At 42.3% G+C, this 72,089-nt stretch overlaps 2 protein-coding genes and 1 long non-coding RNA gene across 4 annotated transcripts in view; 1 reads left to right on the plus strand and 2 right to left on the minus strand.

Moving 5' to 3' along the window:
- Window positions 1-2,199: 2,199 nt before the first annotated feature.
- CAV1 (caveolin 1) lies at window positions 2,200-43,055 on the minus strand. Its single transcript, XM_084896978.1, has 3 exons — window positions 42,706-43,055; window positions 41,238-41,402; window positions 2,200-4,426 (listed from the first exon to the last, which is right to left on the minus strand). The coding sequence occupies exons 1-3, from the start codon at window positions 42,733-42,735 to the stop codon at window positions 4,085-4,087; spliced, it is 537 nt and encodes a 178-aa protein (XP_084753104.1). The 5' UTR covers window positions 42,736-43,055; the 3' UTR covers window positions 2,200-4,084.
- LOC311629130 lies at window positions 19,918-24,788 on the plus strand. Its single transcript, XR_014796151.1, has 3 exons — window positions 19,918-20,852; window positions 21,161-21,442; window positions 21,647-24,788. It is a non-coding gene; the product is annotated as an uncharacterized lncRNA (long non-coding RNA).
- Window positions 43,056-66,841: 23,786 nt separating the features above from the next.
- CAV2 (caveolin 2) overlaps window positions 66,842-72,089 on the minus strand; it is a 7,702-nt gene continuing 2,454 nt past the window's right edge. For both annotated transcript variants that reach the window (XM_084896979.1, XM_084896980.1), the window contains exon 3: window positions 66,842-68,893. In XM_084896979.1, coding sequence (XP_084753105.1) covers window positions 68,743-68,893 — 151 coding nt within the window. In that variant the 3' untranslated portion in view covers window positions 66,842-68,742. The remainder of the gene's footprint in view (window positions 68,894-72,089) is intronic.

Raw genomic sequence — 72,089 nt, forward strand, 5'->3', positions numbered from 1 at the left:
AAATAAGAGCTCCAATGTTTATTGTATGTAATTGGTGATCTCTAAGTCTGTATCTCATTTGTAAAATTAGAACAGCAATTCCAGTTTGAAATCTTGTATAAATGACACAGTGCCTAGAAAGTGCCTGTTTGGCTCTTGAAAATGATATGATTCCTCCCTCCTCCATTTGTTTATAAACAAAAAAGTAGCAGCATATTTCACATACAATTTTTAACTTAAAGTTAACATTATAACATAAACCCATGGGCACAGACAATGTAGTGGTGAAGGCCTGGGAGGGGCAGGTGTGGGGGTGGAAGGGATCAATGGGAAATGAACAAACAAAAGGGATATCTATAATACTTTCAATAATAAAGATAAATCTAAAAACATGTAAAAATAAACGTATTCCTATGTCACTAAATATTCTAATACATAAAAACATTTAAAAGCCTATTTAGTAGCTTATTAAATGTATATACCATCCTTTATTTAACTGCTTCCATATTTCTGAATATGTTTTTCCAGTATTTCCTACTATTGATAGTCAACTAATGAGCATCCCTGATGATGAACCTTGGTATGCCTCTGTCATTTTTATTAAGTGACATTGTTGGATCCATCATGTGTACATTTAATTGCTCTCCAGACTTGTACAATTGCACTCACCAAAGCACTAATGAATGTGCCTGCTTCCCTGCACCCTCACCAATCTGGGTAATATTTTTATTTTTGTTCTCTGCAACCTTAGGCAAAAATTATATCTCATTGCTTTGATGTTTATTTTCTCACTAGAGGCCCAATGCACGAAATTCGTGTAAGGGGCTTGGCCCTCACAGCCCTGGCTTTGTCGGGAAGGTTGCCCTGCTGTCAGGTCTAATTAGAATATTATGCTTTTATTATAGATTATTAATACATTTTTTCCATATGACTGCCATTCACTCTTTTATGTTAAGTGTCTTTCTCTACCTCTCCTCTCCACTCTCAATTTTATAAATACGAATTATAATTTATAAGCCAGGCATTTAAATATCAGCACCTGCATCAGAGAAGGTCTGAGTCAGAAGTACATCTCCACACTGCATACTAGAAATGGATTTTTAACATAAGTACCAGACAGGGTGACTAAATAAGCAGACTTGGTGCTTTCTTGAGAGCCCAGCAAAGAGGGGATGAATGAAAGAAGTTTCAAGGTGAGAGGAATTAGATCACCTTTGCAAAATTGTGTTTGGAAACTGACGATGAATTATGCACGTTGACTAGGATGCCTAGATATCTGGTCAAACATTATTCCGGGTGTTTCTGGATGAGATTAACTTTTAAATCAGTAGACCGAATAAAGCAGATTTCTCTCCTTATTGTGGGTGGGCCTCATCCAATCAGTTGAAGGATGGAATAGTACAGAAAGGCTGATCATTTTCTAAATAAGAGAAATTCTTCCTGCCTGGCTGACTTTGAACTGGAACATTGTGAGTTTATTGTGGGTTTATTTTTTTGTTTGTTTGTTTTTGTTTTTGTTTTTGTTTTTTTGGAGGGGGGGGGGGGATTCCTGCATTTGAACTAATACTGAAACGTCAGCTTCCCTTGGGCTGGCACATGCCCGCTTTTGGAATGTGACTGAGTCTCCAGCATGTTGACTCATCCTGCCAACCTTGAGGCTTCTTCCCCTCTGTAAATTGTGCAAACCAATTTCCTATAATAAACCTCTTTAAATACATACTATTCCTTACATATTCTTATACATTTTACATACATACATTTTTATTGGTTCTATTTCTCTGGAGAACCTTGACTAATACAGAAACTCTTTTTAAATTTACCCAAGGCCAAAAAATAAATTGTTTCTGAAATATGCCTTTTAAATAAATTCTAATTAGGATGGGGCAAAATTCAAGGCATAATCCCTGAATGTGTCATTTACTAAATGAGAATATTACACAAAGTTATTAGGGGCTCAAATTAGATGACATAATAAAGCAGTGAGTAAACTGCTAAACAAATCTTTCTTACGAATTCAACTTTTCTCTAAAGTAATTCATGAAAAGGCAATGGCCTTAGGAGAAAGATTCCACTTAAATGCCTGTAATATCTGAAAAGTGGAAGGCTGCCCCCTCCCACAAACACCTACAAACATGTACACACACTACATACTACACAGACACGCACACAGGCCCTGACACGTATGCATTTGTTTGGGGGGGAAATAATAAAAGCTGGCTGTAGAACTGTTAAACATTTTTATTGTGTAGCCTTATAACCTTTACAGGCCATGCAGGATAAAAAAGTGTAAAATATATCAGTAAGCATATAAAATCTCAGTCACCTTTTGGGCCAGTATTTGATTTGCACAGGAAACTAAGCATATATGTAGAACAGACATGTCTTGGGACACACAGTTCATGGGTTGAATCACAAAGACATTTCCCAAGTGATCTTCCTCACATAAAGATAAACATATCTTTACACTTAAAAGGGACGCAGTGTAGTACGTCTTCAGTATGTACACAGATTGAAGGTAAAACTAGGTCCACGCCAGTGTCTGTTTTAAATGCAAAGCATCAAAGTCGGTAACAAGTTGGTAAGTAAAGTGTCAGGAAAACTGGAAGAGGCAAGAAAAAAAAAACAACAACCCACCAACAAACAAAAAACCATCAAGCAGAGTTCCCACAGGTACATGGGACTAAAAGGGAAAGCACACCTGAAGGTTAAACATAAACTCCCCAAGGGCAGACTCTGAACAGGAACAGGAGGAATAGAAAGCTTTCGGGTGTACCAGGCCATTCGGCATGACTCAGGTTTACAGGTAACATTCCTCAGTTTGAGTTTAGAAGGATTTGAATTTATTCCAGCAAAAACGATCCCCATCTTTCACTACTGCCTCCTCCCCCGTCTTCTCTCTGAGCGGAGTGATGCTTGGATGAAGCCCAAAGCTCCCGGCAGGTGGAGGGGCCACGTGTCACAGCACCAGAGGCGGTTGCCAGTGCTTTACTTCGAAGGGGTCACATGGGCAACAACTCTGAGAGGCTCACACAACGGCCTCCGTTTGGTGAGCCTCTCCCCGGAGGCCCACGGGTCAGCTGAAAAGGGAACACAGTGTGCGGCCACTGAAACACCCGGTGATGGATTAGTTTGGCAGCAGGAAAGCGTGATTATTCATAGAAGTACACGGAGCTGAATAGGCGTGCTGACCTCATTCAGCTGGAGAGGCAGGAAAGCTGGCTCCCATGCCTGCCAGTCCAGAGAGGACTCGGCCCCATCTGTCCTCCTTAATTCATCTCATTGGGCTGAGATGGACCATGCGCGATAGGGACAAGGATGGTGTGTGATCAAGTGCGGACAGGAACTTCACCTGACTCTGTGCTCAGAGTCAGAAAGAGGGTGGAGAGCTAGGTAGTGGATTTTCTAATTTTGGTCTCCAGAGAGGTTGCTGACTTAATGAAAACTGACCAGCGAGACCCCATTTGAGAAGGAAAAGATGATGAACAGGAAGGCACTTAAGTATCATTATCTATGTAACAGATAGTCAGGAACAGAGAGAGTCACATTTCAAGAAGGGTAAGGCAGTCAGACTGTGTGAATGCAGAGTAGGTTTTCTAATTTGATAAATACCACTAGATCCCATTGGATCATTAAAATGAGTGACAGCAATCCACTAACACTTCAGATGGTAAGGGAAGAATTTGTTTAAAACAGCCACATCCCTGTACAACAAAGCCCCGAATTCTTCCCTTACCATACAATGATCAACATTTTAGAATAGGCAGTTGAGGTCATTGGTTCTTCATATTTCTCTCGTTTGTGTCTCAGGCAATAAAACAATGACCGCACATGCAAATAAAAATGCAAGGAAAATATTTTTAAATGGGTTTAAAAAAATTAGACCAAAAAAAAAAAATTTAGACCAAAAAAAAAAAAAATAGATGAAATAGCTCAGAAGAGACACATAATAGTTATGAAAACTAAGAGAGTGATTTCTTTGTTATGAACCAAGAAAATTCACTCCTATATTGTTGCCATACTAGCAACTTAAAACTTGATATTGGCACCAAGAACATTCAAAGGAAAAAAAAAAGAATCAGGTATACTTCTATCCTTGAAATGTCATTTATATTTCTTTCTGTACACTGATGCGGACACTGCTGAATATTTTGCCAGCGGCGTCAAACAGTGGGTCAAAGAGGGTGTGGATGCAGATGGAATAGATGCGGCTGAAGCACTGAATCTCAATCATGAAACTCTTAATGTATGGCACAACCACCCAGATGTGCACGAAAGAAACAATGGCGAAGTAAATGCCCCAGAGAAGGGCTAGCGGGATGCCCACGAGGGCCGACAGCAGGCGGTAGAACCAGTATTTGGTCACGGTGAAGGTGGTGAAGCTGGCCTTCCAGATGCCATCGAAGCTGTGGATTCCCTCTGGTTCGGCAATCACGTCTTCAAAATCAATCTAAAAGGAAGAAAGGACAGAACGTGAAGTTGAAATGGGAGAAATGAGAAAAAACCACACTACTGAGTATCTGTAAATGGTTAGCTTTTATGTACAGCGTGAGATGCTTTACACCACCAAGCCGTAGCAGCAGCACTTCTAACTTCTTGGAAAAACAGATACTTGGGTCCCACTCAGATCTTATTGCATCTCTGGGGGTGGAATCCAGGAGGATTTTTAACATGTTCTCCAGATGTTTCTATCCCAGGTGAAAGGGTGAGAAGCACTGCTGTAGGGGATACCAAATGGATATTACACAACTCCTGCCTTCAAGTAAAACCTAGCAACATGGATAAGTATGCAGGGCACTCAATAAAAGATACTATTTAAGTTAACCTTATTCTGAGACAACTATACACCAGATATGAAGGGGTAGTTAGTTCATTGATTATTAACTTTTTGAACACTCCACTATTTGAATTTCTTTGATAAATGAGATCATTATGAACCATGAAAACCCAAGACATTTTCATGGGGTGGTGGGTCGTGAGCTGGGCTTGGGAAATGGGGTATGATTTGAAGAGGAAGAAAGCAGGGCCCTTGGAAATGGCGTGAGCAAGGAATGAGGAAGGATGATACAGTGAGTGTCACAGCAGATAGACTTATGTGCCCGCCGCTGGGAAGGCATGTTGAGGCCAGATTCAATACTTTTTACGTACAGTGTGGGGAGGGAAGTAGATTGAAGACTTTGAGGTGGGAGAATGTAGCCTGCAGCCACAACCAGTGGTCATTTATCAAGACTGAGCTGAAAGCAGGTTGGGTGAAAGGCAAAGGACTCAAGGCAAAGGGATTGTTGCTGTGTCCCAAGTTTGAGATGGTAGGCCCCAAATTGGAATAGCGGCCATGGAGAAAAGAAAAAAGGAAAGAAAATAATGAATTTTAGGAATGTAAAAGGAAGAATGGTCAGGACCTGGTTACCTCAAGGTTGGGAAAGAGAAAAGCCTAAAGTGAGCTCTGAACTTTCAATTTGTCTTTTAGGGAGAACAGAGGTGACATTCACATCAAGAAGAAAGCAAGAAAGAAAGGCAGTTGAAAATATTAAGAGGGAGCTTCATTTTTGAACTGTATGTACTTTATTTGGCAGATAAGGGAACAGTCAAGTTTAAGGGCAATGCAAATGTCAGTGGTCCACACCAGATGGATCCTGAGGTAGTCCTTTCGGTGGCCACTGGGTAGTAATCAAATGAGTTTGCAGTCACATGGCACTTAACCATTACCGAGTGCTACTCCATAGTTTCCACGTGATCTGGTGTCTCAAACCAATGTGGGAAGGTAGGTTCACAAAGGTGGGGCCGCAAACGTGGCCCCTTTTCCAATAGCATTCTCTCCCACAGCACATGTTTACATAAGCAATGAATTCTCAAGAGCTTTTATCCCTCTGGAAAGATTTATATAAACAACAACTGAAGTATTGGGGGAAAATTACTCCCCAAAGTGTGAGACGGAGCCAGCTCAACTGTTTGGTATTAGCAGATATATGAAGAAATATAAAGTAGGTTCCCTAACAAGTTGATTACCGCTAGCAGCAATACAGCCACGCTCAGGATTAGGTGATTCCATGGAGCCTCTCTGTGCCAACGAGCCACCTTGAAGTCAACACTTTTGAAAGAAGTGCATGATGCTTACCAATAGTTAAAGTATGTTTCCTATAACATCTTGTTCCTTGATCTATTGTCCAATGTCCTAATGAGGTAATATGTAAAAATGTCCACAATTATGTAAATGAACTTATAGATTATCATTCTGTTTTCTTTGCTCATTTAGATCTAGATTTAGCAGTAAGCATTAACTTGTGTGCTTTAAAAGGTTGTACAAAATATGTGCCAAGTCAGATCAATCCTTCAATGAAGTTTCTGTGCAAATTTACTTGTCTTCTATGGGGTTTTATTCTAACACAGCATTTCCCTAAACTAGCATGGCTTAGTGGTTGAGCATTGCCCAATGAACCAGGAAATCACGGTTCGATTCCCAGTCAGGGCACATGACCGGGTTGTGGGCTCAGTCCCCAGTGTGGGGCATGCAGGATGCAGGCAATCAATGATTCTCTTTCATCATTGATGTTCCTATCTCTCCCTCTCCCTTCTTCTCTGAAATCAAAGAAAAATATATTTAAAAATAAAATATTATTTTGAAAAATAAAAATAAAGGTCTGCAGTTTTCCTTCATGGAACTGCAAGATACCAAAAGAACTTTATTTTTAAAAGATAACCTTGTTTTGTAAGAGGATTTGGTGAAGTCAAAATTAATAAATTAAAGCAGGCATTCTTAATTTGGGTCAAAGGACTGGCAATGGTGGTCCATGAGTGCTCTGAAATGGGTATACGTGTTTGGAGGGTACAATGTACAAGAGTACAATACATTTGTTTGAAAATAACCAGTCTATTACCAAAGGAGTTTGGGAAGGACTTTGCTGAAGCAGAGGATTCCTTGCTCTTTACAGAACAGACTTGAAGCACATCTTCCTTGAGGTCCTTTTCCAAGGGAAGAGAAATTACTAATATTTGCTGACTGGCTGTTATGATCAGACACTGTTCTCATTTACCACACAGAAACTTGGTAATATATCATTTCCATTTCATAGAAAAACTATTGGCCTGGTGCACAAAATTCATGCACGGGGGCATCCCTCAGTCCAGTCTGTACCCTCTCCAATCAGGGACCCCTTGGGGGATGACCAACCACCAGTTTAGGCCCGATTTCACAGAGATCGGCGGTTGGACATCCCTCTTGCAATCTGGGACTGCTGGCTCCTAACCACTCACCTGCCTGCCTGCCTGATCACCCCCAGCTACCCTCCCCTGCCAGCCTGATCACCCCTAACAGTCTCTGCCTCAGTCCCCACCACCATGGCTTTGTCAGGAAGGAAGCCAACATTTGGAAGATGGCCAGTCAACCTGGTATAATTAGCACATTACCCTTTTAGTAGTATAGATAGATTATATAGGATAGGATTGCTTAAATGTGGGGGTGGAATGAGGAGATGCTCTTGGCAGACAAAAGTATATAATCCCTATATCTGGACTGATAGCCACCCATATGCGCTATACTGTCAAATCAGTCATTAAAAAATTGAACTGCTTTCTTACACCTGACACCAAACAGCTGTTGCCTTTAAAACCCCTCATCAGCCCCCACCTTAGGTTCTGCCTTTGCAGTTCACCCAGGTGAAGTTCTGCAGTTTATCCCAGTCAGCGTCAAAAGCTTTGCCTCCTAGGCAGCCTTGCACTTCACCCTGATTTGGTTCCGATTGGTCGATTCCTATGTCAGTCAGCATCAAAAACTCTGCCTCCTAAGCAGCCATTAGCTCCTCAGATTTTGTTTTGATTGGTCATTTTCTAAGCGAGTCAGCATCCCTGGGCCTATCAATGGCCTAATCGAAGATGCGGGGCTGATCAGCAGCCCCAGCGGAGGCCCAAGAGAAAGAGAGGTACAGCTGTTGGCCACGTCCAGAGCGAAAAAGAGAGGCAAGTGCTAATCAACAACTGCCACGGAGGCTATGGATCAGACCTTGCTTCTCTCTCCAGACCTCTCTTTGGGCCTGATCTGCAGCCCCCTTGGCAGTCAGTGCTGAGTCACCATGGCAATCCAACACTGACTTCCAGTAGGTCCAGCCTTAAGTCACTTTGAATGTTATGGACCCTGGGTTTTTATATATTAGAATGGTAGGTTCAAAATGTTAAATTTTTCTGGTAAATAAGAGGTGGATTAGAGTGTTGAATCTGGCCTGGAAAATAATTCTTTAATACCACATTGCTTTAAAAAAATACTTTTAAACGTTTCTCTAAAGCAATTATAGTATTTCACAACCAAAAGGCACATTAACAAAACGTCTGCTGAATTTAACCCTCCTGGTAACTTAGAATTCCACAGCAGGGCATTTGAAGACAGCATCATGACAAGGTCATATACATCACAATACACTATTGATTATTAGTGAAGATCTACAAGCATATACATGTGCACAAGAGTTCTTGATAATAACTCTTTTTCTAAGCATAAATATAAATGCTGTTTTCAATGAACATAATGGAAATTCATAAGCTTTTAGTAGCTTAGACAATTTCAGGGTGGCCGTTTTTCTAGTGCTTTCCAGAAACTGCTGGTGAGCATGATTTATCCTCAAATATCAAAGTGAATTTAGAGCAGGTCTCCAGGGCTAGACAGCAACATGACAGAATAACATGTTATTATAAATGTATTCAGTTAGTTGTTGCTTTAGTCTTAAAGGTGGCTTAAGAGAACATGACCCACTGGTTAGAAAGAACAGCTGAGAAAAAGAAAGCAAGGCTGGTGAAGGGAACACAGTGGAGCCAGAAATAAAATTTAGCTTCTCTCTACTTCCATCTCTGCAATAGGAGCAGTAATAGGTTTTTGTGAGGAGTACATGAGATCATTTATATAAAGTGCTTAGCATGGGGTTAGAGCTTTGCTATATAGTAAATGCTCAATATATAGTAACATTAAAAAATTCCAGATTCTGGGTGACTAAGATAGTCTGGGTGATAATTGTAATAAGAGAAATGACCAGCTGCAAAGTACATAGTGGCTGTGAATTCAAACCCTACCACTGGCTCAGGAGAATTAACTTGCAATTGTGATCATCTTTACCACAATCCTCTGAAATGAATGCCATTGTTCCCATTACTCAGGTGACAATGGAGTTGGTTAAGAAATTACTCAAGGTCACACAAACTCGATCTCTTTTTACTTATGCATTCATGGGGTGACACACCCTCATGATAGAATTACTTGCTTAATTTTCACCCAGTTAGACATACTTCCTAAAACATTCATATTTTGATTATTAAAGGAATTAGCCTTGTTGACATTTCCATTTTCAGTCAGGATATCTGGTAACTAGGGTGTTTTCCATTCTTGGGACTGGTTGTATTTTCATGGCCCTGCACAGTATGTTCTCAAAATCCTGGGCGCCCAGCCAAGGACTCTCACTCTAATTAGCAGGTAAGGAAACTGAGGCACAGAACAATTAAAATGGGCCTGACATTCTCAAGGCCCCAAGTGAATCAGTGGAAAAGCTGAAATTAGATTTCTAACTTCCTGACTCCCATGCCTAGGTCCAGGCCTGCCCCACACAATTGCCCCAGGAGCTTACATCTCTCTCCCACATCCCTTCTCCACCTACCCCATTCCTACCTCCAGGTCACATGTAAGGCTCTCATTGCTTTCTAAGAGACACTGATGTAAAAGCTATCTTTGTGTGAACTGAGGAGAAGTGTCCCTTTCACAGCATGAATTGGGATGTTTCCATACATTTATTCAAGGTGAATAAAACAGGAGGGAATTATAAAATATCTTCGTTGTATCTTTTGACATATGTTGAAAATGCACTGAACCCAACAAAGTTCTGTTAATGATCAATCATTCCAGGTAAAGGCAGTTCAGCATTCCACAGCAATCTGAGTGTAGTGGCTTCAACAGATTCATAAATACTTAAGGCTGAAGGGATCCTTAAAGAAATGGAGTTTCATCTGAGATAGAAACATTGATGGCCAAAGCTGTCAGATGACTGGATCGAGGATACCTTCCCACGTAAAGGCAGACCCAGGATTGGAATTCAGGCTTAGGAACAGTCCTGGGCTCTTCACTCCTGCCTCGGCTACCACCACGCATCTCCTATCAGCCTGGCTGCTACCTCCCACAGTCAATGCAAAGGGCAGTGAGGCTTGCTTGCCTCTCACCTTAGACACCATCTTGTTCTCAAGGGGCCCTGCCGGTCTATTGTTGAATGGATGGTAGTGTCTTCTTTCTCTGGCAATCCCCAGGGTGCTCACGGCTCCCATGCAGCCGTGGTGAGATTTACTTCCCCTCACAAAACTATCAATCTGACGTTCTATTTGCTCAGGGACTCACTGCTCTGATACTTTACAGGAGGGCATGTCTTTGCTGGACCTGAACTTCACCGGCTTACTTAGATTTGGAGCAGAACAGGAATTAGAAATTTGATTAAAAACAAGCAAACAAAACACCCCCAAACAAACAAAAACACAGAAGTGCATTGCCATTTAGTTTCTTAGAACGGGATCCCTCAGATGAGGTTGAGCTACTGGTCCAAGAACTGATTTTCTGTCCTGAAGTCTACGGAACAAGTTGTCCTTCTGGCAAAAATCATTATGTAGCTCAAGATCAAAGGCATAAATGTGGCTTTAGTGAAGTCTGTGTCTTAATAAATGCTTTATAAGGAGTCAACAGTTTATATTACTAGATTTTTATAAATGACATTAAATACCTTTGTGCAACCTTGACTTACGAAGTTACAAATTCAGAAACATAAATTAACAAAAATCTAGCCGCAGACGTCAGGAAAAGCAATCTTTCTTGTTGTGTTTTGGTAATACTGGGCTAATACAGTAAATCTCAGAAGATTTCATCTTGTTAAATATATCTGATGGCAATATTTTAAAAATATTTTATATATAAACTCAATATTAAAAAAAAGGCATGGGGTCATTTTTTTGTCTAAAAAAATCTAGACACTTTATTTCAGAATGAGAAATTTTTTAAAAAGGAAACTTTAAGTACTAGAATCTCATAAGCAATGATGCTTGCAAATTCTGTTTCTACGAGAAGATACCTTTTTAGATTTTCAGTGGAAATTGTGATTGTATTGGATATATGGACATATAAATAACAACACACAAGATGTTTACTGAAGACTTGGGGGTTGTCTGTCCAACATCCACAGTTCTACTTATTATATTTGCCCAGTATCTTCATCATCCAAGTAATAGAAATAATTCTCTGATTTCTCAGATAAGTCATAGTTGGTTTAGATTACTGTAGTAAAGTTAGTCTCCCTCATGAGTGATTGGTTTATGGTAAGCACGGGACCTAGTTCTGGCCAATGAGATCTAAGTGGATATCTGTTGAATGGGATTTCAAACAAAGCTTTATCTTCCTTACGAAAGAGACAGAAACATATAGTGTGGACCTTTGCTTCTTTAATCCTGCTTAGAATATGACATAGAGCCTTAATGTACAGAAGTCATCTTGTGACTTCCTGGTGACATGCCTGAATAAAGGCCAAGAGAAGAAAAGGCGCAACATTTGCCATTATCAAGATGTAAAAACAATGACAGTACCTGTTCATCTCAAGATTTGTCCTTATATTGCCTAGTTTTAAGCCATAGCTATTCAGATTTTTTGTTACTTATAGCAGAAAGCATTCCCACGTGGTACAGAGCACTCTTTCCTATTGGTTGGCAAAAAGTGTACAGCAAGTTCAATGTCTAACCTCAATGAATCTTTTCAACACTACTAGACCAGCTATTTTCAACCTTTTTCATCTCATGGCACACATAAACTAATCACTAAACTTCTATAGCACACAAAAAAATATATTTTTTGCCAATCTGAAAAAAAAAATTAGGTATAATTTTGACTCATTTACACCAGATGGCTATTGTTGCCATTTTTTAAATTTTGACAATCTAAAGGAAAACAGGTCTGTGTCCCTGACATGGTATTGCATGTTTTAAAAATTCTTGGGGTACACCGGTTAAAAGACTACTATACTAGACTTTCTTCCAGAATATGCTGCCTGAAATGTATGAAAAAATGTTTCCTTTAGATTGACATTTAGTTTTAGTAAAAAATAAAGAAGATGACAAACTCACTATGGAAGAAACAAATGAATGTATTCTGTAACGGCATCTAAGATGGCTCCCAATGGTTTCCCCTCCTCCACTTCCCGGTATTCATGACCGATGTAATGCGCCCCTTTACTGTGTGCTGGTGGGTGTCACTTCCAACGTCAGGTTATAAAAGTCTGTGCACCCATCTTATGTCCTTCCTTGTTCTCTAGGGAGCTTGCTCTGCTAGAAGCCGGCTGCCACGTGGCCATTGTCCTATGGGGAGGAGGTCTGTGTGGGAGGACGGAGGGAGAGCTCTGGCCAACAACCAACGGTTGAGAAGCTGAGACCTTCAATCCAACAGCCTCTTCCCGATGGCCCTGGCCTGCCTCCAGCCCTGACCTCTTGATTGCAGCCTGTGGGAGGCCCTGATCCAGACCACTCAGTCACGTCCACGCAGATGATAAATGTTTGTTTTTTCAAGTCGTTCCATTTTAGGGTAATTTGTTACACAGCTATAGAAAACTAATACAATTAGCAGAGCAACCACTTTTATCCTTAGAATCATTTTTTGTTTTCGATGTTCTCACTCTTTTCTACTAGTGGATTCGGTTTTCATGCGCTCTTGTGCAATACCATATGAAAATGTATACAATGAATGTGCCCAAATACCCAGGAATGTGGTTCTGGGGCAAAGTCCAGAAATATATGAGGAGGAAATACAGCATTTTTAGCTTTCTGCCGTTCACTTCAAACAGAATATTGGAAAAATTTTAGGCCATTGGTAGTGCAATTAGTTCATATACCTAAAGTGGCATAGGTGATTGTATCCTGAGATATGCACCAAAGACTAAGAGCCAGCTCCTTCTAGAAAATCCATCGTGAATATGGACTTCTGACTGTAACACCCGGGCACAGGGCCCTCGGTTCCCAGTGGCTCTCAGCAGGTACAGTGTGGCAAAGGATCAACCTTGGGTGGGAGTGGGCGGTGCCTGTCAAAATGCAGATGCTTAAGCCCCATTTCAGATTCAAATCAGATTCTCGAGAGGGGGGGCCAGGGGGGGGGTGTCTATATTTTTAACAAAATTTTTCCTTTTTTTTTTTTTTCCAAGCGAAAGTTGAAAGTATGCCAAGCTCTTTTTCATTTAGTGACAACTCCTTTTTTTTTTTTTTTTTTTTTGTCTACACTGCTCCCTCCTCTCTGCCTCAAAGCAGGTTTGCTTTCTGCTTCTTTCTGGGAGCTCCTCCTGTGCTGGATGGCATCTGGAAGTTGGTGAATAATGAATGGACATTCTCTTTGAAAAGCTTTCCCTAATTTAAGCCTATGAAGCTGTATCATTGGAAAAGGATGAAGACTACGATTTCTTATGGAAAACACACCAACTGGCGATAGAAATCCTGATTCATTTTCATATAAACAATATGCATGTTTGGAAAAAAAAAAAAATCAAATACGCACTTCTAAAATCCCAAGGTACGAATGTACCAAACCCAGTCCTACAGGAGGGATTCCACATTTCAACACCCCCTCGCTGCTCCCACGCATATTTCCAACATGTGGAGCGGCCTTTGAAGTCCATGGAATAAATGTGTGTGTGTGTGTGGGGGGGGTGTGCTAGCACAATTAAATGTTTCCAGAACCCAGAAAGTCTGCTCTAATGCCCATGTGTTTTGTCGGGGGGCAAGGGCAGATGTCCATGTGTTTACTGGGCCAAACTGGCTCCACCGGGGCTCACAGCCCTGCTGGAACAGGCAGCCTGGATTGTGTTGTTGATGCCTGTGTTGCTTGGATTCTCAGAGGATCCACAGGCAGTCTTAGCAAACCTGGGAACCTGGGTGGCAGCCCTGGCATGGTCATGGGCTGCCTGGAGGTGGCAGGTACTAGGCACATGGCCTTGCACAAGAGTGCATGCCTCTGGCTTAAGGAGAAGGAAGAGGGCTGGGTTCCAAGCAGGAGAGGGGGAGATGGAGGTCTTTGTCTCCCTCTGTGAGCAGGAGCAGAGGGTTGGGTGCAGGAGGAGTGGCCCTCAGGGGTCTGCAGTCCTTTCTGGGCCTCCAGCTGGAAGCACCGAGTCTCGCCCTTTGGACTGGCCTCCCTCTTGTTGCTTTCCAGACATAACAGAGGCTTTAGAATGAAGCCTAATAAATGGTGGTTTATGTTTCTGGTGCCCACGCATCTGCTTCTCTTCACAAACTCGAGAAGTTCTAGGTTAATCTCACAATAAGAATGAAAAATAGTCTTTTATTTTTCCACTAAGGAAAGATTCACTTAACTAATAAATGGCTGGAGCAAACCAGAACTTGGGGCAAGTCTGTGCACTTGTACCCATCTTGGTACCCTCTGAGATACCTAGTAGTGCTATACACTATTACTTAACAAATAAATATTTCTTCAATATGTATAATATTTTAGGACAGCTGCGTGTCTACTGTAAAGGCATAGTCATACATAACATTACACTAATCAACCTATTATCTCTTATGAATTTTTTGCCTGGTATCTCAAGTTTTCTTTAATAATTTTTTGGCATCCCATTTTATTCAAAATGACCTTATTTACCAGAGCTCTGCAATACCATGACCATTCTGACCAAAATTAAGTGTAGAGTTGGTTATCATTTAGGAGACTTGGAGTGCTCACAAAAGAGGGGGAAATTCAAATCAGAAGTCTTCACCTTCGGGAAAGATTATCTAGAAAACATTGAGGAAAGCATGTTTTTGCTTGCTTGGGTTTTGTCCCAATGATCTGAATAACTACTGTTGTGTAGGCCTGGCCCCAAAGTAGGGGGCCCCCTGGGGTATAATGGGGAGGGGCCTCCAGGAGGAAGCTGGGGTGGAGGTAGAGGAGCAGCTGGGCTCATCCCTGGAAGGCATCAACAGAGCGCCCCATGGGGAAGGGAGAGGGTGAGGAGCGTGAACTTGTTCTCTGGTGCCTCTGTTCTCCACTGTTCTCACGTGTGTGTGTGTGTGTGTGTGTGTGTGTGTATGCCTGTGTGCCCCAGTTCAGGAAGGAAGGCTTACAAGTAATTTGTACTTCAGAATGCATTTGGGTGACTCTTTTCTTTCCTGGCAGTGATGCAGGCAGATGTGCAGGGAAAGGCAGAGCATCACTACCAATTGTCCTTTGGTGTCAGTAATGAATTTTAGGCATCTGTGGGGCAGACTCTTACAGAGGCCTTCGACTCCCAACCCTTTATATCATAGGCCCTAGATGTCTTCTTGAGTGCACATCACATCACATCATGTATGGGAGGACTCAGGTGTTAATTCCTCCATTTTACAGACTCAGGGAGGCTGTAGTCAGTGACGGGATCAAACAGGACTTAGGGCTCTTAGTTCCTCATTTAGTTGTCCTGCCATCACACCAAGCTTTTTCAGGCCATACCTCATTCTGTTTCCTCAACCCTGCTCATTCAAACCTCACACAGGGATTTCTGAATCCGCATGCTCTCCCTTGCCTGCACCAAGCTTCCCATCCAAACCAATAGGAAGTGCCTTCCCTGTCTCAGCAAATGACCATTTCTACCAGGAAAGGGTGTGTGATCCAAGCAAGAGGATGCAGCTTGCCTTCCTCTCTGTTCATTATTATTCTCCCTCCCAGCAACGGCACTCCTCTCTGGCCAGGACTCCTGGACCATTTCACTGACCAGGGTCCCCATTGCCTTCTCTTCTCTCCCTGGGTTTCTCCAGGTTTATCACAATACTAGAGGCCTGGCGCATAAAAATTCACGCACTGGAGGGGGGTTCCCTCAGCCCAGCCTGCCCCTTCTCACAGTCCAGGAGCCCTCAGGTGGGGGAGGCCACCTGGCAATCAGGGGAAGGTGATGCCCCACCACACCTCTGCTGCTGCCACTGCCAGCAGCTCAAGCCTCAGCCAGCCCTGGTTACCTGAGCCTCAGGCAACCCTGGGCAGCTGGGCAGCCACCATCCGAGGCTTACCTGTGCCTCAGACCAGCCCTGGGTGGCTGGGGGCTGAGGGCATTGGGGGATTCCAGAAGCAGGCATGTGGAGTACAGCCTTGCCACGCACCTGCTGCCCCAGCTGGGCTGAGGGGCCTGAGCACTACCATCTTGTGGCTATGAGTGCTGCCATCTTTGAGAGTGTGACAGTCAATTAGCATATCCCCTTCTTATTGGCTGTGGGTGTTGCTATCTTTGTGATGGCATGAAGGTCAATTAGCATATTCCCTCTTTATTAGATAGGATTGTACCCTTTCCTTATTCCATTACTTTAGGGCCAGTGGTTCTGGAACATTCATATACTCAAGAATTTTCTGGAGAATATTTGTTAAAATGAAGATTCCTGGGGTTCTGTAATATGTTCTAAAGCAGGGGTCCTCAAACTTTTTAAAGTGGGGGCCAGATCACGGTTCCTCAGAGAGCTGGAGGGCCGGACTATATGAACTACTAATTCCTACTGTAACACCTCAGCTGCGCTCACTGCCCAAAAAACCTGGCGGGCCGGATCAGACTCCTCTGCGGGCCGCATGTGGCCCGCGGGCCATAGTTTGAAGACCCCTGTTCTAAAGGAAGGGTCAGTTATCTGTACCTTCGCCCCCTCCTTCCCCTTTTGATTCAGGTGGTCTGGGGAGGACACTTTGAGAAACAAAAAGTTGCCTCAGCTTTTATTCTCTGCTAGATGTGAAGATCTGATGGACATAATACTAGGTTTGTTATTGTGTTGCTTCCTACTTTTTAAAAAAAGATGTTTTTATTGATTTCAGAGAGAGGAAGGGAGAAAGGGAGAGATAGAAGCATCAATAGTGAGAGAGAATCATTGATTGGCTGCCTCCTGCACCTTTCCCCCACCCCCTTCCCCACTGGGATCAAGCCTGCAACCCAGGCATGTGCCATGATTGGGAATCAAACCAGGACTTCCTGGTTAATGGGTCGACATGCAACCACTGAAACACACAAGCCAGGGGCTTACTTAATACTTTTGAAAAGCAATTATGTTGACCTGCTTGATAGCAGGAGGGCTGGGTTTGATCCCAGCTCTGCTGTGTTTTCATATGCTACTCCACCTCTCTTTCCTGTTTCTCATCTGTAAAATGCAGCTAAAACAGTACCTACTTCATAGGGTTGTCCTGTGTATTATAATACATAACGTATACAAAATGTTTAGGGCAGTGCCTAGGGCAATGGTTAATGCTACATCAGAAGCTTCTGGCCGATGCGCCTGGCTAGACCAGAAGTGGCAAAGTGTCAGAGATTTCAGGAACAGCGTTGGGAGGACAGAGGCGATCTTGTGGGAAAGGAGAACCTCTTGGCATTCCTGAAATGGTTTCGTGGAGGTGGCTGTTTATTTCTCATTCTGCCTTTAAGTGAGCGAGAAGGATTAGCTCATCTCTAGCAAGTGGGTCAGCCTCCCGGAGTTTATTACAAACAGGAGGCACAAGGCCACCAAATGTGCCCTGGGGCGGAGGATGGTCCAGCTGGCCGTGCACCTGGGCATGTCAGAAAGTGGCACCAGTCCTCTATTTGCTTTGGATTCATTCCTCTTTGCCTTATTTTTCCTTTCCTTTTGTTTGAAGGTAACTACTAGGTTTCTCCATCATTTGTTCTTGGAAAGGAATACGAATTCCTCTAGGGCAGGGGTCCTCAAACTTTTTAAAGTGGGGGCCAGATCACGGTCCCTCAGAGAGCTGGAGGGCCGGACTATATGAACTACTAATCCCTACTGTAACACCTCGGCTGCGCTCACTGCCCAAAAAACCTGGCGGGCAGGATCAGACTCCCCTGGGGGCTGCATGTGGCCCGCGGGCCATAGTTTGAAGACCCCTGCTCTAGGGTTTGTATTATACCTCAAAAATGTAAGTTAAAATTTCCTATTTTGGTAGCAAAGATACACACTCCTAGGTTACATCTAGCCATGCCTTGAATTGGGTCCCCCTCCGGAAGACATGCTGCAGGCCGCATCCCAATCCTCAGAGCCCCAGAGTGGGCTGGGGCCTTGCAGGTGCAATTAGGATGAGGTCACACGGGTGTGGGGCGGTTTCCCCCACCCCCACACAATGTGGCTGGCATCCTGAGAGGGAGAAGGCAGTGTGAAGACACAGGGAGAAGGCCATGAAATTGGAGTCATTCTGCTGCAAGCGAGGGACATCCAAGATTGCCAGCAGGAGCTGGGAAGAGACGAGGAAAGAATTCCCTGACAGGTTTCAGAGGGAGAATTTTGACCTTTTGCCTCTAGAACAGGGAGCCTGTCCACTTCTGTTGTTTTAAGGGACCGGTATGTGTTCCTTTCGAAGGTAATCCTGGGCAATGAATATGTGCTCATCCCTTTGAAATAGCTAAAAACCAGACTCAATGGCACGATGGTATGAGGGTTCCTACTCCTGAGTAGGTGCCCACCTTTTCTATGGGGATCCTAGGCGGGAACCTAAAGCCGCATTTGGTGTACTTCAGATCAGCTGGCCATGGGCCTTCTTTAGGAGCCCAGAACCATCTCTCCTGTCCACACAGTCTCACATTTTTATTATCTCAAAAAGCGGGTGGTGCCCTTGCTGGCGTGGCTCAGTGGGTTGAGTGTCATCCTGTTCATGGAGGGGTTGCTGGTTCAATTCCTAGTCAGGCAACATGCCTGGGTTGTGGGCTGGATCCCCAGTAGGGGGCGTGGAGGAGGCAGCTGATTGATGGTATGCTCTCACATCACTGTTTCTCTCTCCTCCCTCTCTCTCTCAAAATCTATAAATTATTCTTAGAGAGAGAGAGAGAGAGAGAGAGAGAGAAACAGATGGCTCAGTACAAAGCAGGCCGCATACCTTTTGATCCCCTTTTTAATCTTCAGTCTTCTGGTGTCAATTTGGTGGCACTTGTTGATGTTGAGTGTCACCAAACAACTGACATGGAACTGTGAACGGTGCAAAAAATAGGCCACACAAACGCCAGTGATAGCACCATTGAACTTGAGCAGGGCGGAGGGGTCCCTTGGGGAGAACTTATGTTGCTCTCCTTGAGGAAAAATAACTACAGCCCTTCAAAGTTTTGAGAATTATCTTCCCAAATGGAAAAGTCCTGTATTTTTTTTCACCCATTTAAAGTGTTTTTTAATATATTCCCAGTTGTGCAACCATTGCCACAACTAATTTTAGAACATTTCAACACCCCCAAAAGAAACTCTATACACATTACCAGTCACTCCCAGTCAGTCTCCCCCCCCCCCCCCCCCCTGCAGCCCTAGGCAGCTGCATTGTTTAATGCACGGAAATCTTATTTTATCCAAACATACAATCAAAAGGCTTCATCGGGAGGCCTCACAAGCTCACAAAATTCTGTGTTTACACTCGGGAGTTTGTTATTCTTTAAACTTCTGGGTGTGTCATGGGACAAATACAAACGATTACCGCAATAAAGAATATAAAAGCTCTTTTCATTCTATCAAAGATACAAGAAATGGACTTGTCCCCTCCCCACTCCCCCCCCCCCCCCCATTTTCAGGCTGCCATTTGGTCCGCATAGACATTTGAATGGAGCTCCTCAAACACTTTTCATTTCTTTTCAGTTCCTACAGTTCACTTCCTGAGGACAGAGGTCGTTTCCTCCCATTCAGTTAAGTCCAAGCAGGGTTACCAGTAGCTTTGGTCTCACGTCACTACTGGAATATTGTTCCCTTCAGTGCTTTGAGTCTGTTTATTAAACAGAGAGAGAATGAGTGGCATAAATCTCTGCAGGTTTGAACACTGCTTTGCAAGTGAGGAAAAGGATCTACACCGAGGTTCTTGTAAGGTCTGAGCAAAGACCATCACTGCCCACAGCCTCTGCCACAAGTTTCCTCCTCTGAGCTCCACTGGCCTTTCGTCATCAGAGTGAGGGTGGGGTGCTGTCCTGTCCTCTACGCACTAGAAGCCAGTGGAACTGCCCAATGTTCCCTAGGAGGGAATGGGAAGTAATTATCCCAGACTGAAAAACTCTGACCTAGAAAATGAGAATATGATGTAATGAGACAGGCCCTGAAGTGTAGAAATATTTATAGCCTAAAATGCTTGTTTGTTTATTGCAGAAATTTGTTGCTTTTATTACGTGGCCTTGTAAATTCATTCATTCAGTATTTATGAAGCACCTATTTTTAGAGAATGGAATGGTGAAATGAAAAAGTAGAGCCAGGACAAGGGTGATGAACGGCTACATGTCACTGGAAAGGGGGCAGTGCCAGCCACAGGGAGACAGCCTCTGGGGCTGCAGCTCTCCCAGGAATTCCCCTCTGCACTCCCTTACTTTTAAGGTCATAGAGGAAGTCACTTTCTTGCACCTTCCAAGTCACTGACCTCTTGAATTTAGACTGGAATCTTGAATAATTTCTCCTGGGACAATGGCCCCAAGAACTCTCTTGCTTCAGGCCCTTCCCACTTGCTGTTGGTTTTACAAGGATCACTCCTTCCATCATGTTTCACTTGTCTGGGATGTTTGTATTGTCTTAACCTAAACGTTCTTTTTCCAAGATTACTTTCTAGTCCCCACCCTTTTTCTCACCTGGACTTTTTTTTTCTCTTTTTTTTCATCTAGTCTATCACACACATATTGATGTGATGTGGTGTGTGTCTCATTTCCAGGAGCACAACCCTGATAAAATCTTTAGAAAAGAAAGCTCTGAATGTTCATATCTAGCTGAAGGGTAAGTAATTGCATGCATTGATTGCGTTCATTTATTTTAACCCAGTCACAGCAATTTTGGCAACAGCGTGGACAAAAGATGACTGATTAAGTGGAAGACAGATCAATTCAGTTTTTGCTTATCATGAAATGTGGATTCAAATGTACAGGTTTTGACATAGCTTTGCTTAGGGAGCTGATGTTTAGGTCAGCGTTTTTCAACCGCTGTTCCGCGGCACACTAGATGTTGCCTGGTGTGCCGTAGGTGCAGACAAGACAAGAATTTTATAATTTTTCACTATTTTGTTTAGTTAATATTTCATAATAAAGTAATTGTAAAATACTTTCTTTGTGTTTATTTGATTCCTATTCAAGAGAATTACTGTACTTTATATATAGTCAATATAGGCACAGAGTTAAATTTTTTAACATTTTCTAATGGTGGTGTGCCTAGTGATTTTTTTCATGAAACAAGTGTGCCTTTGCCCAAAAAAGGTTGAAAAACACTGGTTTAGGTGGTCTGGAATTCAGACAACTTTATGTTTACAGAATCATACAGCTGGGGTGCCAAGTGATGGGATTAAAATTATACAGGATCCTCAATGCTAAATTTTAGATAAGTCAGAGAAAAACAAACTCTTTACAGCTGGGTAATAGGAAAATCTGCTCAAAGTAATGGTGTTTCTGCCCTGGAGTGCTGAGTCATTTGATCCTATTGCTCACAGATGGCTGTTAAAAGAACTTCAGCCCTGGCTGATGTGGCTCAATTGGTTTGAGCATCATGCCATAAAGCACATGTGTCAAACACAAGGCCCGCGGGCCAAATCCAGCCCGCCAGGCCTTGCAATGTGGCCCGCACCGCGCTGTCATCACTGCACTCCGCTGTCAGTTTATGACATTGTCAGTTTATGACTGTTCAGTAAACCATTCGGCCCGCGATTTAGGCTGGATTTTAGATTTTGGCCCCTTCTCTGATTGAGTTCAACACCCCTACCATAAAGCGTTGCAGGTTTAATTCCAGGTCAGGGAACATACCTAGGTTTTGGGTTCGACCCGGGCACATAGGGGAGCAACCAATTGGTGTTTCCCTCTTACATCGATGTTTCTCTCTCTCTCTCTCTCTCTCTCTCTCTCAATCTCTCTCCCCTCCTTTCTCTCTAAAAATCAATAAACATATTCTCCTGTGAGGATTTAAAAAAATAAAAAAGAACTTCAGAAACGTGGCCCCATGAATTAGGTGAATTTGACAACTGTCAGCATTTAGAAAGTCTGAGCATTTTCTGTCTAGCTAGACCTTTTTAAGACCATCGCTCTAAAGAAAATTGCAAGTAATTATGCACATCTCTGTTAAGTGAACTAAGAATGTCTGGTTACCAAAAACATTACTAATAGCTTGTAACTAACTTCGATACTGATTTTCTGACCCATTTAGAGTTAAGGGCAATAAAAGGGAAGACCACAGAGTTCTGAGCCCAGATGAGAAGAGGACAAGAACCCCAGCTCTTGCCCTTCTTCAGTAGCAAATGCTCCTCTGTGGTGTAGTTGCAGTCAGCATGCATTGGTAGCTCAGTATTTCAAAGACGAGTTCATTAAGCCCAACAGCCTGAACATGGAGACTGAGAATGACAACTGGGAAAGTCTAAGGTCTTTTTCAGCCCTCCATTCTGTTATGAACACGCATCAATCAGAACCAAAGATTTTAGAAGTGAAAGTGACCTAGAGATCTTTAGATTCAAGGTCTTCATTACTCTAGATGTGGAAACTGCTGTCTGGAGGATACAGTGACTCCTCCAAGGTCCAAAGCCACCGTCAGGAGCAGTGTCTTAGAAACTCCCTCTGGGGCTTCGTTTACCCATCGGCTCTGACGAGTGATGGGCACCAGTAAAGCACTTCTCAGTGACTTGGGGTCTCCTCCCTGGGCCGGGCCCTGGAGACACGAAGGACACGTCCTTGTGCCGGGTCCAGGGAAACTTCCTGTGGCCCCTGGCAGCACAGGAGCGCTGACGCACCATTAGGAAAAACAACCAGTGCATGTTGTGAGCTCCATTCTTAGGATGCCTGAGCCTTGGGCTGAGGTAGGAAAGGGCACAGAGATGACATTCTGACACTCTAGCCACCTGATCTTCCTCTTTGGGGACAGAAAGAATGAGAAAAGGGAAAAAACAACAGGACTAGATTATATAAGGGACATGAGTTTACCTCACATACAACAGAGTTCCAGAAAGTTTTTTTTTTTTTTTTTTTTTTGGAATGGGAATTTGAATGACAAATATAATATTCCAATAAAAATGCTTAGTCCCCAAAACGAGAAGTAATAATTTCCTCACTGTGTCCATTATGGTCCTGAAAGTTTTATCATGGCACATGGTTTTATTTATTCTGGGAGTCAAAAACAGACTCCATTCTGGCTGTACATTAGCCTCATCTGGGAAGCTTTCAAAACAGAAAAGAAGAAAAAGAAAAAGAAAAAAAAGAATACATAGGCATGAGCCTCACCATAGGTCAATAAATCAGAATTTCTAGGGAGAGAGCATATACAGCACTCTACATAACACTGCCCAGAGGATCTGCAGCCAGAGTACAGAACCAGTGGTCTCAAGTCACAAATCAGCGACCTCGGCAGAAACCGCACTCTCTTGTGAGTTTAAGCCACAATAGGGTTTATACAGGCTGCAAGGCTGTGTGTGTGTGCAGCGTGTGGGCGGGGCGGGCACGCCGGCCATAAAGACAATGTTTCATGCTGACCTTTTGGTACACACAACGCAGTGTTCTGCTCTCAGATGTTTACCACTTGCCTTCTCAACCACAGCTGCGTTGCCACATAATCCCTCTTTGCCGCAGACACACCAGGTATCTGAGGGAATAGAGGAAAATGTTCATACCGGGGCCTGTGTTAATTATGAGGCTGTGAGTGTTGTTATACACCGAGCTGTAACTGTGGAGGTGGGCTTTGAGAAGGAGGTGGGGTTACACAGACAAGGAAGGGGTTTTAATCTCAACTATTAGAAAAGAACCTCCTGTGGCCCAGTCCTTACCTGGAATCTCTTTTCCCATGTAAATTAACACTTTAAAAAACGGTACATCCCTTCCTCCTTTTTCTTTGTCTGAATGGTGATTGTGCCTGAGCTGTATTTTTCTTGTAAGTCTCATAATAACCTGGCAATAACCATGAGCAGTTGTCACTCCATGCTCCCTTCCAACTCTCCTAACAAATCATTCAGACAGACAATCCTGCCCCAGCCCCAGCTAAGGGTTTCTCTCCATCTCTTATCTCCTTCCTCTTGGTCTTTCCGGCATCTCTACATCCATCATAAGATCAAATTAAGAACCCATTTTAATGTCGAACCAGTAGCAAATACTAGTAGAGAATCTTGTATATGACATTTCTTTGGATCCCATTGTCCTTTTGATTCCATTCATTAAGGCTTCCTTTAAAATACCATTAACTTCGTTAGGTGTTTCATGGTCAAGAACAATCAATAGACTTAGTTCGGGTTCCCTGTTGCCCAAGGGGAATGAAGTGTGGTGGATTCACTTAAGGATGAATTTTAAATAGTGATTTTCATCTCAGAGCTCTTGGTGTCTTGGAAAATGTGGGATTATTACTAGGGCCTTCCATGTCCATTACGCTCACGAAGCATCTTGGTTTTCCACATCACAAGCTCCTACAGAAATGATCACCCTCTTCTCACGCTGGTATTTTTAAATTTTTCATGTATTTACCTATTTGCTTCCTACTTAATATCTCTATGTTTTACTTCTGCTCATAAAACATTACCTTACTTTGTATTAGTCTTTATCTTATTTTTATGGGCTATTTGTAATTTGTCAAAATCACTTGGATGTTTTTTTTTATCACAGACACTAACAAGGTCATTGTAAGTGGTGTCATTTGTAAGTTGAGAGTCCTCTTAACCTGTTCATTCCTGTCCCTGATAAAATAGTAAATGTGCAAAAACTGTGGTCCCGGCTATATCTCAGATAAGAGTCACACCTGGAATTCACATTGCATGTCACCACCTCTTTTGATGGCTACTTCCGATTCCTACCTATTCTTAACTGAATCCTAATCCTGATTTCCTATACTTAGCTTGTTGATACGTAAACTATTTGGGGTCAAATGGACAAGACTTACTTTTATACGTATTCCAATACATTTATCTCCTTTCATAGGAGGTGAGAGAAGGAAAGACATCTGCAAAAGGAGCTAACGGTCCTTTCACTTGGCACAAACATCAATAGTGAAATGAATAACGTCTGACCCCTTTTAGAGGCACTTAAGTATTTTCACCTTTTTTTCCCCCCTGTATTAGAAATCTGACATCTATGTGAGACCACCTCTGAGGTACAAAGAAACTTCTATGTTGTTAAGAGTAGGGGGTTAATGGTCGCCACCTTCCAGCTAGTAAAAGCTCAGAGATCTGTGTACTTCACTTCTAGAAGTAGTAAAGCCAAAATAGAAGGAAGAGACTCAGGGTGTCAAGACTTGTCTCCTTCAGGCTGGGAGGATTTTAGCTTGTCCTTCAGGGATGTCTCCTGACTTAGACATTCCTCTGATGTTTGCCATTGTCTGGGGGCAACATGTCAGGCGTCAACAGGAAGTCTTTTTATGTCTCTCTTGGCAGGGAGTTCTCATGTGGCCCGAGAACCAACTCTCAGCCTTAACTCCTCTGGCCCCAGGGGCAATGCCAAGCAGCCGAATGGCATCTCTTGGAATCCTGGGAATTTGCCTGCCTGGCCCCGTGATACTCAAGGAATTAGCCTTGTCCTCCAGGCCCTGGGATACATGTATTCTCCTAAAAATGGAGACTAAAAACCTTAATAAATATATACACATATTAGAATACCTTTTCTCTTTACATTAGTAAATTGAGCAAATGCTTTTGGATTTCTTTATTCATTGGATATACTTTTTCTTCTAAGATTTTAAATGTGGCTTTGGTAGAGAAAATGGGTAAAAGGAAGACATTTAAAAATGGATCCCACTGTCTTTTTGCTTAGAGGGGACCTCCAGTTCCTTAAAGAAGAGTTCCAGATCACTTCCAGCAGATTCAGTGGGGTATCCCATGCCTGAAACCAATCATTGTGTCACTAATAGAAAGAGGCTGGTCAACCTTGAAGCTCTGAAAGGTCAGAGCCAACCACACCCTACCTAATTGAGACAATAGTAACTGAGGCAACTTCCCCATCTTGTAATCATATAAATCCTTACTGATATGATAATCCGTTTATTACCTGCCTAAGGGCTATGGGTGTTTCCCAAAGCTGCTTAAGGGTACTGGGTGCATCCCATAGCAGCCTCAATAAAAGGGATAGCAAGGCCAGAGCCTAGAGAGTCTTCCCACTGGAGGTTGACTCCCGCCTACCCCCCCCCCCCATTTGTCCCAAATTAACTCTTTTCTAGTCTCTCTCTTCATTTTAGTGTGTGGCCTCCTCCTGAGTGGGTCCTAATCACGCAGGTCATGTTAAGGGTTCCCACAGTATCCGTTTTCTAACGGCAGACAGTGCAGGGTCCTGGGGTGGGCGCCAGGAAGCTTTGAGGAACTTAGACCTGAAGTAGGAAAATAGGAATGGGGAGAGGCAAGGGGTAAGAGAAGAGAATACTTAGAAGGCTTTGATACATGCCAAAATAGAAATAAAAGCTTATGTGGTGGGAGCCAAGAGAAGAGCAGTTCTGATGAGGGCTGTCAGGGAAGGCTGACAGAGGCCCGGAAATCTGAGCTGAGCCTTGGGCGTGGATATGGGTCTGCCAGGCAGGCTCCTTCCATACCCCCTGCCTGGTCCAGAGTGCTCTCTAAATATAGGCTATCCCCCCATAATGTACCCACACACTTTGAATAATTATAAAGGCAAGTGTTTATTAAAATACATCTCATTTTCAAAATTGAGCCATCAGCTGTTAAAATGTGTATATATTTTTGGGGAAACTCTGTGTTTGTTGAATGGCCTTTCTAGGAAGCCCATGATCTGGGAATGAGTCTCATTCCACCTTTGTAACTAGAGGAGGCTGAGGCACTTACCCACAATAGTTTAGTAAAGAATGTCTCTCCCTACTAAAAAGCCTGGTGCTCAGAAACAAGCCAGGAAGAGAGATCGGTTGGCCTAAGCAAAATAACTGGTGATGAAATCCAATGGATGCAATTCCATTTTCTTGACATATTGTGGTATGCCATTTCCAGCTTTTATTATTACTGCTAATAATATAGAAAAGGCGGCCCTAGCTGGTCTGGCTCAATGGATAGAGCATTGGCCTAAGGAAGGGCTCTAGGTTCAGTTCCGGTCAAAGGCACATGCCTGGGGGCATGCAGGAGGCAGCTGATCACTGATTCTCTCTCATCATTGACGTTTCTATCTCTCTCCTCTCTCCTTTCCTCTCTGAAATCAATAAAATCATAATAAAAAGGCAAATAGTGAGACATGATTCACAGGACATTTTAACTGTTCTGAGAGATTCACTTAGCAGTGTAAAATGCACTCTTAAGTCTCTCCCTTACATCTGGCATTTGTTTTTGAGAACAAATAGGTAACAACTAGGGAGGAAGTCTAAGAGAAACCACTTTCAGAACTAAATACCCATTTCTCCCACTAGCACAAAACTAAGGTTTTTCTCAATTGTTCCCTGTTTTCACAACATATTACGATAATGGCACAGATAACTGTGGAAACCCAACAGGCAAAATGAGAAGCTGTTCTTGCCCAGGGCCTGTCAGGACCTGCTTCATTCTCTGGCGCCTCCCCCCTCTCACGCAGGATCAGCTGCGCCCCAGGTGCTGGCCACCCTGGCAATGGGGGTGCTTCAAAAGGCTCGGCGATCCGGCCTCTGCCAGGTGGCTCAGTTGGTTGGAGCAAAGCCCCTTACACCAAAAAAGGCTGTGGTTCGGTTCCCGTAAGGGCACATACCTAGGCTGCGGGTTCTATCCCATTCTGAGCATGTACGGGAAGCAACCAGCTGAAGCTTCTCTCTTACATCGATGTTTCTCTCTCTTTCTTTCTCTTTCTCTCTCTCTCTCTCTCTCTCCCCCCCCCCCTCTCTCTCTCTCAAAATCAATAAACAAACAAATATATTCTCTGTGAGGACTGAAAAAAAAAAAAAAAGTAAAATAAATTGAAACCGGTTTGGCTCAGTGGATAGAGCGTCGGCCTGTGGACTGAAAGGTCCCAGGTTTGATTTTGGTCAAGGGCATGTGTACATTGGTTGCAGGCACTTCCCAGTAGTTTCTAGCTCTCTCTCCCTCTCCCTTCCTCTCTGTAAAAAAAAAAAAAAAAAAAAAAAAAAATCAATAAAAATATATATTTTTAAAAAGTAAAATAAAAGACTCAGGCAATTCAACCCAAGCTAGGATTGTAGCTTGTCTGGTTATGAGAGTGTGCTCCACTTCTAATCACTGAGACCACACTCCACTCTCTACCCACTTTTGGACTTAGGGATTGACCTTTGCTGCCTTTGGGAATTCACCCAGCACCTGCGTTCCTTGAGGCTCCGGGTTTTACCTTTGTCTTTACCTTGGTCCTTTACTCCTTCCCCAACTCATCTGCCGGGATCCAGGCTGGCCTTGGAAGTGCAGGCCTGTCACACCCAGATGACTTCTGGAGTTCCCCTTGCTAAATGCTGCCCACCCACCGCAAGGAAACCGTCATTTTTCTCGCTCCCTGGCCGATTTTAAAGAAGGCTCTGTAGCACAGTGCTTAGGCCCTGGAGGGCGTGTCCTCTGGATTCAAACTCTGCCTCAGAGCTTGACTCTGCCACCTACTACCTGCGTAATCCTGCGCAGATGGCTAAGCCTGCGTTTCCTTATCTGCAAAAGGGCGAGGCCTGGATAATAACCATAGCAGCCTCCTCCGAGGACCACCGGAGGAGCAAGGCAGCTGGCCCACAGGAGAGCTGGGGGCAGCCCTCCCCTGCCTCACTCCCCCTGCACAGTTAGCACCACGAGGTCTGCGCCCTGCACTGACTTTAGGCCTTTTCATCAGTAGCGGCTCCCGCTCATCAGGTCCCTCCTGGGGCGCGGCCTGCGAGGGGACAAATGCCTCGATGGCTCACAGAGGCCCCGTGGATCTGGCCCTTGCTAGTGTCCCTCGCTCTGACCACACTGACTTGCTCTGATCACACTGAACATGCCAAGTGTCCTCAGGTCTCTGGGCCTTTTTCTCCTGCTGTTCCCTCTGCTGGACCAAGCCAAGGACCCGTTTACTGCCTCTCGTGCCTGCTGAGCATGTTTCGGCTTTGGAGGCCGTTGAAAATCCTCTGCTTTCTGCCCAGTTTTGGCCTGCCCCTTAGTTACACGCCTCACTTGGATGTGTTTACATGTGTGCTTCCCAGATAAACGCTAAACCCCTTGGGGGTAGGAGCAGTGAGTTAATGCTCAGCCAGTGCCTGCGCCTGCGCCTGCTCACACCCTCCCATGGCAGCACCATGCAAAGCAGTGGGTGGGGACCCTGAGGTTTGCATGGGAAATGTCCCGTCCCGCACGGAGTCCGCGGCAGGACAGGGAGAAGGGGCTTGTGGGTTTCTCTTTCTGTTTGCTTCCTTTCCTCCCAATAGCCTCCTTGTTCCCTGACTTGTGTCTGGAAATCAGCATATTTTCCAGTCAATCATTGTCAATGAGAAAACCTAATTGTGTTCGATACCCACACGTGCAGGAGATGACCCAGTGCAATCTCTAGATGCAATTTGCCTTTTTACACAGAATCTCTCAATGTCCATTCGTATCGTAATGTCGTTGCTGGGCTCAGGAAAGGCTTACACATTGAATGCACCTTTCACAGATGTTACCGTTAAATTCCTACTCTGAGGTTAAGCACACAGACGCACCATCAGAATGCCTGCCTCTTAATGACCTGAGCAGCTCACGGTGGCTAAGGGGGAAGCTCAGTCGTGTTTTTAGGAATATGCACTTCCTCTGCTTTGACATAATGACCAATAAGAGACATCTTCGCAAGTGTCGATGAAGAAAACAAGATGTGTTTTCTATCTGAGCCATCAGCATGTTCCCGTGAGAGGCAGGAAGTATGTATTCTGTGCAGGTGTCAATCTGTTCCACCAGCTAATTCCCCGGGTACTTGCACAGTACATGGGTCATGCAGATTTCCTTTAAGACAAAATTAAAAAACATTTCCTCCACCCTAAACAATGGTTCGTATGAAAGCATGCCATTTTTTTTGTTTGTTTCCTGAACTAACTGAAAAAGAGTTTAAACTATTTTAAACATTTTAACCTTTGATTGAGTAGGTGACAAAGTATGTGATGGAAGGATATCAGTTTAATTAAACCTGTGTTTCAAAGAAAGAAGCTGAGGGGTCAGGTTAGATTGCGGAAAAGAGCTCCTCCTCCGAGTTCTAGTGCAGCTTGAAGGCTGTGATGAAGGACAGGAGAGAGGCAACACTGGAGAGTGGAGAGGAAAGAAAACATGTCTGGAATGTGGACATTCTGCTCATTCAGCTAAAAAATAGTGTAGCCGGGACCGGTTTGGCTCAGTGGATAGAGCGTCAGCCTGCGGACTAAAAGGTCCCGGGTTCGATTCCGGTCAAGGGCATGTACCTTGGTTGCGGGCACATCCCCAGTGGGGAGTGTGCAAAAGGCAGCTGGTCGATGATTTTCTCTCATCGATGTTTCTAACTCTCTATCCCTCTTTCTTCCTCTCTGTGAAAAATCAATAAAATATATTTTAAAAATAAAAAAAAATTTTTTTTAAATAAAAAATAGTGTACTAGTATGTATGGGGCTTCCAGTGCATTACAGGAGTAGGAGTCAGTGGCAGGTCATTGCCAATCCATTTGTGAACATATAGTTTTTCTTCCAAACTTGGGCACTCTGGGCATGAATGGGGACACTATTACTAGTTAGTTACTCAGGGCTGGCCAGCAGTAACTGGTTTATGTGGGACAACCTAGGAGATATGAACACCCTCCTCCTATGTCACCACAAGGCTCTGGGCTTGCAGTTGGCTGTAAGCCCGAGTGGCCTCAAGGGATGGGGGACCACTGAGCATGGCTGGTTTGGGAAGCCTCTATGGTGTTTCAAAACTCTCCGGTTTAAATGGTCCCGACTCCCACCAGTGTGGGAAGAGAGAATTTTAGAGAATTGGGATATGGTCCATAATTTAATTGCACGTTTTATAGGGCCCAAACAGGAGCAGATTGCATGAAAAATATGCCTCCTATTTTGCCCAAGCCTTGTTTACCGGCTCAGGAACAACTGGAGGCATTAGAGGTGAGGTGCTTTTGAACTAAACCCTGAAGGTTCTAAGGTTTTTAACAGACAGCAGAATTTGGTAGAAGAATTTCAGCAAAAGTTTTCAAAGGAAACTGCGCGAAGGGAGGCAAGCAGCTAGCCATAAACTCAGGGTGGTGCTCCTAACTACCTCATTCCTTTCTGTAGGACATGACACATAATAGTAGGTGTATAATACCCATTTATTGAAAGGTGACATTTTTAGGGGGACACTATTATATTATATGAGAATGACTCTCATTCTTTTTCTTTTTTTTTTTTATAGTTGGGGAAATTGAAGCATACAAACATAAAATAACTTGCCCAAAATATTTCTAGGACTGGTGCTTACTATATCCAAACAAGTATACTCCCTGTTTATAAACCAGACCCTCTGGGATGACGGAAGAAGAGAAATCTGTTGCCCTAACCTCCTTCCCCCTTCCTTCCACAGTGTGCAATAGCACACTATTGAGACTCTAAGCTTTCTACCTGGAAGAGGCCACAAAAGCATTAGGCCCTTATATTGAAACCAGCTGACCTGACGACTATATGCATGCATTTTCCTGACGATTAGAGAGAAAAAAAATTGTGCCTGTATATTTAAGAATGACCACACTCAAGTTTTTTGTTTTTGTTGTTTTTTAAATTGCAAAAATATATTTTCTTATTCTGGCATAATACTCTTTCCACTCTGTCAGGGTGCCTTTGAGTACCTCTGTGTTAGGGATATTTCTAGAAGCCGAGGGTTTAATTTTTTTTTAGAAACTTCTTTAAAAAAACAAAACAAAAAAACATAATATGCAAATTTTTTCTTCAGGAGCTCTGTGTACATTAAAGAAGATAATATACTATACTGTTATATATTAGTATAGACAATGATGAAGATAATATACTATTATAGTATAGATAAGGTTCAGAGTATGGAAGTGTGTGTTTCTTGGCATAAACCATCTTTGAATGAAAACGGCGGTTCTGCCCTTTCCCCACTGCAAACCCAGCCAGCTGAGTCACGAAAAGGCCCAGAACCCCACAGGTGCGACAGCCCAGGTCTCCCAGGGCCCAGTTCTCTCTGACATTTCACCATAGAGAACTTATGTTGAAACTAGGGCAAACTCAAAAGCCGTTTCAGTTGAAATATGCAAGTGTCTGCTGTTTCCACGGTCTTGAGTGGGCAGGCTGCACCCTGGGTTTTCCAGATGCTGCTTTCTACTGCAGCCGTTCTTACATTAAGCCCATTTATGTATGTGTGTATGTATGTATGTATGTATGTATGCATTTACTTATTTATGTTAATCCTCTCCTGTATGTATGTATGTATGTATGTATGTATGCATTTACTTATTTATGTTAATCCTCTCCTGAGGATATTTTTCCCATTGATTTTTAGAGAGAGAGTGGAAGGGAGGGAGGGAGAGGGAGAGAGACACATTGATTGGTTGCCTCCTACCTCCACTCACATTGGGGTGAAGGATGGAACCTGCAACCCAAGCATACGTCCTTGACTATGAGTCCAACTCAGGGCTGAAGTTCTAATCACTAAACAACACTGGCCAGGGCTAAGCCCCTTTAAAATGTATCTGACACTGTTATTAATTGGGAGAATTATGCACAACATGAACTTTTTTACAATTCAAGGGTATTTGGTGTATCTTATCCTATCTAATAAAGAGGGAATATGAAAATTGACCATCATGCCATAACAAAAATGGCTGGGTTCACAGCGGAGGGGGGATCCCGTAACACAAGGTGGCTGCACCCACAGTGGAAGCAGAGGCGGGGATCCCATAATGAGCCTTAATGAGCAATCAGCAGGGACCTGAGGCTGCAACCCCTTCCTGGCGGGACTTGACAGGGGACCTCAAGCCATGCCCCCTTGACCTGGGCTGGGGGACCTCAGGCCATGCCCTCTACCCCAGTGCTGGGTCAGGCAACCTGAGGCCAAGCACCTCTACCCAGTGGGGCTTAACGGGGGTAGGGCCGGCCGGGTGAGCCGGCAGAGTCTGGGTCTTGCATAATTTCAAGACACACCTGGGTGGGCAGGGACTTGACTCTGGTTCCTGTGACATGTCCCAGACTCTGACAGGAGGAAGATTTTCATATACATTTTACTAATTTTCTTTCATCTCTGACACTTCTATTAAAGAGAGAGGGCAAAAGGTAATATTAAAATATTTCCTCTAATTCCCCCTTTTAAAAAAATATCTATATATTTTATTGATTTTTCACAGAGAGGAAGAGAGAGGGATAGAGAGTTAGAAACACAGATGAGAAAGAAACATCGATCAGCTGCCTCTTGCACACCTCCTATTGGAAATGTGCCCGCAACCAAGGTACATGCCCTTGACTGGAATCGAACCTGGGACCTTTCAGTCTGCAGGCTAACGCTCTATCCACTGAGCCAAACCGGTTTCAGCTCTAATTCCCTTTTAACGTGCACACATTTTTGTGCACTGGGTCACTAGTATTAAATAATATGACATTCTATCCAGTTAGAACAAAAGTGGAGTTAATTCTTCTTTTTTGTTTTCTTTCTTTTTACCACAATGAGGAGGTAGAGAACATAAAAAAGACTTTCCATAAGCATTTAAAATGTTTATCACTGTTGGCTGAACTTGAAAGTGTTTCAGATTTTTATGAATGAATAGTATCTTCCCATTTTATTATAGTTCTTTACTCAATGATGTGAGGATAATTTCCCAACAAAGATGACTATAATGCTCTTTTATAAGCTGGGGACTCTGAATCCCATGCAAGATCTCATGTGTGGCAGAATATCCATCACTATCTCCCAAACAAACACACAAACAACAGTCCCCACAGAAGATAATATTACCAACTAGAGGCCTAGTGCATGAAATTCATGCACAAGGGAGGGAGGAGTCCCTCAGCCTGGCCTACACCCTCCCTAATCCGGATCCCCTTGGAAGATGTCCGACTGCCTCTTGCAATCCAGGACTACTGGCTCCTAACCGCTTGCCTGCCTGCCTGCCTGCCTGATCACCCCTAACCACCTCTACCTACCTGCCTGATCGTCCTTAATGCTCCCCTACCGGCATGATCGCCCCTAAGTGATCCCCTGCTGCCCTGATTGCCCCTAACTACCTGTGCTTCACCCTGCACCCAGGCTTCCCTACCTCTGGCTGGCCTCAGGCACCCAAGACCCGAGCCAGCTTCGCCCATGCTGGCCACAGCTGCAGGGGACCTTGGATGGGTGACTTCACCCAGGCTTCAGCTATATGTGCCCAGGACAGCAAGGTGAGTGGCTTGTCCCTCTCCCAAACCGCAGGTGCAGAGACACAGCCGCTGGCACCCAGGACCACTTGTCCCTCTCCCAAGCACAGCCTGGCTGGTCCCCATTCCTCTCTCCCAAGTGTTGAGTGTCTGAGCAGTTACAGTATGATGGTGTGACAACCATTTGCATATTAGCTCTTTAGTACATAGGATGTGCTGAGTTCTTTGAGATAATTTGATCTTTTAAATCTTATGCTTTGATTATAGCTATATCGAATAAACTTAAAAATTTCTTTTATATTGATATTAATCAGCAATCACCCTAGAATGATTTCAGGTTGAAAGAGATCACAGAGGCTGTTATTTTGAAACCAAAACAGTTCTGATTATCATGTGCATGCCTTTTGCTGACTACTACGAAAATTTCATGTCTGTTTAAGAATCATTACATTCAAGCTTTGGAAAAGAAAATTACAAATGCATATTTGTATTTTCCAACAAAGAGCTCCTCTCAGATGTCTTGATTTGTCTCAGAACTAACATCAGAATTATTTCAACTAATTTCTCTCCTCATGACAACAGTCCAGGAGAATCACATAATCTTGTCTTTCTTTCCTTGTGATAGATTTCAAAATATCTTTTTAGACAGTAATCATGTGAAAACATGGATAACATTTTAAACTTCTTTAGCCCTTAAATTCCTGTCAATATTAAAAAAGAGGAAGTGGAAGTTAGCCTTATATAACCACTCTGTTCCCTTCTAATTCTAAAATTCCATCATTTTGTGCTTATAAGATTTTATTCCCAATGCTACCACATATTGTTCTCCCCATTTCGTGCAATTAGTGTAACTGTTCTATGCTCCTCCAGACTAGCTATGTTTTATTACATCCTGTGCCCTAACCAGTTATCTTCCAAAATGCCTATCTTCAGTATGCCATGCTTATGCTTGAAGTGCTCCTGACCACAATGCTGACCTGTTAAGAGTCAAAACTTATCATGTGACTCTGCCACCTGGCCATGATAAGGCTGTTCATCTTATGATCGACCACTCTGTCACTAAATTCTATTCCAATAAAAAAAAAAGGGGGGGGGGCCTCTAGGCATTGCAGGCTCATGACCTTGGAGAGACATTCTCGCTCCCGTGCTTTGCTCGTTTAGAATGGCCCCCTTTGCCTCTCTCAGATATCTGCATTCCATTTGTCCCATATGACCCAACTCAGACTGCATCTCCTTCATGCTCTTCTCCATTAACCTTTCTCTGGTGCATCCTCCTTCTCTTTCCCTAATGCCCTCTCCATAGTAGGGCTTCCTTAACACTTAATACCACTCACTTAAAACAAACTTTATTGAGGAATGATTAACAAATATAATTGTATATATTTAAAGTATACAATATGATCATTTGACATACATCTACATTGTAGAATGATTATCAAAATCAAGATAATTAATACCATTCACTTTTTAAAAGCCTTATTATGCAATAGTCATTATTACTTACTTTTGACTTATATACTAGAGACCCAATGCACGAATTCATGCACAGATGGGGTCTGGCCAGCCCAGCACCAATCAGGGTGGATCAGAGTTGGGCCAGCCAGGATGAGAGGCTGCAGGTGGTTGGCTGGATGGCCCCACCCCCAAATGGTATGTGTGGGGATTGGGGGTGAAGCCAGTGAGGGGTGGGGGGCTGCAGAAGGTTGGTCAACCAGCCCCACCTCTGCTCCAGCAGGTTTGCAGGCCGAAGTAGATGTCATAGCAACTGGTCATTAGGGCATTCTGGTTGCTGGCTTTTTATATATAGACTAGAGGCCTGATGCACGAAGATTCATGCAAGAATGGGCCTTCCACCGAAACCGGTTTGGCTCAGTGGTAGAGCGTCAGTCTGCGGACTGAAAGGTCCCAGGTTCGATTCCGATTAAGGGCATATGCATTGGTTGTGGGCACATCCCCAGTAGGGGGTGTGCAAGAGGCAGCTGGTCGATGTTTCTCTCTCATTGACGTTTCTAGCTCTCTATCCCTCTCTCCTCCTCTCTGTAAAACACATGTGTCAAACACAAGGCCCACAGGCCAAATCCAGCCCACCAGGCCTTGCAATGTGGCCTGCACCGCGCTGTCATCACTGCACTCCGCTGTCAGTTTATGACATTGTCAGTTTATGACTGTTCAGTAAACCATTCGGCCCGCGATTTAGGCTGGATTTTAGATTTTGGCCCCTTCTCTGATTGAGTTCGACACCCCTACTGTAAAAAATCAATAAAATATATTTAAAAAAAAAAAAAAAGAATGGGCCTTCCTTCCCGCTGGCACTGCCTTCGCTCCAGTTGGAACCGCCTTTTTGCTCTGGCCTGGAGCCGCCTTCCTGCCTTCCCATGCTGCCCAGAGGCCAGAACAGCTGGGGCAGTGAAGAATGCCTATGTTACCATGGCAGCAATGCAAGCATCCCACCCTGCCTTCGGCCGCTTAGCACCTGTGTATGCAAATTAACCTGCCATTTTTTTGTCGGGCTAATTTGCATGCTCACTCCTGATTGATTGGTAGGCAAATGTATAGTCAATTTACATCTTACTCTTTTTTTTGTGTAGATATTTGGTCTATTTCCAAAATGATGATGAGAGAGCTTACTATAGTAACTGCATAAAACAGCATGCCAGCTGGAAATGAAAGTGAAAATTAAAATCCATATAAGGGGGAGAATAAATAACATGGGTCATTAAAAACTAAAAATGTAGCCGAGACCGGTTTGACTCAATGGATAGAGTGTCGGCTTGGACCCAGGTTCGATTTCAGTCAAGGGCATGTACCTTGGTTGCAGGCATATCCCCAGTAGGGGGTGTGCAAGAGGCAGCTGATCAATGACTCTCTCTCATCAATGTTTCTAACTATCTCTCTCCCTTCCTCTCTGTACAAAATCAATAAAATATATTTTAAAAAAAACAAAAAAAAACTTAAAATGTAGTTATAAGTTTCCTGGCAGTCAAACCAAAAAGAACCCATTAGTTACCTTGTGGCAGTGACTTACTGTTGTGATATTGTATGTGTGTATTTTTTTAAGCTTTTCATCTGTATATATCTTGTCTCATAATTCTAATCTTTGTGGTTTCTAGAAATTATTTTAGGAATTACCCTTTGTAGATAATGTTTAGTTCAGCATATAAGACTCAAATAAGTGAATTAATTGATGGCTATTGTGATATCAGAATTATAACATTGAAGCCATTTTATTTATCTAGAAATTCCAAATATGTACATAATAAATACCTGGATAGAAATTGGAACATAAAAAGAAGACATAAAAATCTTGGATGGAGAAGGGTCTGAAGTTGTGATTACTTTAATTAGAGGAAATTTTAAGTATCATTCATAGCCCACTCTTTTTAGATAAATATAATACTGATATCTCATATATAGAGCAGCAAACCTTTAGTAATATAAGAAACAAATTCAGTGGAACTAAATGGTATAGACTAATTTATGCCATTAAAACCAGTGAAATAGGTGGTAAAACACCTTGAAATAACAAATCATGACACAGCCAGTTCTGAGTTTTCTTCCCCTCCCTACATGGCTGTTTTATAGGGTGTAGAGGATACTGTAGAACAAGCATGTCAAACTCAAAGGCCAATACAGGCCAAATGAACAAGGTTTAAGTTTATGTGGGCGGCAAAAAAACAAAAGCTTCAATTTTCATAGAAACGCAGATTTATTTCGATAGAGACATGCTGAATACAAAGGGCTGAAATAAGTGAGTAATCCTAATATATAAAAAGCCAGGGGCTGTCATGACTGAAACCACCAGATGGACGATCTAACAGCAGGCTGCATGAGGCGACAAAGCTGGCAGGGGGGGTTAGTGAAGGATAACCAAATGACTGAACAGCAGGCTGTGTGGGGCAACCAGACTGGCAGGGGGGGCAGTTGGAGGCGACCAGGCTGGTGGGGGGCAGTTGGGGGTGACAGGGCCAGCAGAGGTGCAGTTGGGGGTGATCAGGCCTGTGAGGGAGAAGGGAGTAGTAAGGGGTGACTAGACTGGTGGAGGTTAGTTGGGGAGGCCAGGCTGGCACAGGGGGTTAGTTGGGGGCAACTAGGCTGGCACAGTGGGGCAGTCAGAGACATGCCAGATTGTGAGAGGGATGTCTCTGACTGCCAGTTTAGGCTCAATCCCCAGGCCTAAACCAGCAGCCGAGCATCCCACAAGGGGTCCCAAATTGTAGAGGGTGCAGTCTAGGCTGAGGGGACCACCCTTCCCATGCATGAATTTCATGCTCTGGGCCTCTAGTCATTAACATAAAATAATAGAACATTTTAATAAAAATTAATATTTTTTCTTGAACATTAACTTACCAGACACTGAATAACTGCACAAATTAATACGTGTGACACAAATAAACCTATTTTTTCTTGTTCTCCAAAAGTGAAATATTTCCTGTTATGCACACCAAACAAGTCAGTCTAAGACTTAATGACATGGCAATCAGCTGCTAAAATGGTGCGCCCGTGAGTAAATGAATGCAACACAATTATAGTAATCAGTCATTAGCGAACGTGGTACAATATCCTATCACAAGCTATTGTAAAAATTAAGTTACGAAATTTTTATTAAAATGTTTCTTACATACCATTACATTGATTGGGCCACCAAAATATTCCTGTGGGCCGCACGTGGCCCGCAGGCCGTGAGTTTGACATGCTTGCTGTAGATAACACCATGCTATTCCTCTCACTGTGCATCAGGGTTGAATGTCTTCTACATCCAGAGTTACTATTCTAACCTTGGGATAGGAACCTTCTGTAAAACGCAGGGAACACTCCAGGCTGGTGCTGTCCAAATACTCTACATCTATGCTGTCCCATATGGTAGCTCCTCGTCTCATGTGCTGGGAACTCTTTGTGGCTGGAGTGACTGAGGGACTGAATTTTAAGTTTTATTTTATGTAAAGGACTTAAACTTAAATTCCAAGTGGCCAAGTGGCTACAGAATTGGACAGGGCTGTTTTACCGAGCTGCTTGCCTCCAGAACAGAACTTTCCTTACCTGATTTAGTACCTTTAATAACATTCAATTGATCGCTGTTCATTATCATGTGAAGTTTTAACAGTGAGGCTTTGGATGTCTTTATTATTTTAAGAAATCTATGCCACCAAAATAAAATTTAGGGAAATTCATTGTTTATTGTCATGGTAACACGAGGAGGATCACTTCTGTCATTAGGTTGATGCTTGGACTCAAAGAAAACGACTAGGAGTCTGTATAAGATGTAAGCCCCCTCCTCCACCTTCAGGCACATGGCACTCCTAGGGCCTCTCTCCCTCTCTCTCTGCAGGGCATTCTGAAGTCCTAAGAGAGGCATCTGAGTAAGCGGGCCTCCCGAATTCTTCTCCAGGCAGATTTTTTCCTGCCTGCCTTGCTTTGCTCACAGTTCTATGAGCAAGTGGGTGGGGTTTGCTTTCTCTCAGCCAGCAGGCGCTTGCTCTAACTCTCCCTTTTAATTTCTCTAATACGAGGATCCCCGCACTTGCTCTCTGAAACGCTATTTTGTAAACTGCTATTTCCTCTAAGCCCGTTATGCCCTTTTTCCATCTGCATTGAAGCCTCTTTTCCCAGAGGGCTCTTCTTTCCCAACTTAGTCATGCTAAGTGTGGAGAGCCACATCCACACTCCGGGCCTCTCTGACTCATCGGGGAGGTCTGCCCCGCTAGCACTGTGGTGGAACAACACGCAGGCTCCGGGGAGCCAGCCCTTCCTGGCTTCTGCCTCTTTTCCTGGCGTCTCTCCTTCATGCCCAAAGCTATGGGGGGGGGGGGGGGGGGGGGGGGGGGGCAAAAAAACAAAAAAAAATGCCCTTACCCCTTTTAAGGTAAAGCTTTTAGTAAATAGTTTATAGCAATTGCCATTTTCAGTTTATAAGCTGCTTTGGTGATTGCTGCTACCTTTAAGTATTCCATGATCTGGCTAGCAGAAAAGCCTGCCAAGGCTCCCAATTTCCTTTTCCCCTCCACCAGCAAGCCGAGAGTCCACTCCGACAGCCACGCTTTCCTTCTGGTTGCAGGTGAAGCTGTTCCCCTCTTTGAACTCTATTATTCGTGAGTGTGAGCAGTCTCAGCTCTAGCTTCTCCCATGGGTGGTCGGGAGGCCCAGTGGGGGAGGCGGTGGACTGCTCCGGGAGTACGGACCCGGGTCTCTGCACCCTCGCTCCCAGGCCAGGGCTTTCCGTGGCCCTCCTGGTCCCTCCAAGAAAGCCCTCCGCCAAGGACGGCTCACGCCCATGGTTTCACAACCCAGATGGGTTCAGAGAATACATTCCTCTGACTTGATTTGCTAAAAGGGTCAGAGTTAAACAACATCATGAAATAAAAAAAAAATTGACCCCCAAATCAGATCTAAGTTTGGCCAATCACCTGTTCCATTAACCTATTTTTAATCTCACCTAGTACATCCTGAAAGTATAAAAAGGAATGGCCCTTCAGCTCAGTGAAAGCTGACGCAGGTGGTCACTCGAGAGGCAACTTTCCACATCCAACTGGACGTTTCTCTGGGAGACACCAGAGCTGTGCATATTTTTGACTTGGTAGTTTTGTTCAGCTGTGCACATGTTTGTTTGTTTTTCCAGTTAAAATACCCTTCATATATGGACCTATATGAGTATGTATGCATATATATTTGCATAATCTGTCTTTAGATGCAAGCACTTCTACCCACTTTCTTGTGTGGAAGAACATCACTCCAGTTACTTGCTTTCAGCTGAGGGGAACCTGCCCACTCCGCAGCCCAGCGTTCGCCTTTGGCACAAGACCTCAGAAATGACCTTCCTGCCTCAATCATTCGTGCAGTGGGCACCACCCTTCACCAGACTTCCAGCCTGGGAATGGACAGGGTGACCTGTAGCGTCACCATCTCACCCTTTCCGGGAGTGGGGTCTGGCTGTGACCAGGAGCTTCATTTGCCGGAAGAGTGCCGTTATGTGAACGCCTACAAAACTCCAGTTAGCTAAATCCCACCTGCACTGCAGGATGGGAGAGGGGACACCAAGCCCAGGAAACGGGGTGTGCGCGCTCCCCGTAACTTCAGAAGAGAATGCACAGGCTGCTGCCAGAGAGAGCTGTGGGCCCTGACAGCATCCCCTCCGGGGCCAGACCCCCCCTTACCTTGACCACGTGGTCGTTGAGGTGCTTGGGGTCGCGGTTCACCAGGTCGATCTCCTTGGTGTGCACGTCGTACACCTGCCGCTCGCTCCCGTCGTCGGCCATGGCCTTGTTGTTGGGCTTGTAGATGTTGCCTTGCTCCCGGGAGGGGACGGTGTAGAGGTGTCCCTGCAGAGGCGGGCGGCCGCGGGAGAGATGGGGGGAAGCACCAGCGGTTGGAAGAAATTCTCCGAAAGACACAAGCAGGCGATCAGCAGTCAGCCTGGCCGCAGAGCCAGCCTCTGGGCTCCAAACCGAACCAGCCGCTCCCGCAGCAGGAGGCGCAGGCCGTGCTCGGCGCCGCCCGCGCTTTTAGAGGCTCGGGGCGCGGACACCACACCCTCCGCACCCGGAGCGCCAGCCCGAGCCTCCCGCCGCCGCCAGGGGTCAGGGCACCCCGCCGCCCGCCCGCCCCGCCCCGCCCCAGCGGGGTGCCCGCCCAGAGCCGGGCGGCGACGGCACCGGCCCCCACTGCTCTGCAGCCCCCCTTTTCACACCCAGTGCTTCACCTGCTCCACCCTCTCATCCCCGCCCCACTCCCCGCCTATTCCCCCCTCTCCACAATTCCAGTTTCATCCTGGAGATTCAACTTGAACCCCCGACTCATGGAATGTCCCCGTTCCGTTGGTCCCAGCGGCGTTTCCCGGGCACCTGCCCCGTCCGCCACCCTCCTTCTGCCCTTTGCTATCCCCCCATATTCCCACCATCCCCACCCCAGCTCCGCACGCTCCATCCTCAGGGCGGAGCCTGGTCGGACCCCTAACCTCCCTAGAACCTCGCACCTGCACCCCGACTCCAACCCACCCTGGGCGCAACGGCGCCTGCGTTTGGGAAAAGGGAGTCCCCGCACCCGGGCTGGAGGGTGGTGGCGGGGGTGGTGGCCCGGGCGGCGGTGGTTGCGGGGAGGGAGGCGCGTCCCGCTGCAGGCAGCCGGGCGCCGGGCGGGGAGAGCCCTCCGGGCGGCGGAGAGCTTCGCCAAGTGGGGCCGGGCGCCGGGGGATCCCCTGGGCGGGAGGGCGGTGACCAGCTCCTCCCGGCGCCCCAGCTCCCCCGCCCAGCCGGCCGGGGCGCGCCGCCGGGGTCCCCCATCAGGTGGCACCTGGACCCGCGGAGAAACTCGTCCTCCGACCGGACCTCAAACCCCGACCACCTTCTCCGCACCCCTCCGGCTCAGGGCCCGGGACCTCCCAGGAGGGAAACGTGAACTATTCCTCCTCCTCCACCTCCCCGCCCGGGCCCATTCCTCAGCCGCCGGCGGAGGGCTCTCCAAAGAGGAGAGGGTTCTCCAGAATGAAGAGGCTTCTCCAAAGTGAAGAGGGGGTTCTCCAAAGTGAAGAGGGGATTCTCCAAAGCCGGGAGAGCGCCGGCGATGGAGAGGCGATAGCAGAGGCGGGCACACCCGGCCGGCGCGGTGCGCACCCCCCCAGCCTACCTCGGAGTCCACGTATTTGCCCCCAGACATGCTGGCCCCTGGCTGGTGGAGGCTCTTGAGGTTTCCCCGGGCTGTGATTTGAGGGAACAGAGGAAGAGAGATCTTGTATTGTAGGGGGGCGGGGATGGAGCTGCCGGGAGGGGCGGTGTGGCTGGGAGGGAGCCTCCTGGCCGGCCGCCCGGGGTTTGTTCCGTCCGCTCGGGGCTGGGCAGGACCTGCGCCGCCGGGTCCAGGCACATCCCCGGTTCCCTGCGGAGGGCGGGGGCCCCCGGGGGCGGGAAGGCTTCACCCGCGCTGGGCGGGCGGCTGGGGCAGATATTTTAAACCTGGGGCAACATCTTCCCAGCGGGGAACCGCTGAGAGGCGCCCCGAGGAGGGCGGATGTTTTCCCGGTGCATCATCCCAGCAGCGGTGGGGAGTGGAGTTCCCGCACGCCTGCAAGATAGATGCCCAGTGAGGGAGCCAGAGCTGCAGAAAGAATTCTGCCCTTTATAAGCAGTTCTTCTCATCGCCCGTGTTCCGTCGTTGCCTAAGACACTACCATCTCCTTGTTTCTTACAGAGGAAGGGATTTTTTTTTTTTTTTAAATGGCTGGGAGCCCTAAGGTGCAGCTCACATCTAAACACAGGCAGGAATCTGCGAGTGCATGTGGGGTGTGCTTTAGTGTCTGGTCTGCATCTACTAGCAGTTGCTGTGGATGGGAACTTGGGAGAAACAGGCATGCAGAATAAGTGAATGTTTCCTAATCGCTTCTGGAATGGCCTCCAAATAACGTGAAATAAGGAATGAAACAGTAACCTTTTCTATAAAAGTATTATAAATATGTTCTGTAACAAACGGACATTTATGCCAACAGGTTATGCCACGGTTGTACAATATTTGAAATGGGTAGTAATTAAAATGTGTTAGCTGTTCCTGAATTGGGGGCTTCTCTCTTTACCTTATTATAAATCAGCATAAGATGGATTAAACAATGATCAGTCACTTTTACTTTAGGAAATTTACTATCCAAGAATGGAAAGAATTTTTTTTAAGCCTAAGTTTCCACATGCAATCAAAAGTCAAATTATGACTTGAAATAAAAAAATGTTGGAAATATACCGGAGAGAGCACATGTTACATTAAAAGAACTGTCAGTCTAGAAAAGGAGCTGGGGGAGAGCACAAAAAGATGAGAAAAAGGGGAACAGAGGATGGAACTTTCAGGGTTGATTACCTGGTTAATTATCTGTAAAGTCTAACTACAAAAGGCAGCCTATTGTTGATAGCAATGTTTATTTATTTATTTTTAAATATATTTTATTGATTTTTTTACAGAGAGGAAGGGAGAGGAATAGTTAGAAACATCAATGAGAGAGAAACATCGATCAGCTGATCAGCTGCCTCTTGCACACCCTCTAATGGGGATGTGCCCGCAACCAAGGTACATGCCCTTGACTGGAATCGAACCTGGGATCCTTCAGTCCGCAGGCCAATGTTTTGTCCACTTAGCCAAAAACAAAAGTTTTAACTATGTGGTAGGGAAAATGTCACAAATGTTGGCATGACTTTAATTATGCTGGCTAATCATCATTAGAATATTAAAGATCTTCCAAAAGTTGTTTTTTACTTTTATTTTTTTAATATATCTTATTGATTCTTTACAGAGAGGAAGGGAGAGAGATAGAGAGTTAGAAAGATCCATGATTGATCAGCTGCCTCCTGCACACCCCCTCCTACTGGGGATGTGCCTGCAACCAAGGTACATGCTCTTGACCAGAATCAAACCTGAGACCCTTCGGTCCATAGGCCTACGCTCTTTCCACTGAGCCAAACCAGCTAGGGCAAAAAGTTGTGTGTGTGTTTTTTTTTTTTTTTAATGTTATTTCTACCAAATTTCATTTCTAAATTCTTTGAACAAATTGTGTGTTAACAAAGACGCTATGCTAGAAAAGGGTCTTGTCAGGTTCAGTGTTGTGTAGCGCCCAGTCTGTTCATCTGTGTCTTCCTCCATAAATGTTGGCTGCAAGGCAATTTCTATGGAAAAATGTGGAAACTGGTTCCCACCTATTGTTATTCAGTCTTCAGCTGTGATGAGTAATCTTGACCGTGAAAACCGTCAACAGGAACAGGGAGAGAGCATGTCCTGCATTCCAGGAGGAGATAGACTTTCTGGGGAGGCCCGTGGGTGAATGCTTAACTAGCACTGGAAGGAGAGAAAGCGGCCTGACTGGGGAAGTCTACATCTAAACCAACAGCAGCACACAGACTCATAATGATCAGTGAAGCGTTGTCAATGCCAAAATGAATTCCTAATGAGAGGAAAAACCAAAGTCTTCATTAACCTGCCTCAACAAGAAGCTGGCACAAAAGAGAAACAGATCTTTTTGTGATTATAATAGTTGAGTTCGAGAACTGACTCCAGCTTTATGAGAAAATAAAAAAAAGAAAAAAGATGAAGACGAACATGGTTAGCATAGTACTAGAATTGGAATAAATTCGATGATGTAAAAACAAAACATAATGTTTTTTCTTTGATTCCCAGATAGATAACGTTAGGCTTGGAGGCAAGTTAATAACTTTCTCTAAATCATTTACTCAAAACATGGGTAAATGGCAATCATCTGCCCTCTATTGTTTTTAAAGAGGCAGTCTCAAAAGCCAGCCCACATATTATATGTTACTAAAAATATACAGCTGGAAGGGACACAGATTGTGCAAACCAGCCATCTTAGAGATGAGAAAACCGAAGTTTAAATACATGAATATTATTTATTCTTAAGGAGTTTTGCGGGGTGTGGACAAAAAAAAGGGGGCCTCACACGCTAACCTAAGTTCAGGGAAGTCTGCAAACAAAGGCCTAAAGTAACCACAAAGGATAGTCTGAAATTAAAACTTTAACTAAAAGCAATTTATAGTGGATATCATATCCTAGGCCAGTATCTCCCCTAACAAAGTTCAATCTTTACCTTATCAGAGCCTATTGTCCATATATATATATATATATATATATATATATATATATATATTCTTATTGATTTCAGAGAGGAAGAAAGAAGGGAGAGAGAGAAACATCAATGATCTGAGAAAAGTCATTGAAAGTCATTGATCAACTGCTTCCTGCATGCCCCCAACTGAGGATCGAGCCTGCAACCCGGGCTTGTGCCCTTGACTGGAATGGAACCCAGAACCCTCAGTCCACAGGCCGATGCTCTATCCACTAAGCCAAACAAGCAAGGGTTCCTATTGTCTTTTTACATCTATGATAACACATCTGTGAAATGTCAGAGTAAATTGAAATTTCCTTTTTTCTGGACTCCGCAGGGCACAACCAAATGCACCTGGGCACCAGGAAGGAGATCATAAATGCCTTCCTTGTTATTGTTATCATGTTAATTGTTGACTTTGCCTATTCTGCACCCGCCTACCTAAAAGAAGTATGTGTCTATCATTTTACGTCTTACCCAATCTCAAAAGTCCCCTCTTTGCTTTCTCCCTCATCCCTAATCTATCATCAATGGATTTCCTGTCACCCACTTATGTCTCTTTTGATTGTAATGTATAAAACAAGGTGAAGAACTGCCATTCTCCGGAGCATTATCCAATCCATTGAGATTCTGCTTCCTGGCAATTGTCAACAGTTTGGCTCAAATAAACTCATAAAAATTCTTTACAGGTTTGAACATTTTTATGGAACATTTTTTAAGTTGATAAATACTAGCACCTGTTAACAACTCACAGGACATGGAATTCCTATGTAGTCTAGTGAGATGGTGAAGTTAGTTGCCTTTTGTGTTTTCACCTCAAGGTACATGGCACAGCTTCCCTTTCCAGCGCCTATCCTCTAGGTCTTCTTCATACGTTTAGGTGGCTCCATCTAATTCCCACTTTAGGATTAGGAACCTAAGGTTTGGTCACTTAAATGGTATTGAGGTTTTAAGAAGTAGGTATTCTTCCAACACTTCCCAGCACTCAGAAGTCTGAGGTTGCCCAAATGTGCCTCTGTTATGAGTTCAGAAAAGAGAGTAGAGTTTGGATTATCAATAGAGTTATTACTAGGGACACAGGTGTGTCAAAAATTATTTTGCTTATTTTCCCAATTTCTCCTCCCTTGAGCAGGACCAGTCAGAATTTAAACATACACTAACTGAAATGAATAATAACTTACAGGGATTCAATAGTAGAGAGAATTCTGGGAATCAAATCAATGATTTGAAATATGAGAAAGCAAAAAACATCCAATCAGAAGAGAAAAAAGAAAAAAAGAATCCAAAAATATGAAGATAGTGTAGCCTCTGGGACAACTTCAAACATACCAACATCAAAATGATAGGGGTGCCAGAAGTAGAAGAGAGTGTGAAAGATATTGAAAACCTATTTGAAGAAATAATGACAGAAAACTTCCCCTACCTGGTAAAAGAAATAGATTTATAAGTCCAGGAAGCACACAGAACCCCAAACAAAAGGAACCCAAAGAGGACCACACCAAGACACATTATAATTAAAATTCCAAGAGCAAAGGACAAAGAGAGAATATTAAAAGCAGCAAGAGAAAAATAGTTAGTTACCTACAAGGGAGCACCCATCCAACTCTCAGCTGATTTCTCAACAGAAACTTTTCAGGCCAGAAGGGAGTGGCAAGAAATATTCAAAGTGATGAATTGCAAGGACCTACAACCAAGATTACTCTACCCAGCAATGCTGTCACTTAAAATTGAAGGTAAGATAAAGAGCTTCACAAACAATAAAAAATTAAAGAAGTTCATCACCACCAAACCAGTATTATATGAAATGTTGAAGGGTATTCTTTAAGAAGAGGAAGAAGAAGAAGAAGTAGTAGTAGTAATAGTAGTAGTTGAAGAAGAAGAAGAAGAAGAATGAATAATAAAATGGCAATAAGTACCCATCTATCAACAATTGAATCTAAAAATCAAAATAAACAAATAAGAAATCTAACGAACAGAATAAACTGGCAAATAAAATAGAACCAGAGGCATGGGAATTTAACAGACCACTGATTCTCAGAGGGAAAGGGGTGAAGGGGTGGGAAGAGATTAAACAAAGATTTTATATGCATATATACATTAACTATGGACACAGACAATAGGGTTGGGAAGGCCTGGGGTGGGGTGGGAACTGGCTGCAGGGAGACAATAGGGTGAAAAATTAGGGATATCTCTAATACTCTCAAAAATAAATATTTTTAAAATAAAAAATAAAATAGCCGAAACTGGTTTGGCTCAATGGATAGAGCATCGGCTTGGAGACTGAAGGGTCCTGGGTTCGATTCTGGTCAAGGGCATGTACCTCAGTTGTGGGCATATCCCCTGTGCAAGAGGCAGCTGATTGATGACTCTCTCTCATCGATGTTTCTAATTCTCTATCTCTCTCCCTTCCTCTCCGTACAAAATTAATAAAATATATTTTAAAAAAATAAAAATAAAATAAACAACAACAAAAAAAAAAACTAAATTGGGGAACATTTACATGGAATTACCAACTGCGTTCCAGATGAGAAGACCTATACCAAGGAAGGATAGAAAACTTCTGGAGATGGGTAGGAAGGCTGAGGTCATGAGAGGGAGCAGGCTGAGCATGAAGAGGGATCTCTTGGCTATGAGAGGGTCTCTTTCCTGAGAAGATTATGGCCTGGAATCCAGTCTTGGTTCTGCATCCTAGAGTAAAACAGCTGAGAAAAGGGGCCCAGGTAACATCCAGCCATGAAAAACAGCAGGGCTTCTGGCCTCTGAGGAGACCAGAGATTGTTTGAGAAAAGGCACAGTGTTTTTTGTTGTTTGTTTTTACATCCAGAGCGCAGGATTTTCATTTGCAGCTACTCACCCAAGGCTCCAGTGGAGGGAGAGCGGTATGAACTGAAGATGCCTGAGGAAAAGCTGGGGTAGGAAGCATTTGGGGGAGATGTGGAAAAGTGGTGTCCAGGAGAACTGCGTTTAGTCTCACCCAGCAAACTAAATGGCCATTTTTCTGGCTTTTCCCAGAAGCCATATCTCAGGAAAAGGGGGAAAAATCCACCCTAGGTGATACAGCCTGACCCACCCTCAGGAGCCCTGCCTGCCACTTTAAAAAGGAGATAGCAGCAGAGGCCAAGCCTACAGGTTTGCACAGCTTCAGGGAGTGGCAGTGACTGGATTGGGGGTGGGGCTGTCCACCCCATTATCCACAAAACTTGACTGGAGAGCTGATAGAATCTCCCAGTATCCAGCTGATCCCACTGGACTGCATACCGGGATCTCAGCCAAGCTGAGGGCAGGGATATATTCTGGAACACTCTCAGAGGAGTAGCTCTGGGATGGGGAAACACACCCAACCATTTTCCTGAATCTGAACATCAGCTTCCCCTCTGAAGAGACCCAGGGGTCTATGCTCCCAATTTCACCTAAATCCCTTTCAGAAACAGCCTTTTGAGTGTTTAAGATTGACAGCCAGCAGGCAGGCAAAGACAGGTGGAGGTGAAGATGGGAAACCTGGGGAAGTTTGCTCACCCACCCATGGGCCCCATGCTGCTAACAAATCTGCCTTTACAGGTTGGCCCCTCCCACACATGGCCAAGTCCTGTGGAGACAGACACAAACTGTGGATCACATGAGGCTTCAAACTAGTTGCTGAAAGCCAAAGGAGGAGAGTTTCCAACAGTGGTTACTACTAAGTACCTCCCAGGAAGCCAAGAATTGGCAGGCAAAATGTCAGCCGCAGTCATCAGAACAGGATCCAAAGGGAGCTCCCCAGAGGCTCTAAACTCTGTGGAGATGACTAGCACTTCACTCTTCTTCCCCCCGACCCCTTTTGTCATTTTATTTATCTTTCTGCTTTACTGATTTGTTGTTATTTTAGTCTCAAATTTTTCTTTCATATATCTAATGTTTCTCTTCCCTTTTCTTACTCATTAAATTTTTTTTCTCTCTTTCTCTTTTGTTTTTCTTTTCTTATTTTTGGTCTATCTACTTTTTACTCTATTTTCCTTTTCAATTTTTTTTCTTACTACTTTCTTTTATACCATTTTCTTCTCTTATTCTTTATTCTAATTTTCTTTATTTCATCTCTGCTTTTTCATATTCATTTTTCATGCTATTTTATTTCTCTGCTCTTTCATATTCCATTTTCATGCTATTTTGTTTCTCCTTGTATTTTTTCTTTATTTTTTTTTTTTCTATCATTCTTGCTCTCTTTGCTCCTTCCTAATTCTCTCTTCTTTTGTGATTGCTTTTATTGGTGTTCTTGTAGTGGCCTTGTGTATATTTTTGTTCTGTTTCCTGTTTGATTCTGTTGTGTTATGATCTGTTCAGTTTGCACATCCAAAACAACAATATGGTCAGGTGTGAGTCTCATAATCAGCCAGCCTGAAAGGAGATTCCATACATGAATGGAACAACATTCAAGACCAAATTACTACAGGAGAGCCCAAATAACTAACACAAGGGACATTCCTAGAGTAGCCAACTAAAGATATCTAAGAGATTGCACCACTGGTCTCACAAAAACACTTACTATATAATGTTCTCCATGAAGAAAAACAGTTTGATATAAAACACAGAAATAAATATAAGGGAACATCAAAATTGGGGAGACAATGACACAACCCTAAAATGAAAGCAAAGGAGGAAACACCAGAAAAGGAACTAAATGAAATAGAGACAAGCAATTTGTCAGATAAAGAATTCAAAATAGCCTTAGCAGATTTGACTCAGTGAATAGAGCACTGACCCAGGAACTGAAGGTCCTTGGTTTGATTCTGGTAAAGGGCACGCATCTTGGTTGCAGGCTGGATCCTTGGCCCTGGTCAGGGGGCATGCAGGAGGCAACCAATTGATGTATATCTTTTTTGATATACAAAAAGATGTATCTCTCTCACATCAATTGATGTATCTCTCTCACATCAATATTACTCTCTCTTTCTCCCCTCCCTTAAACTCTCTCTGAAAATCTTTGGGAAACTGCTATTGGGTGAAGATTAACAAGCAAACAAAAAAGATTTCCAGGTAATGGTTATAAAGGTGCTTAAACAACTCAGTGATAACTACAAGAAACTTCATGAAACTAAATGGAACTTAATGAGAACTGCACCAAATTAAAAAAAAAAAAAAAAAAAAAAAAAAAAGTGGTAGAAAACCATGAACAGAAAGCAATAAAAAATGAAGAATGACATAGATAAAATAAATAATATCCTGGAAGGACACAACAGTAGCATAGAAGGAGTGAAGGACCAAATCAGTCAATTAGAAGACAGGGTAGGAAAAAAACACAGCCATTTAGAGCAGCAACGAGAAAAAAATTAAAAAGCAAGAGGAGAATTTAAGCAAGCTGTTAGACATGAAACATAACAATATCCACATAATAGGGGAATTAGAAGGAAAAGAATATGAGCAAGAAATAGAGAACCTATTTGAAGAAATAATGACAGAAAATTTCCTTAACCTGGTGAAGGAAAAAGTCACTCAAGTTTGGGAAGCACAGAGAGTTCCAATCAAGATGAACCCAAAAAGACCCACACCTAGACACATTAAATTAAAATAGCAAATGTTAAATACAAAAAAATTTTTTTCTTTGTTTGTTTGTTTATCTTCATCTGAGGATATTTTTCCATTGATTTTTAGGGAGAGTGGGAGAGAGAGGGAAAGACAGACAGAAACATCAATGTGAGAGAAACACATCAATTGGTTACCTCCTGGTGCAATGGCATAAAATTAAAAATCAACCACAGTAAAAAACACTCAAAATCATTCAAACAAATAGAGGCTAAATAGCATGTTATTAAATAATGAATGGGTTACTAAAGAGATAAGGTAAGAAATAAAAAACTTCCTGGAATCAAATGAAAATAAACACACAACAACCCCAAATCTATGGGACACATCAAAAGCATTCCTAAGAGGGAATTTCATAGCACTTCAGGTCTACCTCAAGAAATAATACAAATTTTGCTGAAACCAGTTTGGCTCAGTGGACAGAGTGTCAGCCTGTGGACTGAAAGGTCTCAGGTTTTGATTCTGGTCAAGGGCATGTGCCTTGGTTGTGGGCACATCCCCTGTGGGGGGCATGCAGGAGACAGCTGATTGGTGTTTCTGACTCTATCTCTCTCCCTTCCTCTCTATAAAAAAAATCAATAATATATATATATATATATATATATATATATATATATACACACATACATACGACAAATTTTCTAATAAACTATCTAGCCCTACAAATTAAAGAATTAGGAAGAGATCAATAAGAAAAAAGTCCAGAGTAAGTAGGAGGAAGGAAATAATAAAGATCAGAGCAGAAATAGATGACATAGAGAAAAAAAAATCTATGAAACCAAGAGCTGCTTCTTTGAAAGATAAACAAGATTGATGAACCATTAGCCAGAATCATGAGGAAACAAAAAGAACCCAAAAAAGTAAAATCAGAAATGAAAGAAATTGAACAATAACTGACAGCACAGAAATACAAAGAATTATAAGGAAACACTATGAAAAACTTTATGCCAATAAGCTGAATAACTGGAAAAATTCCTGGAAAAATACAATCTCCCAAAATTGAATCAGGAAAATAACAGATAAAACTGAAGCAATAATAATAATAAAAAAAATTCCCAGCAAACAATACCCTGGTCTAGAGAGCTTCACAGAGTTTTACCAAATATTCAAAGAAGAACTAACACCTATCCTTTTCAAACTATTCCAAAAAATTCAAGAAAAGGGAACATTCCCAAAGTCTTTTCACAAAGCCAGCATTATCCTAATTCCAAAACTGATAAAGATATACAAAGAAATAGAATTTCAGGCCAATATTCCAATGAACATAGGTGCTAAAATTCTCAACAAAATATTAGCAAATAGAATGAAACAATATAAAAAAGATCACATACCATGATTACATGGGATTTATTTCAGGGATGCAAGGCTGATATAATATTAGCAAATTGATAAATGTCAAACATCACATAAACAAATTAAAAGATAAAAATCACCTGACCATATCAATAGATGCAGAAAAAACGTTAGACAAATTCCAACACACATTTTTTTATTCAAACACTCAACAAAGTAGGAATATAGTTATCTTACCTCAGCATAATAAAAGTCATATATGACAAACTTATAGCCAACATCATACTCAATGGGCAAAAACTAAAACTAATCCCCTTAAAAATGGGAACAAGACAGGGTTGGCTGCTTTCACCATTTTTTTTCAATACTAGGGGCCCAGTGCACAAAATTTATGCACAGGGAGGGAGTGGGTCTCTCAACCGGACCTGCACCATCTCCAATTTTGGAGCCCTCAGAGGATATCTTACTGACAGGTTAGGCCTGCTCCTCATAGTTAAATTTTCAAAGAGTACAATTCTTTTCAGGGTCCTCATTATAACTAGTAAAGGTGTTGTAAGTAATAAATTAGTGCAGATAAGTCTTTACAGCTAATTAAAAGTGAAAGATGATGTGACAAACACATTTTGTCATCATATATCCAAAACATATGAAAACTGAATTTTAATGCATATCAATCAATTATTGCTACAGTAATTCAGCATAATAAATTACTACAAGTGGCTCTAATGAGCAACCATTTATTCTCACAATCTATGAATTGGGTGGGCTGGGGTGTGGCTGATCTAGACTGGCTGGGCAGTTCTGCTTCTCACTGCAGGTCTGGGCTGATTCTGCTCCATTTGTCTCCTATCTTGTTTGAACCAGCAAGCTAGTCGGGGCAGGTTCTTCTCATGATCTGAGAAGTAGCAGGTACACAAGAGGACAAAGAAAACTAAGCCAGGCTCCTAGAAGCCTAGATTTGGAAATGGCACAACACTAATTCTTCTCCTTTCTGTTGGCCAAGGAAAGTCATGTGACCCAGCAAAAGTCAAGGATTGGGAAGTGAATTCAGTGATAAGACCCTGGCAAGGGTGTGAAGAGTCCAAATCTACATAAAGTATGTGGGTCTTCAGGGGCTGGTGTTTGGCTTGCAATTTTCTATGTATTAATCTAATTTCTGAGATATACCTTTTTGCCATCTTTTATTTTATCCTCAAGAAGGTTTATATAGCCGAAACCGGTTTGTCTCAGTGGATAGAGCATCGGCCTGAGGACTGGAAGGTCCCGGGTTTGATTCCAGTCAAGGGCACGTACCTTGGTTGTGGGCACATCCCCAGTAGGGGGTGTGCAGGAGGCAGCTGATCCATGATTCTCTCTCATCGATGTTTCTAACTATCCCTCTCTCTTCCTCTCTGTAAAAAATCAATAAAATATATTTTTTAAAAAAAGGTTTATATATTCTTGGAAATCTTTCAATTGAACTGTGGTAACAACAACAGAAATATCCATTAATTTTATACAAATGTAAACTTTTGTATGAGGATTTTCAAATATGATGTATGACAAGATATATTCTCTTGCCTTAAAATAGAATGTGATTTTTCAAAGTAGTTGACAATTTATCTTACTTTCCAAATTTTAAACAATCATCTTATGTCATCACAATTATTCTTTTTTCTGAATTTAGAACTCAATCTGATGAAATTTTTGATTTCTGACAATAAAGCAAAATTTTATCTGTAAAAGTAGTGTATTCAAAATTTATAGTCTTTCTTTTTCTTTCTTTTAAAAATATATTTTATTGATTTTTTTTTTATAGAGAGGAAGGAAGAGGGATAGAGAATTATAAAAAAAAATCGGTGGGTGAGAAACATTGATCACCTGCCTCCTACACACCTCCCCCTGGGGATGTGCCTGTAACCAAGGTACATGCCCTTGACTGGAATCAAATCTGGGACTTCTCAGTCCTCAGACCAATGCTCTATATACCAAGCCAAGTCGGTTAGGGCTTGCTTTTTCTTTTATCTGTAAGTTTTTTTTATGTGAGATTTCCCCCCACAAATTATATAAGAATCAATATTACAACACAATCTGTTTTGTTGGCATATAAGTGTATTTAATATTGGAAAACTATAAAATGATAAACACAAATCACTTTGAGTTATTTTTTAATTGTGTGTGAAGCCCATACAGATTTCTGGGTCAATCCATTACCTCACCATGATGACATATAAGAAATCAAACATACTGCATGAAATTGAGTGATCTACCTACCTTTACTATTTTAGTAACTCGATTGTAATAGCCCTATCAAAAAAATTGTTCTAGCATTCTTAAAAAGAAGTCTTACACCAAACATTAATATAATAAAGGGATAATGTATTCAGAAAGCATGAAATGAGAGGTAAAGAAATATTTGGCCTATTTTTTTATTTTGGTAGGTTTATGTTAATAATAATCTCAGTTCTAGTTCAGTGGTTGGCAAACTGTGGCTTGCGACCCACATGAGGCTCTTTGGCCCCTTGAATGTGGCTTTTCCACAAATACCACTTATGGGCATGCACGTACAGTGTAATTGAAACTTCGTGGCCCATGAAAACAGAAATCGGTTTTCAGCTCTCAAAAGAAATTTCCTTTGCGCTGTTGACATTTGGCTCTGTTGACTAATGAGTTTGCTGACCACTGTTCTAGCTAATTCAAGAGTAAACATAATAATATAAGACTTGGGCATATCAATTTTCAGAAAAGTTAGATTCAGGTGGTGAACCAGATTGAGAGAAAGAATATTTTAGATATGTGGACAATGACTGTATTTCTTTCTAGTCAATCAAAACAAAATTATGACCATCCTTTAGAAATAAGGAAGCTCCATAATTCTTATCTCGAATATGACTAACTCTCAGAAAACTCAATAGGACAACAAACTATAATATATAATACTAGAGGCCCAGTGCACAAAATTCATGCACAGGGGTGGGTGTCCCTCAGCCTTACCTGGACCCTCTCCAATATGGGAGCCCTCAGGGGATGTCCTACTGATGGCTTTGGCCTGCTCCCCGTGGTTCTCTACTCTTTGTGGGGCCTGCCTGTTTCACACCATGGCAACGGCCAAGCAGGCCATGCTGGATGTTGCCTTCAGGCTGTACTTCACTGCTCCTGGGTTGCTGAGGCTGGGTGCTGCCTGTGGCCATGCTGGGTGCTGCCTGTGGCCATGCTTGTCTGCTAGTGGGGTGCTGCAATGAAGGTCAAACAGGCCATGCTGGGAGCTACCTCCTTCCTGCTGTCAGTCTCCACAAAAGTGATGAGGTTAATTTGCATATTCACTCCTGATTGGCTGGTAGGCTTTGTGCAGTGGTGGTAAATTTGCATATTTTCCTTTTATTAGTGTAGATAACATGGTATGATATAATGTACTATAATATAATCTGAGATATTTACCACTTTATGATGTACTAATAGAATGTTTAAACAGCATACTAGAAGCATCACATTTTACTTTAACAAATAATGTAAACATTTCATTTTAACTATAATGAAATTTTAAATAATAAAAATGACTTTAGCCCCTGGAATTTAACATGAAATTATATATAAAAGTTCTACTTTTCTCCCAAGTTAATGAATGTAAATATTTGGAAGGACTCCTCCACAAAAGCCTATTGTTTTGTACCAACCCATCTGGCTTTAAGTCAGAGCTCCATTATTTAACAAAGGAAACTGTCTTTCCTTTTGGTTCTTTCCCTATAAAATAAACTATTTATCAAGAGTTGCTTTGGCCTGGGAGAAATTTATCTCTACCACTACTATCTTCAAGGCAATGATGCTTAATTATAAAGTATTTTTTGTTGTAAAAAGTATATATAAGTTCATATTGACTGATCTGTAAGTGGTCTGGTCTTTATATAGAACTTTACTTTCTTATAATCAGATGAGTTTCTTCTTTTCTCTGCCTACAACTACTTTGTTTTCATCTCTCTCCTTGTCTTGCTCAAGCTAGTTGCTTGAGTCTTGGTGAAATGGAATTTTTGGATTGGAACCCAGATTCTTTGTCTGCCAGAATCAAAGAAATGAATCCACCATCAGAAAGTGGTATAGGAAAGGTGGAGATTTATTGATGAATAAGAACAGATTCCCATATGGGTAGAGGGAAAGAGTCCCACAGAATGGACTCCCAAGAAGAGAGAGGGAAAGGGGTACCACAGAATTTCTTTCCCTGGCTTATAAAAACTACAGATCCTGGTGCCTTGATATCCCCTTTGATTGGTCACTATTCCCTTAGACTGGTTACTATAGTAACTCCTGAGCTCAAAGGTTGAATCTCACATGAGACATGTGAAGTGTCTCCCCCCCCCCCCCCCACCACCCTCCTTCCTTTTTGTTTTTCAATTCCCTTTGGGCTTTCTTCCTCTCCTTCTAGATGAAGGGAGAGCTTCCTTCTCTTTATTTTGTAAATATAGACCTTTTGCTGTTCCCACCTCCCTCATTCTATGGGAATGTACCTGTTGCAGCTTTCCTGCTTTCTTATTCTATGGAAATATAGCTTCTGCTGCTCTGCAGCCCTGTGCTTCCTCCAAAGTCCCTTTAATTTCTTCTTTTTTTTTTAATATATTTTATTGATTTTGTACAGAGAGGAAGTGAGAGAGATAGAGAGTTAGAAACATCGATGAGAGAGAAACATCGATCAGCTGCCTCTTGCACACACCCTACTGGGAATATGCCCTTAACCAAGGTACATGCCCTTGACTGGAATCGAACCCTGGTCCCTTCAGTCCCCAAGCAGACGCTCTATCCATTGAGCCAAACCGGTTTCGGCCGTCCCTTTAATTTCTAAAATTTCTTAAACCTGTCCTATTTCATCCCTAAAATTCCTGTTTCATTGGTTTAAACTATGGTCTGGGGACTGCAGCCAGCATACCTGAGAGCTTGTTAGAAGCCAGAACCTCAGGCCCAACTCCAGATGGACTGGGTCTGAATCTGCATTTTAACAACACCCCCTGGTTATCTGTATGCACTTTAAACTCTGAGGTTCGGTGATTTCGGGGAAACTTGAAAAGGCACATTTTCTGGAGGCATTTTAGAAAGCAGGAGTTTTGCCAGCAAATACCATTGTCCTCTCTAAGAACCATGAGTGAAGACAGACTCCCCACAAACACATGCATCGAGGAGCCTTTACAGCATGGGAAGAGCAGTGGAACTGCAGCCTGAATGATCTGCAGGGGAATACCGAAGCCACCAGAGGAAGCAACATACTATTAGAGAAATATTTGTAAGCAAATTGACGGAAGTATCATTCAAGGGGGAGCCCTCCAGGCTAAGCTGGCCAAGCTGTTTGCAAGGAACTGGCAGTTCTTTTCACTTCTATAAACTGAAGGCTTCTTGGAATGTGAGATCAAGAATTACACACTGGCAGCAGCCGAGGTGATTTCTTTATTCTCTGAAAGGGCCTGGGCTATATTAAACGCTCACACCCTAAAGGTATTGGGCCATGGCAGAAGTTGAGGCCGCTGTGGCCTATTACTTTTCAAGAAGACAGCGAGGTTCCTTAGGCACTGCTTCAAGGTAGCCCAAGCCCATCATGTGAAGCATTTCACGCTGAGCAGACTTCATTGCAGATTTTGGGACTGGGGGGATTTTTGTTTCTAATTCTGACTATTCCTTTAACTCTAAGAACCAGAAAATCTTTCAATGAAACCCTAGTGCATTATGCCGTATAGAACCTGCTTGCATCTGAACTGTCTCAAGTAGATTCATGCTCAACATTCTCAAAGTTCTTCCAGGAATATTTTACAATCTTATTTCGGCCATTTCCCCTTGCTGGAATATATTTCTTATCACATTTTTTTTTTTTTTTTTTTTTTTTTGGTATGCTTACTCTAATAAAATGATCACTTAAGATAACTCCACTGAGGCTTTCTCTCAGAAAAAAAAAATAGTTTTCATAAAACTTTTTTGTACAATATTTGAGGCTTTCTCTCAGAAAAAAAAAATAGTTTTCATAAAACTTTTTTGTACAATATTTTTCATGTCTCAATGAGGCAGTTTAATCACCTTTAGAAGAAATAATACTTATAACTATAACAGGTTCTTTTTAATCATGATAGAATTTTCCTCTTGTCTAAATAAAATGAATATAAGTCAGTTGTGTGCTTACTTGTTTTTTCTACATGATAAAATGTCCTGTGTTTATTTCTAATGCTTTATTTAGGCCCCTTCCCCCACACTCTTTCCACCCACTTCATGACCTCTACACACAGAGTCCATGAAATTGATTGTGTATGCTACATACTCTGGAGAGTTTCACTTTGTTTGTATTACATAACTCTAAATAATGTGTGTTACTCTGGTGACTGCCTCAGCAAAGTCATATCTAACCTGGATAGGCAAGGTTGGTTGCATTTTGTGCTTCTTTTTTTTTTTTTTTTTAATATATATTTCAGTTTCATGGCTTCTTATTTTCACTATTTCTCCCTATTTTGGTATTTACTGCTGTCATTTTGTGAAAAAAAAATATGTACAAAAAAAATATTTGCTATCGCAGACATTTTCATTTGGTGATATCTTCATTTTGGTGCTTTGCAATTTATAAAGTTTCAATCAGAGGCAATATTAAACTAGATAGTTTAAGATAAAGTTCTCAAGATATCAAGATAATATTGTGTGGTGCAGTTAGTTTTTTTTTGTCTCATAGCAAAATATTGTAAACCTTTACCCTTCAAATCCATATAAAATATTAAATTATTGGCACTGCATGAGAGCAGTGAGGAAACGGAGAGAAGAAAAGTGGGTGGATCTGTGACAGCCATTGCCAATGATGGGAAGGATGAAGTCCATGCCCTCAAGACTTTATAATGGTCCAACAGAACCACTATTGCAAAGAACAGGGAGCATTACTATTTTAGATGTGAATGAAAAATTAGAGAAAAAAACGAGTATGGGCATCACAATAATATAGAAAAGTGTTTATTAAATTTTTATCACTATAGAAAAGTGTTTGTTAGATTTTAAATGTGTAAAATGGACTACTATGATGTTCTATAACACCACCCAATTCCTTAGTAAAAATTATATATGTCTATATAGACATGTACATATATAAATTTTATATATATATACACACACACACACAAATGCTGATAATGTGTAGACAAACCATCACCCCTTACTATTGTTATTAAAAATTGTATAAAATTGTATAAACCACCCTAACTGGTTTGGCTCAGTGGATAGAGCATTGGCCTGTAGACTGAAGGGTCCCCAGTTTGATTCCGGTCAAGGACATGTACCTTGGTTGTGGGCACATCCCCAGTAGGGGGTGTGCAAGAGGCAGCTGATCGATGTTTCTCTCTCATTGATGTTTCTAACTCTCTCTACCTCTCCCTTCCTCTCTGTAAAAAATCAATAAAATATATTTAAAAATAAATAAATAAAATAAAGATTGTATAAACCTATGGTAATTTATTAATATAATTGTTTACTTTAGTCCAGTTTTTCTATTTTTGAAAATTTATTATGTGGAAAACTAGAAGCCCGGTGCATGAAAATTCATGCACTGGAGGGAGTGTCCCTCAGCCCAGCCTTGCCCCTCTCACAGTCTGGGAGCCCTCAGTCAGGGGCGGGAGGCGACCCGGTGATCAGGGGAAGGGGATGCCCCCATCACACCTCTGCTGCTGCCACTGCCAATAGTGCATGCCTTGGCCCGCCCTGATTGCCTTAGCCTCAGGCAGCCCTGGGCAGCTGGGCAGCTGCCATCTGAGGCTTGCCTGCACTTCGGGTTGGCCCTGGTGGCTGGGGGTCTGAGGGGACAGGGTGCCGCCATCTTATGGCTATGGGTGCTGCCATATATGATGGTGTGGCAGTCAGTTAGCATATACCCCCTTATTGGCTATGGGCGTTGTCATCTTGGAGGGCAGGGCAGTCAATTAACTTACCCCCTCTTTATTGGCTGTGGGCGCCGCCATTTTTGTGATGGTGTGAGGGTCAATCAGCATATTCCCTCGTTATTACATAGGATTATCCTATTGGAGGAAAATAAATTTATATATGGTTTTCCCTAGTATTTCCAAGATAAAATAACTGACAATATATTTAAAGATGTACAAACTGACAATAAATTTCCAACTAAATGAAGAAAAATACAAAACAAGGCCTCCAGAAAAATATATGCATTGTCTAAATAAATTTTTTTTACTATAATATTTTATTTATGAAGATGTCTAGTATTGAGGAGAAATATCACCATTGTGTTTATGATACATATTAAAAAGTCTTTGTTAAAGGCAGTCCATTTTATAAAATTTGTGAATCTTGGCAATAATGGCATTTGAAAATTACCTGGAGTGTAGGGTCTAGAGCACAAGAGCACAGGTCATATAGGAAAGGAAAGGGGTGGCCAGGAAAGTGGGGTATAAGGCTGGGGGAGGGCTCAGGATTGGAGGGGGACAGAGTGAGGAGGGGCGCTCTCAGCACTGAGGGCTGGGAACTGACTCCATTAGTGGAAGAAATGACAAACAAATGCTTCTCAGAGAGTGAAGGGGGGGGGGGGGGGTGAATGAGGAGTGAAAAAGGGAGAGCAAGTCCTTGGAACAGCCATACACATATTCCAGAAATAACAGGTAATCTCTACAGTGATCCAGAGCCAGAACTCTGGTGTCAGATTCTCCTGGCTCCAATCTCCGTGTCCCAGTGTGATTTTGGGAAAATTCTTTAACGACAGGGCATCAGTTTTCTCATCTGAAAAATGTGCACGATAATAGAAGGCACATCATAGAAGTATTGTGCAGGTTACATACATGCCCAGGAGGTAATAAATGCTCATTCATTTGTAAAAACTATTTTCCTTTCCTTTCCTTTCTTTCTTTCTTTCTTTCTTTCTTTCTTTCTTTCTTTCTTTCTTTCTTTCTTTCTTTCTTTCTTTCTTTCTTTCTTTCTTTCTTTCTTTCTTTCTTTCTTTCTTTCTTTCTTTCTTTCTTTCTTTCTTTCTTTCTTTCTTTCTTTCTTTCTTTCTTTCTTTCTTTCTTTCTTTCTTTCTTTCTTTCTTTCTTTCTTTCTTTCTTTCTTTCTTTCTTTCTTTCTTTCTTTCTTTCTTTCTTTCTTTCTTTCTTTCTTTCTTTCTTTCTTTCTTTCTTTCTTTCTTTCTTTCTTTCTTTCTTTCTTTCTTTCTTTCTACAGGAGATCAGGATTCCAAACAGTTTCCTTCCCTGTCAAAGGAGCCTGGTAATCCTTGCCACTTGCCTCACTGGGAAATGGTGTGTTTATCTCCGAAACTTTCCAAGTGACTCCTGTCTCCCTGTCCCCGTTAGCTGAGCCAGCCGTGGGCGGGCCCTGCAGCCAGAGAGGCAGCCCTACTCACTGCCCCTCTCCCTCCTCTGTCCCAGGCAGGTGCTCCAGGACAAGCTCCCCAGAGTCAGGGAGAGAAAAGACTGCTCCCGCATGACCTGCCGCTTCAGCCTCTTCCTGAGCCGTTTGTGTCTGGGAGAAATATCGGCCCTGGATTACGTGCTGCTTTCCGCTCTGAGTCACATCTCTTCCTTTCTCTCATTCCTCTCCACGCCCACCTTTTCCGATAATGGCAGGACTCCTCCGGGTGTGCCGCCAAGCCGAGTGACCCCGCACGTCCTTGTGCAGGCAGATAGGTGTCTGTCCTATTTTTGGGTGACTGTTGAAGAGGTGTCCTCTGATTTCTCCCCCTGCGGCGTGTCTCCTTTCTGTGCCACAGACACTGCAGCGGCCCACAGCACCAGGCAGGGAGGTGGGAGAGAGATGAATGGTCACAGCCTGCAGTTCACTTTTCGCTTTAACTTTTGCTTTCTGCCATTGTATCTCGGATACTTGATTCTAGTACAGCCCTCACCCCTCTTCCCAGGGCACTTTTTATTCGGTTAGACACAGACGATGTTCCTTCATGGAAAAGTATGTAGCTGACTTCAACTCCCTTCCCGGTTTAATCCCCATTGCCCCTGCTCTAGGGGTTTGGGACAGGAGTATCCAACAGCCAAACCGTGAAGGGGACGCTGTGTCATAGGAAACTCCTGTTTCCCCTGTTCTGTCCTGGTATTGTTTGGTGGCATGCCCTTTAATCAGGGCATGGTGTTCTCGTATGGCTCGCAGGTCAAGGCACTCATCCTCGGTTCCCTTATGTGGTTTTTCAATATCCCTTTCTCAGACAATCCATTCACACCAAAGTAATGGATGCCTGCTAATAAAGGGAAATGTTATCTCACGCAAAGGGTATCTTTTCCTTAAAGAAGCATCAAGGTATAAGGTCCCAAAGGTGGCATTTCAGATACAGTCCAAAGAAAGTAGCTGAGGAGTGGGTACAAAATATATTTTTTTAAATACAACAAGTGCCTTCTTTTGTTCATTTGGCTATTTAGGAGTGAATGGGAATGGGGTGGGGAATTAGGTTGATTAAATTATGGAAACCCAAATTGTTTTTATTTCTGAAAAATATAACCTGTGCCCTAGCCAGTTTAGCTCAGTGGATAGAGCATTGGCCTGTGGACTGAAGGGTCCCAGGTTCAATTCCTAGAAAGGACACTTGCCTGGGTTGCAGTCTTGATCCCCAGTAAGAAGTGTAGAAGAGGCCGAAACCGGTTTGGCTCAGTGGTAGAGAGTCAGTCTGTGGACTGAAAGGTCCCAGGTTCGATTCCGGTCAAGGGCATGTGCATTGGTTGCGGGCACGTTCCCAGTGCGGGGGGTGCAAGAGGCAGCTGGTCGATGTTTCTCTCTCATCGATGTTTCTGGCTCTCTATCTCTCTCCCTTCCTCTCTGTAAAAAGTCAATAAAATACATATAAAAAAAAAAGAATGTGGAAGAGTCAGCCAATCAATGATTCTCTCTCATCATTGATTTTTCTCTCTCTCTCTCCTTCTCTCTTACTCTCTAAAATCAATAAAAATATATTAAAAAATAACTTGAATATCTTGTATATCCTTATCCTGCATTCCATCCTCCTTCAATTCCTTCTCTTGTCCTCCCTATATAATATTCTAGAGGCCCAGTGCACGAAATCATGCACAGGTATGGTCCTTAGGCCTAGCCCATGATCAGGGCCATCTTCCCTGGTTGTCAGCAGCTGGCACTGCCCCCATGGTCCCACCCACCTCAGTTCCCAGTTTGGTAACAGAGATGGGAGCCTGAAGGCAGGGGGAGGGACCCAGAGGTTGGCCATTCTTGCCTGCTCACTGGCCCCAACCACTCACCGCCTCCCCCTCCCCCCCCCTTGCTGCCAGTCACCCTCCGTGTGTGGGGCAACTGGCAGGGTGGGGGGCCTTGGCCTGGCATCGCCTATATCTCCTGCCACCCACCCCAGGTCCTCATTTGCCATCAGTGATCAGAGCCTGGGGGGTGGGGGGAGGGTGGGGGAGAAAGAGACTGAGAGGTGGTCAGTGCACCTCATAGTGACTGGTGGAGCGGTAGTTCTGGTCTTTCTGCCATTATAATCACTGGGCTTTTATTATATAGGATACCTTGAAGGAAAAAAGATATACCAAATTCAGATTTGTGATTAATTGCATTAGCCTGGTAATTTTTTATTGTAGCACCACATAATTTTTAAAAAACAATTGTTAGAGTAATTTGTAACCTTGTAAAAATTCTTTAGCTTATTGTTCTCTTAAATAAACATTCTAAAATGACAAAGTTTCAAGCTATAGAAATAGAGCTATTATTATTTTTTTTTAAAAAAAATACATTTTTATTGATTTAAGAAAAGATATTTTATTGATTTTTTACAGAGAGAAAGAGAGAGGGACAGAGAGATGGATGTGCCTGCAACCAAGGCACATGCCCTCGACATGAATCAAACCTGGGGCCCTTCAGTTCTCAGGCTGATGCTCCATCCACTGAACCAAACTGGTTAGGGCTTTATTGATTTTTTACAGAGAGGAAGGGAGAGGGATAGAGAGTTAGAAACACTGAAGACCAAGAAACACTAATCAGCTGCCTCTTGCAGCCCACTACAGGGGATTGAGCCACAACCAAGTTATATGCCCTTGACCAGAATCAAACCCAGGACTCTTCATTCTGAGGGCTGATGCTCTATCCTCTCAGCCAAACCGGTTAGGGCTAGAGCTATTATTTATATGATTTCTCTGCTATGCAATTTAATTTGGCCTGGGTTTAAATGAGACAATGTATAGGTCTGTGTTTTCTAAAGTGTAGAGCGCTATAAACACAATGCTTTTAGTATTATAAATTTGAAAATGGGAGATAGGATAGTTGAAGAAATAGCAACATTCTAAAATGCTAGAAAGTATGCTTCCAAATTAGTTTCCAAGTGTTAGTGTTTTATATCCCTAAAGATGCTAAATAAATTTCAGATAATAGAATGGGGAGTAATTACTAGAATTAGTACATTTCATATCCCTCTTGCAAATGAAGAAATTTTTGAAGTCAAAACATGATTTCCATGCTAGCTCTGAAATCATCCCAAGTTTTCTTTAATTATTTATTCACATAGTCATTCATTCAAAAATATTGATTGTGCTCACCAAGTGCTGGGCACCACTTCAGAATCGCAGGAAACAAAAACAAAGTCATGCTTTTCATTCTAACTAGTAACCAAGTAGGGTTAGTTAACAAGGGCTAGTTTTACTGTGCGGTAAGTGATAATTGGCGTTTGTCCAAGATTTTATATGAAGAGGCTCTTAATGTGGAGGAGTTTTAGAAACAGAAGGGGCTAGATTGCCACGAGAAGGGTGATCCTGGCCTGGGGGCAGGAAAGAGCTGGCACTTCAGTGAGGGCTACGGATGACAGTGGAGCAATAGTGAAGGCCTTTGTACACTGTGCAAGAGACTGGATTTTATTGTAAGGGCAGGCGTATGCAACTGATAATTTTGACCAGGAATACTTGATGGGATCCCTTTTTTGGAGGGGAAGATGGCTTGGAGGAGGCCATATTGAAGGCTGGGAGTGAGGCCAGTTAACAGGCTGTGGCAAGTAGCTGGGCCAAGGATGGAGACAGCAATGGTTATGACAGTCTAGCAGTGATCTTGGTAGAGAAACCTTCAAATGAAATACATTTTAATTAATTTAAACTATGGAGTCACATTATTTTGGGGGAAAATGTCATCATGATAAAGACTTAAAATTGTTATAAATCTAAGAATCTCTGTCATGAAGAATCAAAGCCACATACACAGTTTCACAATCAACTGAAGAATGAAAAACTAATGCATTATTTATGTTTGTAGCACCCAGCCCTATAATTAATAGAAAATCCAAGATTTTTAAAAATTCCTGCACTGAACAGATAGGTTTTCTTTTTTTCTCTTTTTTAAAATATATATTTTATTGAATTTTTACAGAGAGGAAGGGAGAGAAAGACTTAGAAACATCGATGAGAGAGAAACATTGATCAGCTGCCTCCCGCACAACCCCCACTGGGGATGTGCCTGCAACCAAGGTATATGCCCTTGACTGGAATCAAACCCAGGACCTTTCAGTCCGCAGGCTGATGGGGGTCCTCAAACTTTTTAAAGTGGGGGCCAGATCACGGTCCCTCAGAGAGCTGGAGGGCCGGACTATATGAACTACTAATTCCTACTGTAACACCTCGGCTGCGCTCACTGCCCAAAAAACCTGGCGGGCCGGATCAGACTCCTCTGCGGGCCGCATGTGGCCCGAGGGCCATAGTTTGAAGACCCCTGGTTCACTGAGCCAAACTGGTTTTGACTGGTTTTCAATATGTAGCCAAGAGACTTAATCCAGATGCTTGATCTTTTCTCATTAGATCCAATAGCTTCCCAAGGAAGCCTCTAAATAAATCCATGGGATGTGGATGACTGAAAAGGGACTTTCAAAGTTCTTTGAAACTATAAAGAGCATTTTAAAAAGCCAGACACCTGCCTTATTATTAGAAGTTGGTAAATTTTCCAGATAAACTGACAACAAAAAAATCTACACTAAATCAGCAAATACACTTCACATACTCACTTTCTAGAAATAATTTTAGACTCTAGTATGGCTTCATAGTACCGGTATCCAAGAACATATGATTTATATTATTTTACTTTCTCATTAAAAAAATTTGAAAACAGAATATCAATTTATTCAGGATTAGGAAGAGACTTCATTTCATGAAGATGAAATATAATGGGCTTATGAGCAAGCTATTCCATACTTTTCATCCAATGATAGAAAAATTAATAGGAGATCTCTTAAGTGCTGGAAAAATGAAAGAATTAAATTACCAATCTCATAATTTTCCACCAATACATTCCCAAATAAGCAATAATTCATGTTTTTAAATGTATTATGAGTTTTTAAGAAGGTAATTAGTTTTAAAAGAATATTTATTGATCAATTCTATATTTAATGTAAGAAAAACAATGAATGTATCGATGGGTTTTTAGAAAGTTTATTATGGATATTGAGAAAGTCTCCAAATCACCCACCTCTCATAGACACCCAGCTAAAGGACAAACATGTTTACACATATGACCTGGATCACCTTGATACAAAAGTTCAGTTTTTCAAATAGTTAATGGCAAATCTCAATAAAAATTCACTTTGAAAGTATCCAATGCTATTAAGAAATAAGGTGCTCATATTTATCATTTTAAAAAGTTACTTGGTTGTTATGTGACTTTGTATATATATATTGATTTTAAAACTTGCCAAATGAGTGGAAATGCTTTCATTGAGCATCTTTTCTAAGGATGCTATCATGGCCTAAGACAGGTTTTCAAGCCTCTTTTGAGGTTACTTTCAGAAAAATACAAGTCTCATAATTTAATCATTAATTTGCTTTGGTCTCAAATAATATTAAAACAAATCATCCTTTATTTCACCAGTCTTGGCAATTTGGAAAAGTAAAAGTACTATTTGAATAAAGATTTGTCATCTATGAAGATATTAAAGGAATGTTAATTCAGGTTCTTGTAGTAAACCTGAAATTTGAGCATTTCACACTTTTAAGATGTGTAAATTGTATTAACTACTCACATCATAGACAACTTTTATGTAAGTTATCATTTTGGAATAATGAGATTTCTAGAATAAAAGCAACGCATAACTTTAAAATAGGATTCTACAGTTCACAATGATAGGAATAATTCTATACTGTGTAACAAAACCCATGTTAGACAACATATTGAACGTTTATAGCTGTTAGTGTTTCATTTATAAATAAAAGCTCAGTAGCATGGACCCAACAAATTGACAACTTTCTTGGAAGTCTCTCTACATGAATCTTAAGTCTAGAAAATAGGCTTTATTGTAAAATGTTATTAAATAGCACCAATATTATTTGAAGGTAAAGTGAAACATTAATAGGAATGCAGCATACTGATTTAATTTCTAACTATAAGAAAGAAAGTATAGCCTAAACAAAGTAAGAATTGGATACAGATTATTTTAAGATAAACATTACTTATAAAACATTTCAGGGTTTTGCTTGTAAAGTAAGAAAGAAAGCCAGTACACTGGTCTTTTACATTCTTTCCCCAAATAAGATATAAATGCTTACATAATCAAGACAGTGCATTCTCAGCAGTAAAAATTCCTGTGGGAGTTACAGTTACTCATTCTATATATTAGCTCAACAAGAATACAAATATAATAAAAGTGCTTTAAAGCAATCTGATTAGAGCAACATTTACATTAAGTACAAAATATACAGTAAAATGAAATTTCTTGTTAAATAGGATTATAGATTAACAATACTTTATTTAAAGAAACACATTTGCATAAATCAATTTTCACATTTATCATATTTGATAGCCCCTATCACTATGGTATGCTTTCATTTCTGCAATTTCTAGAATCTTTGTATATATTATTGCTAAGAATCCCTATGACTTTTTCTGCAAAGATAATTTAACAGTATTACTTTCAGAGTAAAAAAAAAAAAAAAAAAAGAAGAAGAAGAAATCTCATATTTTTATGGCAGTTGTGCAAAAAGCACTGTAGTATTTGAGAGAAATGTATCTTGATCATTATAAATTCATCATGACAAAAGATATACTTTTGTACTAAAGCAAAAAGTGTTTGCCTTTAAAAATAGTGTTGTCAACCTATCCTATAATTCTGGTTATAAAGTTAGATATGAAACCCGTGGTTATTAATCATAAAAGCATTACTTGGAAAACACTTGCCAATGAACATTTCTAAATGGGGCTGTCCATCTTAACAGTTTTCTTAATGAGCACAAATTGGGAAACGAACAGAACAGTAGTCGCTTTATGCTGTAACAACCAAGGAATAGGGCAGTCTCCACCTCTGAAGACCTGGGAGCACGCGTTCAGTCGCGGCTCAGCTGCACGCTGACCGACGAGAAGATGCGTCCGGTGCTCAGACACAGCGGGGCGATGACCGTGTCGGTCACGCTCTTCCAGATGGTCTGCACTGAAGGCTGGATCATCAGGCAGGTCTTTATAAAAGGCATGATAATCCTGGGACGGAGGAAGAGAGGTGTGTAAGGATTATCAGTGTTACCAAATAAGGCCACTGGCTCTTGCCCTTGCGTGAAAAGATATACCAATGGCCCAACTCACCTAAATTTGGCTGAACTTTTGAAACAAATAAAATAAAGTGACCCACATGGTGATAAGATGCACAGAAGTTGCTTAAAAAATAAACGGGCAGGTAGATGACAAACAGTAATCTTATTTCTTTTGGTGGTATGCTATCTGAATCAGTAAAACAAAAAAATAAACTAAACCGTAAATTGATCTGGCCTTTACCCCTAAACATTAACCTGCCTAACTCTTCCCCTTTCTCTGTGGTTCCAATTCCTGTGGCCTTTCCTGTTGCCTCATCCCACTTCCCTTCCCCTTAGGACAGGCTGGGCTGAAGGCTTGCGCGTGTGTGTTTGTGTGTCTAACATATCGAAACAAACTAAGTTCTTTAAGTGAATTTAGCAATCTGTTTACATTAATATTATTGATCTTTTACAGAGAGGAAGGGAGAGGGATAGAGAGTTAGAAACATCGGTCAGCTGCCCCCTGTACACTCCCTGCTGGGGATATGCCCACAACCAAGGTACATGCCCTTGACGGGAATTGATCCCAGGACCCTTCAGTTCGCAGGCTGACGCTCTATCCACTGAGCTAAACTGGTCAGGGCTATCTTTTTAATTTTTCACAATAATTACATGTACTGAAAAGGGTTGTGTGGTATAGTTAAAAGAGTCCTGCGATTTCTTAGATGAGGAAAACTAGACGGCATTGAAATTATTTTATTCATATGCCTTTTCTTGAAGTAACTGCATAGTCTCATATTCCTGTGAACACGGCTCTTCTCTGTCACCCTCTGAAGAGTGCTGCCTGCCTCAGTGCTGCCCTTGGAGCACAGTGGTGTTTGTGAATTCTCAGGCCTTGACGGCAGCCTCATGGAATTTTGATTATTACCTGGGTGGGCACAGGAAGTAGGGTTGATGTTCTTGGCTTGCTTTTAAAATGTGACTTAAGTAAAGGTCTGTGGTACTTATTCCAAAGAGAAGGAAAGATCAGGCAACTGTCTGATTGCAGTATTTTTAGAACTCTGAATTATTCATATTGACTGTTTACAGATTATACTTATCTTGTGTTTTGTTCTAAGTACTAAAGACTTGAAGCAATCTCGAAAGAAAATTAATTACTAGGTGTTTCAGAGCTAAAGAGTTGAATAGAAACTTGAATGATGGCAACATTTGGCTTCCTTATTGCATTAGTTTCTCATTTTATGTGTGGCTTTGGGTAAATGACTACAAATTAAAGTATGGTTTGGAAATCTTAGAGTGGCAATCAGTATTATGTGCCCTTGAAATATCTAAATGGTGCTGTCATTATAATAAATAGAACTATTTTGAAGTCAGAATGAAAACAATTATAACCAAATAATCTCAAATTGACATCCTATAAGACTTAACTTTAGATCAGAAAACTTCTTAATCAAATCCACTTCATTCAAAATATAATTAACTTGCCTTTCTCCCTTAGGCTAAGAGATTTATCATCTTCATAAGTTGTTAGATTTTCTTGTCTCAGGAGGGAATTAAGTGAGGGACAAAAGTAGATTTTCCAGTTCAGCAGACTGCAGTGGCCCACACTGGAGGATGTTAGTTCATAGGACGCGCTGAACTCATTTAAATGTTATTTTCTTTAAGTTGTTCTCTCACTTTGGGTCAAAGAATCCAAAGATCTTCTGATATCAAACTGTTTCCTCAACATCCTAAATAGTAACCCTTCAACCCAAAACTTGGTTGAAGCTCAATGTGGCCAACCTAAATACTTCTTCCAATGTTTTTAAAAAATTGATTTAGAGAGAGGAAGGAAGAGAGAGAGAGAGAGAGAGAGAGAGAGATGACTAGGGATCAAACTCTCAGCCTGGGTATGTACCTGATGGGGAATTGAATCCATTACTTTTTGGTGTATGGGACAACAGCTCCAACCAACTGACCCACCCTGACCAGGGCCAAAACTTCTTAAATTTTATAATTTATAAGAATATATATTCCTCCATTCGATGATAAAGCTCTCTGGACAGAGACTTCTATTTAGCTTTGTGTTAACAGTAGTGTCATGCAGATTGAACTGCCATAGCAATTTGCTTGATTAAAAAATCTCCCGGAAAATGAGACTGATACTGATTGCATTCCCATCACAGGAACAGGTATTTGAATTGTATCCCAGCAAATATAAGGGGTAAGGGAGCTCCAGCCAACATTTCTTGGTATGATTTACTTGTGATCAATAACTTGCAACTGCCAAATGGTGGCTACCTCAGCCTGAGCATGGTGTGGAATCAAACCAGTTCCCTGGGTCCTAAGGGCCTGAGCTGGGGCCTGGGACACATCCCCAGAAAGAGATCAGGGTTGCTGTTTTGTTTGTTTGTTGTTGTTATTCTTATTTTCACTTGTTTCTTTAAGGAATTTAAAAATAAGACCCGTTGTGATCATGTGATGTTTTTATAGCTTTGGTCACATACTCCCTATCAAAAGAGAAGGAGCAAGGGAAGAACAAGTGAGAGGGAGAGAGAGGGGGAGAGAGCACAAACTTACTCAAATAGGTTCGATATTCTCTAAGGTCTCTACTTGATCCATTCCTGTCATGTCATGTAAGCCACTAAAGATTAATCTATTTTATTCAGGTATAAACTAACTTTTAAGCATTTTTGTTAGACTTATCTACGTGCAATCAAAGCTGTCTGATGACAAATGTATGACGGTTAAATATTAATGTCCCACATGAATGCAATGTGAGAAGAAAGCTGAAGTTAAATAATATATTCCATGTGGCTGAAAAAGAACTGGTTTGATGATTCACCGTACACAAAAACCCCCATGGGTCTCAGGACAGCCAGGTGGAGAGAAGCATCATTTGGTGAAATGTAGTTGGACTTATATCTTTCCACCATTTAGAAAATGAAAACCTTTTTGCTTTCGTCTTCCACAAGTGCTTCGGGAAAACCTGGCTTTGTTGGCTACAAACATGGCACTCTACATTTCCAAACAGCTTCAAACCAGCATTTCACAACACGCTGTGACTTCTCAGTCTTTCCAATTTTTGAAAGCAAGAAAACTAACACAGAGGTTAGATGACTGGTTTTAGTTCATTAGGAATACACAGTTTTATCTGCTGAATTTTAAAAAGTCCATGTATTGCCCTG

This window comes from Pipistrellus hanaki (assembly GCF_964339955.1).
Source record: "Pipistrellus hanaki genome assembly, chromosome: 10".
NCBI classification, from domain to species: Eukaryota; Metazoa; Chordata; class Mammalia; order Chiroptera; family Vespertilionidae; genus Pipistrellus; species Pipistrellus hanaki.

Excerpts from the sequence above, each read along its gene's own strand:
- CAV1 (XM_084896978.1), bottom strand. The coding sequence starts at position 42,735 with ATGTCTGGGGGCAAATACGTGGACTCCGAG. Across the intron at positions 41,403-42,705 it reads GCAAATACGTGGACTCCGAG|GGACACCTCTACACCGTCCC; the intron begins GTAGGCTGGGGG and ends CCGCCTCTGCAG. Across the intron at positions 4,427-41,237 it reads TCAACGACCACGTGGTCAAG|ATTGATTTTGAAGACGTGAT; the intron begins GTAAGGGGGGGT and ends TCTTCCTTTTAG.